The following is a 72,089-nucleotide window of genomic DNA, read 5'->3' on the forward strand; positions in this document are numbered from 1 at the left end:
TGTTTAAAGCTTTTGTCATATCTTTGACACTTCGGCGTAACACAATTTCGTCGGAATTGGAGTCGGACATTTTAATGATAGTGCGCTAACAGAGTTAAACAAGGACTAATTATAATTGACAACGCTTACTAGTTTATATACGAGTATGTACTGAACGTCGTTTGCAACTATAGATAAGATTTCGCGCGTATGAATAACAAAATTCAGATATTGTCAATTTTTTTTCCCCACGAATTCGTTTAATAATTATGATTTATTACACTAATACCAAAATAATACATTCTGGTTTTTACAAGCTTTTAATTAACATTTATAGCATTGTGCATTCTACAGTAATGATTCTAAAATCCGTCAGATAAAAATAAATTCCGCCGGAGAATTCTTAATTCGGCAATTTTTGAACATGATACATTTTTTTGTTACTCGATTTAAAGTATTTTATTTTGATTTCTTGTCAAAAAACGTAAGGATACGTACATATGTACATCCAATGTAGTGGTTCTTAACATGGGTTCGATCGAACCCCAGAGTTTCGGTGAGTCAATCTCAGGGGTTCGGCGGAAATTCATCAGAGCCAGGTTCAACAGCAACTCTTCAGAACAATAACGCTCTCAACGTTTTGGTGTCAACAAATGGTAACGTACCCTGTTATTTTTATGTCCAGCATCCTCGAAAAGGATTGCTCGACATAAAAACGAAGAAAAGGAACAGACTTTGTTGCGAAAATAACATGAGAGTGGCACTTGCCAAGGTAAAGCCTCGCATTTCTGAACTGATCTCTGAAAGGCAACAGCAGAAGTCACACTGATTTGCAGTAAATATTCATCATTATGTTTTTGTTTTTGTGTGAAAATCGTGTTTTAATGGTTTTGTTCTTTGAACACAGTGATGTTGATGCACGGTTCATTCTGTGCACCAGTAAAATATATACCTATGTTTCGAATTTGAAAAATATTTTTTTTTCCGATTTAGAAGGGTTCGGTGAATGCGCATATGAAACTGGTGGGGTTCAGTACCTCCAACATGGTTAAGAACCACTGATCTAATGTATATAAATACACATTTATGTACATTTAACTTTAAGATTTATAAATATGTATGATGTATGTATGTATATATGTATATAGCCAGGGCCACTGAGAGGGGGGCAAGCTGAGGTTAAAGTTCCAAGGCCCGAAATAGTTGAGGGGCCCCGTGTTGGGACGTTCGACTGATCGATATTGATATTTTATATTATTCTACATAAAAATATGTACATATATTTCTTTAATGCAAAATTTTTATTATTTTTCGATCCGCGCATTCTTTGTGTCCATGTGAAATCGCACCTGTTATATCATACTGTCTTATTCGATTATTTCAAAAAATAGCATTTGACATATAGGTATGTTTCTAATAGTTCTGATAGATTTTTCGCATATTAAAAATATATTTATAAGATTTTTTTTTTAATTAAATAATTGTTCAAATCAATGAGTAGGAATTTTACAAAATTTTATATGTGTGAAAATTATCAGTATTATCATTTCGGATTCTTTCAAATATTTAAATATGCTTGAAATTGAAATACAGCATATGCATATTTCATCTTCATCGTGAAGTAAATATGAATATGAATGTTAAATATTTCTAAACATTAGTACATATGTATTTGCATTTTATTTATTCTAAGTTTGTTATTTCGATTATTATATTTGAAAATTCTTAATTTTGAAATATCAAAATACGCTTTCTGCACCCGCACATTTTCCGCCACCCCTGATAACTGATATTGAATGATATATGTATGTGAATTGATTCAAATTTATTAAAATAAGTGACCAACTTGACATCGTATATATTTATATTAACGTTCCGATCAGATAATCAGCAATTTATCTAGCCAATCCAGGTTGTCGCGATAGACTGCCTAAATTAATAAAAATATCTGTTAATTGGACTCAATATACCAGAAAAAGATTGGCTATATATACAATGAGAATTGATCATTCGTATTGGTTTTTAACAGTACAGTACTGGATTTTTGGGTACACATACATACCAGTGGTTTCCAAAATAATGTGATAATGAATAAAGTGATAATATAATATACTAACTAGTAGCCTGGGTGCACTCGATAAAAAATCAACTTGATATGTATAAATAAATAAACTAAAATGCTATCAATCCCGAATCCAGGTTATTGGCATACTCTGTACCCCCCCCCTCTCTTCGCCCCTGCTATAGATATCACTATTTCTTATTGTATAATCCTTAAAATACTAAGTAATAACTCATGATCTAACTTATAAACTAAATACAACATACTAAGATTTAAATTATTTCTAATACTCATCCATCCCAATTAATCTAACATACTTCTAATACTTTTTAATCTATCAACATTCAAAATACCTCTCATAGCTTTATTTTGTAATTTTTGTATTTTTCCTAAATCTTGGCCATTAAACATGTTAAGCACAGTGGCACAATAACCACGTGTAGCAAGACAATTTTATTATAGGCTAGCTGAATCCGGCATGCATTGCAATGCCACAATAGCGAATGCAAATTCCCGTTCCCGTTCAGATTTGTCGGAAAAACGCAGGCAGCGAACACATTTGAAATTATTGCGTTGCAATGACACTCATTCCCGATTTTCCCGTTTCCATTCCCGTTTTTGGGCGATTTTTTTTCACTGTAATCTTCCCAGACATGCATACAACAAATCCTGAAAGTTCCATCGTAATCGGTTTAGTGGTTTAGGAGCCTGTACGAGACACACAGACATTCAATTTTATATACATATGTATATAGATTAAAACTATACTTTTTCTACTTGTTTATTAAATAAATAAATAAATATAAACAGACCAATATGTCATATTTTGACCCAAAATATCATGTCTCATGTGGCGGTCTCCATCACGGGCCCGAAAGTGAAACGCCTGAAAACGCAAATATCGGAAGGCAAAGATCGAAAATCGAACAGGATAAAAGGAACAAAAGGAACAGGCTTTTCCTCCCGTATTCTGCCCGCGCACATTAATACGGGAGGAAAAGCCTGTTTCTCTTGTTCCTGTTGTATCCTGCTCGCGCAAATTAAGTGAGTATGTACGACGAGGGGAGAGACCCTTTTTTTTATCTTTCGACTTAAGGTCTGTTCATACTTAACAGCACTGCACGTCGCGGTCACGTCACGTTTACAGCAATTTGGCCGAGTGCAAGGCAAAATCGGCTTACTTATACATTAGAGGCCATGACGATACGGCGCAATATTGCTTACGTTGTATTGTCGAGTACTTGCAATATGAATGCATACACGTGCATTCAAATTTCATATCTAGAAGTTTAAGTTTAATACCAAGTTAATTATAAAATTTAGTTAGCATCCGTCAACCGGAAGTAGCAGTTTACTCTTGTTCGATTTTTCTACCACTATTTTTTTCGACCCCTTAAACATGTGTGTTCGTCACAAAAAAATCCAAGTATAATTCTTGTAGCAATTTGATGAAAATGAAAAAAAATTATTAAATTTTATAAACCGGAAGTGGGATTTTTTTCACATAGAAAGGTTGAAAATGTTGTGCCCACTACTCTGTCCGCACCCCTGAACATATTAAGCTGAAAATTTATATTTCTATCCTTTATGTACTAACTTAGAGCTGGTAGGGTTTTGGTCAGAACTCCTAAACCGGAAGTAGTATTTTTTTTAAAAACAATATTTCATTATTTTTTCATCATTTTATTTTGACCTTTTAAATTGTTTTAAGCTTCTTGATATTTATTGAGTTTAATAAAGATAGTAGTTTTAAGTAAAAAAAAAAAAAAAAATACTTAATTTAATGAACCGGAAGTGGGATTGTTTTCCTCGTAGAAAGGTCAAAAGTGTTGTGCCCACTACTCTGTCCACACCCCTGAACGTATTAAGCTGAAAATTTATATTTATTTCCTTTATGTACTAACTTAGAGCTGGTAGGGTTTTGGTCAGAACTCCTAAACCGGAAGTAGTATTTTTTTTAAAAACAATATTTCATTATTTTTTCATCATTTTATTTTGACCTTTTAAATTGTTTTAAGCTTCTTGATATTTATTGAGTTTAATAAAGATAGTAGTTTTAAGTAAAAAAAAAAAAAAAAATACTTAATTTAATGAACCGGAAGTGGGATTGTTTTCCTCGTAGAAAGGTCAAAAGTGTTGTGCCCACTACTCTGTCCACACCCCTGAACGTATTAAGCTGAAAATTTATATTTATTTCCTTTATGTACTAACTTAGAGCTGGTAGGGTTTTGGTCATAATTTGTAAACTGGAAGTAGTATTTTTTTTAAAACAATATTTCATTATTTTATTTTGACCTTTAAAATTATTTTTATTTTCTTGATATTTAATGAGTATAATACTGATAGTGATTTTTAGTAATAAAAAAATTTGAACAAAATCCGACAACCGGAAGTAGAACTTTTGTTTTGTGCAAGTTTCCATATATTTGCGCTCAATTTGTATCGCTATCATAGTCATCAGTTCAATATCGAATTTTGCTTTGTAACCTTCTTATATTCCTCAAATACATAGATAAAGTCATGGGTTGGTCACACCCGAATTTGTACTTTATCTATGTACGTAGTAACAATAGATGAAGTTTTATGATCATGCGAAAATTCGAACTCGAGATTTTGACTGATTCGAACTCAGAATCGATTACTGATCACGTTTTCATGATCTAGAAAAAATTTGTGTGTGTGTGTGTGTGTGTGTGTGTGTGTGTGTGTGTGTGTGTGTGTGTGGGTGTGTCTGTGTGGGTGTGTATTTTGGGGATATTTTTAACACCGTTAGTCCTATCGAATTGAAACTTAGTATCGGTTACTGAAATTCTTATCGACACGACGCAAATTTTTTTCAAATTTTTAAGTTGACCGGAAATGGTACCTCGCCTTATAGGCAGTGGCGGACTGGCCATACAAGCGAACATGCCCGATGGCATGTGGGCCCCACTATCTGTTAGAAAATATGGGCCCTCAGTAAAATTAAATAACTTTTTAACTATTTATAGGATATTGCAACTTTGGTACCTAAAGTTTGGGTATTTCAACAAAACAAATTTCTTACGATATACACAAACAACTAATACCTGTTTTAACAGCCCAAGGATCGGTTAACTTTTATTATTAGGCTCGAAATGTAAGTTTCAACATTTGCGTGGGCCCTTTTGCCGGGCCCATTTCCAACGTCAATATTATGTATATACCAATACCTATGTAACAACTAACTACTGAAATAAAAATGGGAATCAACAAATTTTCGTGAAAAATATAAACATAATTGCTTAAAACAATTTTGATAGGACGATTCATCATCAACCAGCGATTTAAATTTACTTCATATTTTCAAAATAACATTTGATTATACTTCGATGATATAGTAAAATTTAAATACACAATTTTAAACAGTTTCCGAATATAAAATCTTTTCCTAATTTAGACACATCCATGTAAATAGAAATATAGGATAGGGGCCCCCTCCCCAAAATCCCGATTTTCGATTAACATTAATTGAAAATATTATGCATTTTTTTCAGGGACGTAATTTGGGGGGGCCATAGGGGGGCACTCGCCCCTCTAAACTAAGGAATAGTGTGAATTTAGAAAATATTATGAATTTAATGATTAATGAGATACTACGGATCTATGAATGCTACGTTTATTTCTTATGTATGTTACTTTTGGGTAACTAATAAAATAATCGCTGCTATGTGCTTTGAAGAGAAACAAAACAAAACTTTATCTATTGTTATTACGTACATGTACATAGATAAAGTGAATAGACAGTTGGTAGAAATTAAGTTAATTGATAGTTTCTTGATGACTCAGTTTGATGGTCGATTAATGTTGACCATGTGAAGATTTGTGGAAAAAATTTTTCGCCTGCGGCGCTTTTTTCTCTTTACATAATATTTTTTTATAATTACTTTTTCAAAAATAAGCTTATTTTTTTCATATTTTATAACTCAATAAGGTGTATGCAAAGAATATTATCCATTTTTATTCCGATATAAAAAAGATTTTTTGAAAAAAAATTCAATTTGACCAATCTTTGCCTGCCCCCCCCAAGAAAAAGCTAAAATGACGTCCCTGACGTGGTGGAAAGAAGAAAATTTTGTTATATGGGGGGGGGGACGACAAATTTTTTTAACCCTGGGGGGGGCCCCTTTGACTCCTGGCATGCACTGATTTCAGTCCCAGTCCGCCACTGCTTATAGGTGTCCTCTTTTTTTAAGTTTTTGAATTCAATTATCTCCCAAACCACTAATTGAATCGGACTGAATTTTTTTCAAATATAATACAAATAATAATTTTTATAACCTCATATTTTTTAAATATTTCTATCTGAACCGGAAGTAGTACTTTTACTCTAGAGAATCGAAGTTTTTTATGTTTTTTTCAGAAACCTTTTGGTTTATTGAACTGAAATTTCATATCTAGAAGTTTAAGTTTAATACCAAGTTAATTATAAAATTTAGTTAGCATCCGTCAACCGGAAGTAGCAGTTTACTCTTGTTCGATTTTTCTTCCACTATTTTTTTCGACCCCTTAAACATGTGTGTTCGTCACAAAAAAATCCAAGTATAATTCTTGTAGCAATTTGATGAAAATGAAAAAAAATTATTAAATTTTATAAACCGGAAGTAGGATTTTTTTCACTTAAAAAGGTTGAAAATGTTGTGCCCACTACTCTGTCCACACCCCTGAACGTATTAAGCTGAAAATTTATATTTCTATCCTTTATGTACTAGCTTAGAGCTGGTAGGGCTTTGGTCAGAATTCGTAAACCGGAAGTAGTATTTTTTTTAAAAACAATATTTCATTATTTTTTCATTATTTTATTTTGACCTTTAAAATTGTTTTAAGCTTCTTGATATTTAATGTGTATAATAAAAATAGTGATTTTAAGTAAAAATAAAAAAAAAATTACTTAATTTAATGAACCGGAAGTGGGATTTTTTTCCTCGTAGAAAGGTCAAAAAAGTTGTGCCCACTACTCTGTCCGCACCCCTGAACGTATTAACCCATTTGAACCCAGAGCTCGCGTGAAAACACATGTCCCATGTGCCCAGGACTATTTTTTCGTTTATTTTCCAAAATCTTTGAGTTATTTCATGGGAAATATTTTTTATAGGATAGGGATGGATAATTAATTGATTTTTCAACATTTTTAATTTTTTTCAAGGTGGTGCCGTGAATGACCTTTGGGGCTAATGAAACATGTTTTTTAAAATAAAACAAAAATCACAATGGAGTCACATAATCAGTTATAATACTTTCTCACTGGTTATTTGTAATTTTATTGTTAAGAAATTTATAAAATTAATTTTAAAAATAACAAACACGCATCTCTTCGATAAAATGATATTTTCAAATCGCATAACATAACACACGTAGGTACATATATTGTGACATATACACATCGTCAACAAAAAAAAGGGTGCACCCTTTTAAAAGAAGAAATGTCATAAACGAGATTTTGGGTTCAAAAGTCGTAAAAACAAAATACATGAAGACAAAATAATTAATTATTATGATACGGTACAAAACATTTGTCATGCAATGGAATTTCACAGTTATCACTAGCCGAAAACGTTTTATTTTTACAGTGTCCACAATTTCTCCTTTTCTGTTTGACCAATATCAAATGTCTTCCAACTTCCTTTTGATTTTGATTAACTTTGCCGGGTCTGAATGGGACCAATTGTTTTCGTTTTTGACCACAACACTTGCACAACGTCTCTGTTACCTGTCTGATAAATCCTAATTTATCAAATTTACAACCAAAACTTTTGCTTAGAATCCAAGCGTTATTCACAGCTACATCGATGTTCCAAAACAGAATAGGCATGTACCATTTTTTCTCTCTAATACTTATATTATAGTTAGAAATATGGTTATCCATTTGATCAACCCCACCCATATATTTATTATACATATTTATACTAAATGGTTGATTGATTTCCACCCTACTTTTTTCTTTAACCGAATATCAGTTTCCAGGGGTGGTAATATGTATGTATGTGGAATCCGGAAGTTGAGACGTCCCAATTATCAATTTCTTCCCGTATCTCTGCAGTAGTAAAATTGCATTCTCTGGAAAAAAATATGTGTCATTATCCCAAGGAGTCATATACGACTCCGTCGACTTTTGATTTTTTTTTTCAGGAATATGAGATATATAAACGCAATTTCTCTTATGCATATTATACAATAAGTCCTACTGTATTAGAAACATAAAGATAAATAAAAAATATGTAAAAATAAAAAAACTTACGTATGTTTTCTCTTCGACATATCTGCAAGTCGAAAAGCGCTCGATGTTATTCCCTCAAAACTCCAAAAGGAACTGATTTCATTTCGTGTGACTTTCTTACAATTCATCACCAACATCTAACCAAGCGTAACGAAAGGTTTTACGGCCGGCCTGAGTGATCCCTTTATTTTACGACGCAAAATTGTAAAATGCCGTGAATGACCGCGCTGGCATACATCGTGTAAGTTCATAACTGACCGCGTGGGTTCAAATGGGTTAAGCTGAAAATTTATATTTCTATCCTTTATGTACTAACTTAGAGCTGGTAGGGTTTTGGTCAGAATTTGTAAACCGGAAGTAGTATTTTTTTTTAAAACAATATTTCATTATTTTATTTTGACCTTTAAAATTATTTTTATTTTCTTGATATTTAATGAGTATAATACTGATAATGATTTTTAGTAATGAAAAAAATTTGAACAAAATCTGACAACCGGAAGTAGATCTTTTGTTTTGTGCAAGTTTCCATACATTTGCGCTCAATTTGTATCGCTATCATAGTCATCAGTTCAATATCGAATTTTGTTTTGTAACCTTCTTATATTCATCAAATACATAGATAAAGTCATGGGTTGGTCACATCCGAATTTTTTTATTTTCATTACATTGCTACAAGAATTATAATTGAATTTTTTTGTGACAAACACACATGTTTAAGGGGTCGAAAAAAGTTTCAGTTCGATAGGACTAACGGTGTTAAAAATATCCCCAAAATACACACACACACACACACACATTTTTTCTAGATCACGAAAACGTGATCAGTGATCGATTCTGAGTTCGAATCAGTCAAAATCTCGAGTTCGAATTTTCGCATGATCACAAAACTTCATCTATTGTTACTACGTACATAGATAAAGTAAAAATAGAAAAACCCAAGGAGAGTTTTGGACACTGTATAAGGAGCTTGTGAATGATTAACAAAATTTTTTTAAATATTTCCGTAAAAAATTTAATTTTTTTTTAAATATTTGCGCCGATAAATTTAAACAGTCACTATCGATAATTGGTTCAAAACAGCAAAGCGGCAGACTCATGGCACGTAATTCGCGTGTATATTTCCACGATGGCCAAAAAAACGGATACGATACGTTGACGGATGTTGCTGTAAGGTATGAACAGGAAATGTCGGGTACTGCTGTAAGCCTGTCGTGGCGTAAACGTGACGGTTGGTATGAATATACCCATACAAAATGTACCAAAGAACGGCCGGATACCTGCTGAAGTCGGTACGTGCTGACTAGGTACGTGCTGAACAGACCTTTAAGATCTTTCAATTTTCGATCTTTGCCTTCCGATATTTGGGTTTTCGGGCGTTTCACTTTCAGGCCCGTGAAGTAGACCCCTCATGTGGAATCATATTGTATTCGTCGGCGAATTACGCCCCATGACGATTGTGAGAAAACGAGGAAAAATGAACGTAAACGAAGCGCGTTCGCGAATCCCTGTGCTCGCGATACTATCACAGAGTGCGGGTGCGAGTGCGGGGGTGTTGCCGGCGATCGCGTTCGCGTTCGCGTTCGAGTTCGCGTTTGCGATTGGCGACGCGTCGTGACGTCTCATCGGCAGATCTGAGGATCGGAGTGAAGTGAAGTGGTGTGGAGTGGAGTGGGGTGAGTAGTTGGGGCCCTTCAAACTTCACGGGAAGGAGCGCCTCGGCCACATTCGCGAGTGTCACTGTCAGTGAGGGCGCTCGCCCGTCTACTCGGCGCTCCTCGCTCCTCTGACACGAGTACTGCCACCACCACCACCACCACCACCACCACTGATTACCAAACGTCCAACACCGATCGTCTACCATCTACCATCAACCACCAACCACCATGGCGGCTACCATCGAGCTGGAGTACCAAGAGATAGCGCAACGGAACGGCTGGCCCAAGGAGTTCGAGGTCAGCTCGACCACACTCGTCCGACATTTGCATTTGAATCATGAAATGAATGACACATTCGTACTCACCCCCCACTCCCCCTCCCCACCCTCGCCTTTCATTGTCACAATAAATATGCTCTCAATGTTCAGTTGTACCAATTGTATTATTTGAACAATTGCATTTATTTCTGCTGTAGGTGTGTTTTGCGATGTTTAATGTGCGCTTTGTATCGTTTTCAGAAAATACGAGAGACGTGTAGCAAATATGATTATACTTTCGTCGAGGCGAAGAGGCCGGAGAATGCCATTTACAACAGATATATGGATATATGTCCGTACGACCACAGTAGAGTCATAATAAAAAAAGGAGTCCATAGTTACATAAATGCCAACCTTGTCAAAGTTAGTATTTGAGTTGATGATCTATTCTATTGTATTTATATGATTGAATTTTTTCTTGATTTTTCCTAGTTTCTAGTCATCGGTTGACATCATACTCCGTTTCGCTTAGCTTGACAATGGGAGGAAAAATACGCCATTCTTACTGGTCGGCTATTTCGCGTATTCACGAATTATTTCTTAATACTTGTCCGCATCGAACGCTCTGAAAATATTTCTAAAATAAAATGATCTTAAATGAACAGATTAGGTTATATAATATAGTGTGAAAGAGAAAAAGTTATAGGCGTTTATACAATTAAAATCTGACAAAGTGAGAGGGTGGCGGAAAGGCAAATAAATCGTATTGGCGGATTTGATTTGAATATATATTGTTGACCAAAGTCAAAACGATTGGAAGAATGTAGGATATCAAATCCAAATGTTTTCAACGAACGAGCGAAAGCAAATATAGAAGAGGCTTGTAATAATAAAAATAGCATATCTTATGTATGAAACAATATTTATATTTCTCTTTATAAGCCATGTATCGTTATTTTCTTATATAAACTGTATCATATTAACTTATTAAATACAAATCACTGTACCACTGTTCCACAACAGTTGACCAGTAGGAATTGAAATCCAAAGTCTGCCTATTGCTGAACTAAATAAAATAGAATATTGTGTGATGCTTATTTTATACAAGGAAATTTAACATAAAACACATAAAATAATTAACATGCAAATTGACGCAATAAACAAAGCGTGAAATTCTGATAACTCGATAAATTTACCACTAAAAAGGATAATGGGAAATGTCTTATTCATATTACTCGACCAGTAAAATTTATGCAATACAAATATGTAATTTCGTTCTAAGAATAGGAATGATTGTAAAATAAAGTTCCTTTTCCGTCGTACTAAAATTTAATACAACATTTGTTTGTGACATGTGTTTTGTTTGTAATGTGTTAAATTGTAAAATTTTAGATCGACAAGGCAAACAAACAGTACATACTAACGCAAGGCCCGACAGTTGCTTCGACCCCTGATTTCTGGCGTATGGTATGGGAATGTGATTCTAGAGCGATAATTATGCTAAATAAACGTATAGAAAATGATAAAATCAAATGCAGCCTGTATTGGCCCGATCATATTGGCACTGAATATTGTATGAAATTACCTCAATGTGGGCTTACCGTCGAACTATTAACCGAAAACAGTCACACATACTATTCAACCAGGGTAATTAGGTATGCTCTTCATCTACTTGGATTTTTTTTCATGATCGTATAACGTTTTATTTTAATAATATATGACCGATCGTTTGATTTTTTCCATTCAGAGTAACTGACACAGAAACAAATACCTCTCGAGAAGTTATTCAGTTTCATTACACGACCTGGCCTGATTTTGGAGTTCCAAGTTCTCCAATGGCTTTCTTGGAATTTCTTTATAAAGTGAGAGCTTCTGGTGCAATGGATTCGTCAGTTGGTCCGCCGATTGTTCATTGTAGCGCAGGTGTTGGACGATCTGGTACCTTTTGCCTAGTGGATAGCTGTCTCGTTATGGTTATTTTACTTCTTATATGTATACATATGAATAAAATCAATTGTTCCTTTGCCATTGACGAAGAAGATGATGATTTAATTAACATTTTATGCATTTTTATCATTGTTCTTTTTTAGATTGATAAATATGGAGCCGAGAGTGTTAACGTGCGTGAGGTATTACTAGAAATGCGGAAATATCGTATGGGATTAATACAAACCCCAGATCAATTACGGTTCTCTTATCAAGCTATAATAAAGGGGGCTAAACAAATCGACGATAGTGAGGTAAGGATATTGGATTTTATGTTGTTTCGATGTAGTCTTTAATTCCACTTTATATTTCGGAAGATAAATTTTTTTTTTATTCAGATTTTCATTCGTCCAGGATATATTTATAGTTTTCAAAATGAAACCTGGAATAAGGTTGCCGAATTGAAAATTAGTGTAGTAAATTTTTTGAAAAATTTGTTTCAAAATTAAGGTACATATTATGTATATATTGATAATTTATCCCGCTTTTGTGTTTTTTGTTGTAATTCCAACAAATATAATCTGTAAATGTGTACTGCTGTAGGCTTTTGTCCCCATTTTTCAGAATTGATGTTTTTACCTCTGATGAATGATGCTTTTATCCTATTTTAACACATTTTAAATTCAATAACATTAAACCCTTACATTTTATTCAAATCGTTTTTTTTTAATTATCAAACTACAAATTTTAATTTATTATTATTTCTTATTTGCATTGCTCTGTATACTATTTTTATAATATATATATATATATATATATATATATATATATATATATATATATATATATATATATATATATATATATATACATATATGCAGATTAAACAATTTTGGTTATTTATTTTTCTTTTCACTTTATTCAAAGTGTATCAAATTTCACATTACTATGGCATATTCTAATATTTTAATATCGCAGTAAAATTTTGAATAGTGGATACTTGTAACCATATCATATTAAAGATAATTGATCAATAAACAAAAATACACTGCTTGCTGAGTTGATAAGTAGGTATTATATTAATATGCTTAGCAAATCCTGCTGTAAAAAAATTATCAGTACTTACAACAGGCAAAAAATTACATTGTAAAGTTGCGCACACGATAAAAGCGCGCTGATAAAATATTCAGTTTATAATTCTCGCGCCTTTGAGATTCTAGTTACATTCCAACAATCATTTTCTTCATGATATGTTAAAATGCATGACGGAGCATCGTCTGCGAGCTTTTGCCTCTTTTTTTTCGGCGTGCTTTCGCCGTATGCGCTTTTGTCGGAACACCAACAAAAGTATATGTACATATGTATATAATTTTGAATGACAAATGAAGTACATTTTAATTATTATATGTGAACGAATGAGGATGCGTATTATTATTCACTGTCGTTTGTCCCGTTTCAATCTCATCCGGAGACCGAACAGATATGTATCCGATGATTTAATTAACTTTTGTTATGAACACTAACATATACTTCATTGAATGATTTAACCAATTCTCTTGATACATGCTCAATTCAATTTTACTCTCCCAAAGCAAGCTCAGATCATTGTTTCCTTTGTATATGCGCGTTTGTACACAGACACACTCGTCTTTAAACACATTTAATTCCATTTTAGTGCGAAAAATCAGATGCAATGGACGATGTGATAGAGAATGATAACAAGGACGATTCTAGTGATCCACCACCGATACCACCACGTCGAGCAGCAAGTCTCAAAACCAATTGCAATTCAACGGAAAACATACCATCAGATACATTGACAACTGAAAACTCTACAGTGAATACAAATGAACATATCACAAACGGCATCGATACCAATTCTATTGAATGTCCACCGACAAAAGATTTACCAGACATACCGTCCGACAGCGAAGAAGACGACATGTACGATTGTTTTTATTATATTTTATAATTTGAATGTAATTTTGATTTAATTTTTGATGCATTCGTTCATGTTATTGTATTATAGAGATGAAGTATCCAGTCTCGAAGGAGAACCTGACGATTCTGAAGATAAACATCTTTTAGTCGATTCTGTTTCTGACGAAGAAACAGCGAAAAAGTTGGTATATTTTCTTGCAAATTTACATAGATGTGTATTTTGTCTGACTTATCTGACAAATTAAATCATTTTAGAACAAATATATCGGAAAAAGACGCAGATGGAGTGAGACGTCGCCAAGCAGCTGCCCAAAAGACCGCAAACTTGCAGGAGCGTGTGCAAGAAATGAAGAGAAAACAACAAAAGGCAGAACAATGGCAACAAAAGAAGAGGTCTCTTTATATACCTATGACCATCACTTTAGGCATTCTTACATGTGGAGCTATCGCTTATTTGTATTTCAAGAACTGACATCTTATTTAATAATCATGTTCATTTATATTATATTACTTAAATTAACGAGTTTTGAGAAAGTTCCTTATAAATGTCAGGATCGTTTTTTTGTCATTGTTGAATTGATTTGATTTTTATTACACGAAAACTCACGAAAGACTATTAATGAGACTAATATTTTTCCAAGCATTTTGTAAGTGTATACTCGATATATATATAATTCGGTTGTTATCATTTCACTTGACAATTTTAACATTGTGATGATATGGTGTATGCAAAATATATTTAAGTAGTTGTAATTGTCGCGAAATATTGTATTGTGTACAAAATATGATATTTCCAGTTCACACGACCCAGTAAATATACTAGAACTATCAATTCGATATTGTGGCCTCGATTTACATTTTTATAGTTGAGTAGACATTTGTACGTTTTGTGAGAAAGATTAACCGAGTGCGCCTTCATTAATTTAATCAAAATATTGGTAAATCTATGGATTTCATTCGAGTCCAGTGGTTTGCTTTGATAGAAGTAAAAATATATAACAGAGATAGTTTTTATAAATGCTTGTCTGTGGACTGAAGTTGACTTTATAATCAATAATTAAAACAAGGTATTCACAATTAATCATGTTTTATATATGTATATCACGCATGATTTAGTTTTATTTCGTATTATATAGTTAGGAATAAATTATATTTTATATTTAATGCATGGTTAACATGATTGTTATAATAGAATTCCACTTTTTTGTTAAAAACTATCCATCCATAACTGGAATGTTAACATATATGAAAATTACTTTGGTACTGTAACATATTAAATTTCATAATGTAAGTAATAAATAACAAAATTTGTCCGTAAGTTACAAATTAATTTTTTACATTCATACTGATGTAAAATTTTTTTAAATTTAAAAACACAAGTATTTATAATTAAAAGTCGTTTTACTATTACATTTCCTTTCAACACAATATTTTTTTAATTTTTTTTAATATTTATGCATAATATTGAAACAATAATACTGATATTAGTAATGTTTGTCCGACCAGACGGTTGTCAGTCTCTAAAGAAGTAAACCAATCTTCAAACAAGAAGTGATGGTGACCATTGGAAGACACCAAAACATCACCCTGGAAGATCTTAACATCGTGCGCGTTGCTTTTAATCGGTACAAAATGGAGAATGGAACAAAATATTTTTATGCTGGATTTTTGTATAAAATAATTATAATTTACAAAGTGTCTGTACATTTTCTAAGGAAATATAAATAGTTCAGTTCATATTTTACATACGGAATTTTTATTGCATGGTTAGAATAGCTATTCATAGTTATCAATATGACACGTTCATTCCATATCTTTCCTATGATATTGAATAACAAATAGCAATTTTGTTTATTCATTTACCAATCTATTTTACAATTATCTAACGATTTAAACTGAAAATCTGTAGATAAAAAATTCTCTAATTAAAATAAAAGTTAACAATACCTTAATTTTAAACAATCTGACTGTTAAAACACACCGACACTGAAAGTATTATATATAAACACCCGTAAATCTTAACCCTTTTAATGGAATTATGCGAAGAATCTCAGAGGCCGATTTATCAGTCCCTGTTTTCGAATACATTTTGACGCTATTTTTTTTTTTTACTATCGGCGAAAATTGTTAAATTTAAAGCTATGTCTTAAGAAAGTTTATTTTTGGAATTTTTGACCTTCTTTGTACTTTATATTTACAAATAATCTAGTGTTACTACAAAAGTCGTTCAATATTCAAACTCAAAGATTATTATTTTAGTAACAAAATTTTTGTATTCATTCATTTTTATTTTTATTTATTTGCTTTACATCCAATATACAGGTTTTTCATTTCAAATTGACCCCTTTTCATTAATTTGAAATGAATAAGGGTCAATTTGGAATGTAAAATCTAGATATAAATATTACTTATTACACTATACATCATGGAGATGACATCACAAAAACAATCAACATCGGGAATTGAGTATTAGCTGGAATAAATAATAAAAAAATTTCCTTAATAGTAATCGTAAGTGAAAGTAAGAGGTTTGTAAAAAAATAAACCTTTTTTCCGAAAAATAAGGATTATTCAAATGTACCTCGCGAGATAGCTTGGGATTAAAAGGGTTGATGTCAATCTCCATAACCGAAAATCTCAATATAAAGTTTTACATTGTTACTAAAACTATTCGCTGCTTGGTTTTTATGCTTTTCAACTGTTTTGTTACATTTGTGGAGTCAAAGTAGTGTAATACAAACCCAAAATAAAGTTTTTTATCGGCTACCACTGCTATTTGTATCTGTCATCGTATAAATCTAATTCCAATATATTTAGGAAGTGAATGAAACAATAAAATTTAAGTTATATGATTTAAAAAATCAATTTTATTTCCATTAATGTGAATACAATATCTTCATACTAACTTGAAAAATAATTAGTTTGTTAAGAGTTATTATTTTACAAAGCAGGCATGTTTTTTTTACATATTTTAATTGTATTTTAAAAAATATACATATTAGCATTGATATAAATATCTACATTATAAATACCAAGTTAAAAAACTCTCAACTGAATTAGCAAAAATTGTTATCAATCGTGATAAAAATGCATATAAATTACTCGCGTGACTGTCAAACGTAAGCGCTCCAGTTAGATATTCTCAAACTTTCATCTAAAACTCTCCAATTGGGTGAACGGACATCAGCGGCCAGCCAGTTGAAGTCATCTAGTGAATCCCAATTATTTTTGTTCAAATCTAACGACGAAGTTACATAATCTTCATTCATCCCTTCATATTTCAAATTGTAGGGTGCCACCTGAATGCCGTGGGAATCTTCAATAATTGCTTTACTAGTAACGTGGAGGTATATGTTGCAATCGATGGACGAATGGCATCGCAGCTGTTGACAAGCCAGAGCCATTTTGCAAGTGTTACAGTTATCCATAAATACAGACGTGCTCACAGGACCACACAGTATAGTCGAATTAAGAACATTATCTAAATGCATTGTAGCTGGACTTCCTTTGATGATTACAACACAGTTGTCGATTCGACTCAAATGTACGTCCTTGCCGCTCACATTTTCACTGTCAAGGATTAACTTTTCATTTTTACGATTTGTAAAGCCGCAGGAGAAAGTATCCCATTTTATTTTATTTGCAGCTTTAATATTATTATCCACAATGTCGGCGGAGCTATCTTTTAAAATATCATCATGCTTCTTCAACGTAGATTTGTTTCTAAACCCAAATTTTTTCTTTGGAAGGTAGGTTTTCTCTAATTCAATACTTCTCGTTTGCAAATTTTGTATTACAGCCTGAGATTTTCTAATACTGTAATCTTTAAGGAAAAAACTAGAAGTAGCAACGAAATTTTGAAGATCGTACAGTTCCTTCTTGATGTTTTCGAAATGTGACAACATTAAAGCTTCCTCTAAAGACTCGACTTTGTTGAGAGCCATTTCAATAGTGTCGGATTTCTCTTTAAATATTCCATTAAAATAATCAAGTTGTTCGTTTGATACGTTAATTTCTTCTTTTAATTTGCGTTGCTTCTCCAATAGTTCAATTCTTTTGGCGTTTCGTTTATATAAGCGGTCTACTATGGTATCCTTGTCGTCCATTTTAGTACTAATGAATGTATATTTCCTACTGATCGGTTTTCACTTTTGGAATATATTTTGGTCTATTCCTTAAATTCTGGCTTTGTTTGATTTCCTGAAATTTGACACAAAAACATCAAATAAAATATAAAACTATAAGATACTTCAAATGCAAAGTTCCAACATCAACTAAAAGATACCTCAATCAACTTTTGTTCGTTCGAATTACAAGCTAGGAATAGAAGAAATCCTCCACCGATGCAACTTGCAGCCCAAAATACTGATTTCGAAAATTTACTCATTTATGTATTTATATTTTGCCTTCACGCTTCCAAGTACTTATATCGTTTTCCCGAATTGAAGTGTCTTTTCCGAGAAGTTCTCCGACGTTGTAATATATTTCAAGTAAAAAATTGAAGTCTTTGTATGCACTATATCTAACTTCTGAAACAAAAAAAAAAGAGTTCATTATAGTTACATATGTAATTGCATCATTTAAAAGATTTAATTTTTATTTATAAGTCAGGCCAAGTATTCATAATTCAAAAGTCATATTAGATTGTATTGCAAAAGTTAGTATTATTTGTATTTGTTTATACAAAGAAAAATACAATTACACCATAGTTACAAATAAGGTTTTTTTAGGGACCAATGTAGAGGATATAAGAGCTGAAAATGTAAGACAATTTTACGGAAACAAGTACAAATAAAGAACGCGTTTTTTTTATCAAAGGAACATCCATACATATTGATTAAACTTTTATATATAAAGAATTATCCGTGCATTGAAAGAATTTCAGATTTTTTTAATCGATAGTTTTGTATAACCCTTTAAAATGCTGATGTCTTTTCGATTGAAAGCCCACAACGCTGAAAATTTCCAACTAGAATTATTTAGAAATCCTATAAAAATTGTAGCTAATGCAAACAAACTCTAGATCACTACTCTATTTCGAGTTTTGTAAAGGTGTGTTTAGACTCTCTTATATGTCTTGCAACAATATAAAATAAACAAAAGAAGTCTATTAATGAATATATTTTTCCAAAACTAGTTCCATCTTCTTCGTTGTTGTTAAAATGTAATGCTCACAATATAAATTCCAAGCGACAGTCTAAAATACTGAGCAGTTAGGGATTTCCATTGGGAAATTATGCTATTCCGGTGTAAACTAGTCTTTATAAACGTTAACAAATGAACGTTCAATGCATTTTTTTTTCAATACTACCTGGAAAGGCTTAGCGGATAGTATTATTGTTTACTTTGTACATGCTCAGCGTTTTTCAGGCCCATGGACTTGTTGGCAAAACGCCGATTGGCGTTAGTAAGCATTCAAAGGGTTGAGTGAATGAAACTGCTCTTTTAATATTAAAACTTATATTCAAAGCTAATGATTTTGTTGAAGAAAACAATTCACGTTAAATTACAGTCAATGAACGTTGCAGTTAAAGGTTTCTTTGATAATTTTAGTTCATAATTCATTAGGATTATATCATTGTGCAATTTTTGTTCAAGAACAGGACAAACGTTTACTAAAAAAACGATTGTCGATACATACAAAAAAATCCCCAAAATACACACACACACACATTTTTTCTAGATCATGAAAACGTGATCAGTAATCGATTCTGAGTTCGAATCAATCAAAATCTCGAGTTCAAATTTTCGCATGATCATAAAACTTCATCTATTGTTACTACGTACATAGAAAAAGTAAAAACAGAAGATTCCTATACATGATTAGCCTATATAGATGTAGATCTCCAAAGATTACTTTTAAATTTTTGCAATAATACCAGACAGATACTACAACTCGTATCAGACGTTTGTTAGCCTCAATTTGTGACGTAACATTGCAGACGAAATACACTTTGATAAAATTTAAACGTTCGATTTGGGAAACGTATGTATGACGCACGCATAATCGGTATCCAGGTAACGCAACGTGCAGGCAAATATGAGTCTTAAATCGTATCGGCACAGGGCGCATTTTGGCATGATCGCGTATCGACGATGAAATAAAGAGTCGCAAGCCGACAAGTGATGAGTCATAGGGGGTGAAGTGACAGTGGAGTGTAGGTATAGGTTAGGAGCGAGACGAAGAGTGGGTGGGGGTGGGTGTGGGGGAACTGACCCTGGCTGATGTTGAGATAGTGCCAGCCGAAGAATCCGCCGGAGAAAAGGGCCAATTCGCCCACAAGGAACCAACGGCCCACCCGACCCAACGAGTGAAACGCTTTCGAGATGGCGCCGCGGCTCTGGTTTTGTTTCGCGTTCGCGTCTCGGTTCTCACCCGGCCTCTTCACCAACATCACACCCCTCGCGAGTGCTCTGTCACTTTGGCCGACCCAGTCTACAACCTACGTGAACGAACCTTCGAGAGTACGACGGCTCTCTGCTCACTCCTCAATCCCCACTGTCGACAACGTGACGGCTTTGCGTTATACAATCTTGCAAGGCTGGGTTTGTGCGGGCCGACTCTTGACTATTGATTGCTAGAATATATCGGAATGGGTTCGATGATTATTCCGCAAAAAGCGATCTCGCGCACGTCACTAAAATCTCGATCGCGGAACATCTGGCACCCAAAAACTCCATCAATCCACGCGAAATATTGTACTAACTAGAACTCGAATGCCCAGTGTAAGGCAGGGAAGGTATGTGGACCGTATCCCGGCCTAACGAAATGGTTCGGTGATTACTAGTCAAATGTGAACCGGTCGCTCTAGATCGGTCACACGCATTGATGTATAATACACTAGATCCGCCCTCACGCTTTAAGGTCTGTTCATACCTAGTCAGCACGTACCGACTTCAGCAGGTATCCAGCCGTACGAAAAGTACTCTTTGGTACATTTTGTATGGGTATATTCATACCAACCGTCACGTTTACGCCACGGCAGGCTTACAGCAGTACCCGACATTTCCTGTTCATACCTTACAGCAACATCCGTCAACGTATCGTATCCGTTTTTTTGGCCATCGTGGAAATATACACGCGAATTACGTGCCATGAGTCTGCCGCTTCGCTGTTTTCGACATGGTTTTGGCGCAAATATTTAAAAAAAAATTTGTCCATCATCCACAAGCTCCTTATACAGTGTCCAAAACTCTCCTTCGGTTTTTCTATTTTTTAACATGGGATGCACATCAAAACGCCTCCGTGCTTTTTTATTGCCTTCTTGAGCTTCTTCTTTCAACAACAGCGCGATTATACATAATTTTTCGTTCGATAAACGTCGAAACATTTTTGATGACTTGTATTCTGACGCGTAGCTACGAATGCACGTGTATGCATTCATATTGCAAGTACTCGACAATACGACGTAAGCAATATTGCGCCGTATCGTCATGGCCTCTAATGTATAAGTAAGCCGATTTTGCCTTACACTCGGCCAAATTGCTGTAAACGTGATGTGACTGCGCCGTGTAGGTAGATATGAATAGAAATGTAATAAAATGACATATTTGAAACGGAGTCGTGCAGTGCTGAAGCCGTGCAGTGCTGTTAAGTATGAACAGACCTTTATACGAAGAACCGGTTTATACGATCACGCTTTATACTGGTCTCTCTTTTGGCTCTCAGTAGGTAGGTAGGTACCTTTGCGTCGTAGGGAAAAAAAACCTTTTTTTTCCCAACTTCCCCGCTACTTAAACCCCCCGCACCCCTCAGTTAGTGAAGACAAGATCTCCGACCAAAATCACACGTCAGGGCCCATTTATGTGTATTATATATTTATTTATTTATTTATTATATATCTATGGTCACACGTGATCACCCGTCACACTAAGACTGGTCACACCCGAAAATTAGTCACGAAAAAACTGGTAACACAAAAATTCGTCCAATTTTTAATTTTTGGGTGTGACCAGTTTTTTGTGACCAATTTTAGGGTGTGACCAGTTTTAGTGTGACGGGTGATCACGTGTGACCGATCTAGAGCGACCGGTTCACATTTGACTAGTAATCACCTAACCGTATAAAATAAATAAAAATATTTGTATGCATATTTTTTAATACTGGCAATATAAAGTACATTTGACAGTTGGCTAGGTTGGTGTCAAAAAGAATAAATAAGTCATCTAGCGAAGACGCCTTCTCGGAGGGCGATTGTCAAATGATAATCGAATCGGTTGACATGTTCTCGTGATGAATTTCGAAAATATCCATCTAAAACACCATTGAAACAACAAACGGATAGAAATGAATACAAATATCACTGTCGTGACTTCGACTGAAAAAGCCACCTATCGATAATGAAAATATAATGAAATGGAGTTGAATCGAAACAAGATGTACCTGCCGCTCTACACGGACCAAGATAAACATGTCTTTACTAGAATTTCTTTCACCAAGTTCGCCGTCACTACGGTTTGTCTTCCACTGTTGGCTTTCACCATGTGTGTGGTTCTCTCCATCACGAAAGACTTCGAGAGCTCCACGTCGACCCATTGTAGGGTTTTCAATTTCTTACCGTCCGTATCGGCTGCCATTGGTAGCTATTACCCGCAAAACTTCTTCTGGAAGTTTGCCATAGCTTTACACGCTTTACCTCGTTATTTCACTACGTCCATGTATTATACTTATTATGTGTCTCGCTTGAAAAGGGAGGTACACTTGTTGGCTGTCTTCGCTTGCATTCTGAACGCTATAGAAGTCACTTCTTTAATTGGTCTGTCTTTTTGGGACTCAACTGATAATTATCGTATGTAATTTGTCTTATATTCATTATGTAACAGTAATTCAGATTTTATATTACTTAATTTATGCATTGTTGCAGCTGTTCATAAGACGTGTTTCATCACATTCGTGGGAGCTTCAGAATTATATATGCTGTTATCTTGTATTTTGCTCAAGAAGCACAAGCGTACTTCACCCACTGAATTAGAAAGATTTTCTCTTAAATTGAAATGGTCTCTGCTTACGATTAATGTGGTGTGTTTTGTGACCGCGGGATATTTCTTCACGAGACACAATACTTACTGTGAACCCATGAGTATGTTTTATGCCATTTACTGAAAATTTTTAATTCAGACATTCAATTTTAACCAATCCCTTAATTTTTTCAGTTTATTCGCTATTTGCAGCGTCGGAGTATGTGGTTATTCTTACAAACATGGGATTTCACATGACAGCGTGTTATGATTTTATGGGGAGAGAAATTATTTTAAAATATACAAGTATAACAATTACTTAAAGTGTTTACAATATTTACATATACTTTCAGTAGAAAAATGTATGACATCATATAAACCAAAGAACTTATCAATGTCATATATTTTTAGTTTACTATTTTTACTAAGCCTTTTTTAAGCTTTAGATTAAATTTAAATTTGTGATATAAAACATATTTCCATTGAATATTATATATTTATATAGCATATTAATGCTTCATGTAAAACAATATCCAATTCACACCTCGTACTATTTTTATCTATTACTATTTAAATCGCTTTTTGCGTGTTTTATCTTTGTGACAAATAACATTTTAAAAACGTAGTACGTAGATTTTTATATTCACATCTGCCTCTTAGCTTTTACAATTAGACATTTTAAATTTAGAAGACGAATATAAATTTATTAAGCGATTTAAAGCAATATAATAAAAATATTTTGATAACAAGTACAAAATTTTTATTTATTGAAGTTTGATATCACATAACGAAACAATTTTATCACAGTATAAAATGCATGTAACTTTACAAATTAAATTCAGTTGCCATTCTATCGGCTATCATTTTAGCAATAGCCAGGGATGACGTAGCACCTGGAGATGGAGCATTACGACAATGTAGTACTCGGCTCCCTACAAGACCTTTAGTTTGCTGGCAATCAAATACGAAATCCTCGATAAGTGATCCTGCACATATTAAAAACATAAATTGTTACCAACATATGATGGTTAAAACAGACTTATTATATAATTAATAAAAAAATATCAATATTAGTACCGTCAACTTCCATCGCTTGAGCTCTTACTCCGCTCGGACCCCTCATAACATCGGCATCGATCAGCTCTGGGATGTAGCGCGCAAGTTCATTTACTTGCAGTGGCATGAACCAAGACCTCAACATTTCTTTAAACCCAAATTTTGCATATCTCATTGCCATTTGTCGAAAACCTGGATAACTTATAATTTCAGCTAAATCTTTCAAATTGATATCACTCCATCTGAAAATTTTTCACAATTGCAATGGTGTATATAATTTTTATCTAATTAAATTTCGCATTGGTTATTACTTGTAGCCTTCACGTTGAAAACTTAAGACTGCATTAGGGCCCAATAAAACAGAGCCATCCATTCTCGGAGTGAAATGAACACCGAGGAATGGGAATCTAGGGTCGGGTACTGGATATATATTCCCACGAACAAGATATCTTCTAGCAGGGGCTAGTATAAGATACTCTCCTCTGAATGGAATAATTTTTGGATTCGGTGAACATCCTGACAATTTCGCTACCAAATCAGATTGCAAGCCACAACATGCCAAAACATATTTAGCTCTGATCGATTCATCGCCACTTGTACATACGACTACAGGATAATCTGTATCGTCTCGAGACTCTTTAAATTTTTTCACTTCAAAATCGCAGAATATGGTACCTCCGCTTTCCTTGAAATCTTTGGCATAATTCTCAGTTACAAAAGCCCAATCAACTATTCCGGTGTGAGGCGACCACAAAGCTTGCAAGCCTTCACAATGAGGTTCTTTTTTATAAATTTCATCCTCATCTATCATTTCTAGGTCGCGCACGTTGTTTGCTAAACCACGCCTGTACAAATCCTCTAAAGGTTGAATTTCTCTTTCTTCCACGGCTACGATGAGCTTGCCACATTTTTTATAAGGGATTCCTTTTGCGTTTAAATAGTCGTATGTAAGGTTTAAGCCTTCGACGCACAGTTTGGCTTTGAGAGATCCGGGTTTGTAGTAAATACCAGCATGAATAACGCCGCTATTGTGCCCACTTTGATGGTACGCCAATTTCTTTTCTTTTTCTACGACTGCTATCTTTAACTTGGGATACCTCAAAGCCAGCTCTCGAGCAGACGCCACGCCAACTATTCCCCCTCCAATAACGACCACATCATATTGGGACCTTTACATATACATCTTCCATTAAATAAAAAATCCAATTAGTAAGTAAAACGTTTAAACAATTGGGGCAGAGAGCTGAAGATAGGGCTAAAAGCGACATATGTTGGTGAAATGGTTTAGTGAGTTTCAAATTCTGATTCGAGGCTTGCAAAAATAATTAAAATATACTATGTGATTTAATTGCCTTCTGAATAAGTTTATTTTGGATTTTGAAGGTGTATTGAAATGACAAAAATGTCTTACCTATTTTTGGTTGAATATTGAGCGTAATTGGACAAGTATGCTCGTGAAACTGTTTCCGAAGTAAAAAGTTTCAGAACTTTAGTAGTTAAGATTTTTTGAGTCATTTTAAACTACCTTTTTTTTCTTGTCGTATTTATTTCGACTATCAGTCGGAATGAAACAAAAGTAAAACGTAATATTAAATAACGATAACAACTGACAGATCTTCATGTTGATTTTTAGAATTGGCCATAACGTGTAATGTTACATCCAATGATTATATAATGTAAGGGTTCGGTGATTACTAGTCAAATGTGAACCGGTCACAGGACAACCGGTCGCTCTAGATCGGTCACACGTGATCACCCGTCACACTAAAACTGGTCACACACTAAAACCGGTCACGAGAAAACTGGTCACACCCAAAAATTGGTCACGAAAAAACTGGTCACACCCAAAAATTAAAAATTGGTCGAATTTTTGGGTGTGACCAGTTTTAAGGTGTGACCAGTTTTCTCGTGACCAGTTTTAGTGTGACGGGTGATCACGTGTGACCGATCTAGAGTGACCGGTTGTCCTGTGACTGGTTCACATATGACTAGTAGTCCGTTTACCAATGTAAGTCCATATCAGACAAAAAATATTTTTTATTTATACATTTCTCTGTATTTAACATATTTACAGCATACGTATATCATAATAGATAAGTATTACAGACCTAGAGCTCGATTATACTTTGCAAGATATGAACACTCGAATTCAAGGTAATTTATCGTTTTACCATCCTTAATGGTTATAATAAAATGATAAAATAATAAAAAAATTATCATCAAAATGTAAAAGCAGATTTCAGTTGTTTCACTTGCATCGTGTAAAACGGTTCGGTGATTTTTCCGCACAATTTCACTAAAATCACGACCACGAAACATCCGGCAGCTGAAAATTCCATCTATCGACAGTTGCAAACGCAAATTATCATAAATATATTAACAAGAACTCGAGCGCCAGATATTCCGTATTCACGATTATTCCGCAAAAAGCGATCTCGCGCAAGTCGCTAAAATCTCGATCACGGAACATCTGACACTCTAGTTCTCTCTAATACAATATTTCGCGTGATTAGTACAGTATTTCGATTAATGGAGTTTTTGCGGAATAATCACCGAACCGTTTTGATCAAGTTATTCACGGTTGTCTTTTAGAATAAATAATATTGTGAAGAAGTATGGAGAATGAAGTTTATTGTGTAATATAGTTGGTTATTTGTGGCCAGCAGCATTGCTCGGTTGGACTTTTGCCTATCACCAAAAGGCACAGCGCGTGTTCGATCTCGTGAGTTGACTTCGATTGAAAAGAATTTATTCTGAGTATATCTGTAATGTTGCTGGTCAGAATTGGATATTTGTGACTCGAGGTCGATCGTTTTTATCAGAGTTCGCCAATTTTTCTGATTTCATTGTTGAAACGGTTCCTCGATTAAATTGGCTAAAAAAACCTTCTTACCTATTATGTCACCACTATTTGAGTATGATTACTGTACAATAAAATTTATTTATACGCTGAAATTCAGAGATAATTAATTTCGATTTTCAGTGTCTCATAATTCAGCGACATATGTAATAAAAATGCTGCATTGTTTGTAATTGGCCAGGAAGGCGCATTGGAGTTTACCTGTTAGGTCTTAAGTTTAGTTAGGCCTGGAGTTTACATATATACCTTCCTGGTATATATGTATGTACGTAATAAAATTTTTTTATCAAAGTCAGTGTAGTCATACAGCATTTCCTATTAATAGCGAACAAAAGTAACTCGAACACAAAGACATTCAAGGTCTCCACTTTACTAATTACTATATTGCATAATATTTATCTTGTATACATTACAAGTTTTATTATTGTAGACACGAACCAAAGCTAATTTCATATTTGTGCATCATATGCAAACAAATTAATAATTTCACTGACAATATCCATCAAAATTGCAAAATGGACGAGTAGCATACATATAAACTGTTCGTTAAAATTTGAAAATTTAGGTTACAGCTAACCAATAACACTAAACATGGCAACATTATTGCATGTATTGATTTTGACCGCACGCGTTGAGCCCCGTTCATAGACTACTTTCAAATTAAAATTTTTTCTAAGTTTATCGAAATCTTGTGCAAATATTTTTTTGAATGGAGCGTAGAAAAAAAATCGTGCGCTCAAATTATTTACTTGAATCATTTTTTTTATAAAAATATGTTTTTCAGATAAACTAAAATCTCAACAAAATGGATGGATGGAAAATAAATAAAAAAATAGATTTTATAGAATTAGACATAGCTGCTATGTTTAAATGTAAGTATGTTCCGAGATTGAATTGTAGGCGTAGTGGTAGTTTATATCATGTGTTGTTAGCAGTCGTGACTCGTGCAGATGAATGAAATTGAACAATAGTCGAAGCCTATGAACGAGGGTCATTTTGTTAAAATGTCAAAGTTCGCGAGACTAGTATTCAGTGGTGGTGCGCCACCGCCCGTGGTCGGTCGCGTTGCGAGATTTCTCTTCTCGCTGGGGTAAAACCCGTCGCAGCCTCTGCTACGTCTACGACTACCTCTACGACTTTGTCTACGTCCACTTCCACATCCACGTCTATGCATACTTCCACTGCATATCCGAATCAGCATCAGCATCAGCATCAGCATCTGCATCTGCATCTCTACGCACACATTTCTTCCGTAAATATCACTACGATCTCATCTCTCAGTCACGGTTTCCTTCATTTGGAACGTTGTCTGGCTTATGTTGATAACAAGGTTGCATCTAATGCATTCCGTTTCCTATATTTTTACCGTCTTGTTATTCTCATATATTTAAATTTATGTATAGTATATTTTGTTGCTCAAAATAGTTGTGTTTTTTTTTTTATTATTTTGTCATATTAAAAATAAACACCTTTCAATTGAATTATACATGTACCATTGCGACTAATTTGAGTATTTATATAAGTTATAGCACTCAAGGTTTTCTTCAAATTACCTTGTATATGCGTCAATTGTGTGCGTGTATTGTATTATTTATTCCGGTTTTCCTGTTAGATTTTTTGTCGTGTCTGAGCAAAGATTAAAGTTTACCGTTTAATTTTGTTGCTTCTGACAATATGTATTCGATTAAGTTTTGAATGACTATTTAACGCTTTGAATCCTGTGTTGTGTTGCCAAGTTTTTTTGAGAATATACTCAACAACGATCTAAAAATGTTTACAAAAAGTCATTTTAATCTGTTGTATACAGTCATTTTGTCTTGTATAGTTTTAATTATTATCAACAATAATTTATTTATTTATTTATTCTAAACAGACCATTGTGGCATAACAGGAATTCCTAAAGCGCCACAATGGTCAAAAAATATAACACAAAAAAAAAAAAAAAACAAAATAACAATTAAACATAAACATAAATACATCCATACATAAACATAAAAAATAGCATTTAATAATGCTATTTAATAATTTTTAATGAAATGCTTTATTTAACTGCCGGTTGCCTAACTAAATTTCTAATCTGATGTAATTCGTATCGTATTTCGAAAGATATCTAACAGCCGGTGGAATCATATTTGTAATCAGTTATGCGGGATTATAATAGAATGTAATAAAGTCATATTTTTATATAAGCGATAAGTCTTTTTTCATATACACTTGTCATACAATTGATAAAAACACACGAATATTTCACTTAGTAAAATATTATAGTATTTTTATATGGGAATAATTGTTTTTTTCTTTTTTAGACGCTGTAATGTGATTCCAAATTGAGTTTGAATGTATCCTGAAGATAATAAATGAAAAACAAAACATCAATTTAAAAAGTACTAGAATGTGCTAAAACTACACAATGTTGATAAAGGAGTATCGTATTCCTCTTCCACTGACGGTGGAAGAGTATAGGATTGCTCAGCTTTATATGATCGCCAAGAAAAGTAGAGAGGAAAGTTCTGGCGAAGGTAGTGGCGTAGAGATTATCGTGAATGAACCCTATGAAGACGGACCCGGTGGAAATGGACAATATACGAGAAAAATATATCACGTCGGAAGTCATTTACCTGGCTGGTTTAAAGGTCTCTTGCCCAAATCGGCTCTTACTGTCGAAGAAGAGGCTTGGAATGCTTATCCTTATACCAAGACTCGATACACATGTCCTTTTGTTGAAAAATTTTCTTTAGAAATTGAAACATACTACTTTGGTGATAACGGTCACCAGGAGAATGTTTTTAAACTGACCGGCAGCGATTTAAGGAATCGCATTGTTGACGTTATTGATGTGGTGAGAGATCAACTTTATGGTGCTGATTACGTTAAAGAGGAGGATCCCAAGTTGTATGTATCTGAAAAATGTAGACGGGGCCCTTTAACAGACACGTGGTTGGATGATCATTGGCGGGAAGTGCAAGGCAAGTCTCAGCCTTTATCCAATGGAAAGTCTCTGATGTGTGCTTACAAATTGTGCCGAGTGGAGTTCAGATATTGGGGAATGCAATCAAAATTAGAAAAGTTCATTCACGACGTCGCTCTCAGGAAAACGATGCTCAGAGCACATCGTCAAGCATGGGCTTGGCAAGACGAATGGCACGGTCTCACTATGGATGATATCAGAGAGATTGAAAAGCAAACGCAATTGGCTTTACAAAGAAAAATGGGCGGAGATTCAGATTCTGATGTGGAATTTCCTAGTTCGTCACAAAACGAAAGTTCCAAATCTCTCGCTGCAACGATGACGTCTATCGAAAAACACGAAGAAATATCTAGTCCTGTGATGACCAAAAAGGCATCAGATTTTCAAAAATCTACCGAAACTATCAAAAATAAAAAGTTGGACGATTCCCCATCAGCCGAGCGTCGTCTTTGGCAGTCGTCAAAGCTAAGGTCGTCATCTTGTGGGTCTATAAAGAGTTTAGAAGTTCAAATGGTAAATTGGAGAATGGAGAGTATCGTTAGGGAGTCTGAAGCGGAAACAGAATCTGAAGATGAATTCTTTGATTGTCAAGAAGCAAACGAAGTTTCGATGACTAAGTGGTCTTCAATGGGCTCTTTAGATGAAGCCGAACTAGACGTTTCTCCCACACAAGTTCACCAATCAAACGAAGACAGCATATTCAATCACACATTTTTACAAAGAGTTGCATCGGAAAGAGGTCCCAAACGTCTTTACACCCTACAAAGTGGAAATAGTGTCGACGCTGCGTGCCCTGAAAGTTCATCACATCATACATGCTCCACCACCGTTTTACTCCTAGTCCTACACGCTGGAAGTGCACTGGATGCTACCGTCGACATGATGGCGAAAAAATCGGATATAACCACATTCCGTGGCGCATTTGAATCTGTTATGAGACAACATTACCCAACCATGGTGGGACGTATAGTAGTTAAATTAGTATCTTGCCCTCCAATCTGTACTGAAGCCTTGGGTGTTCTATCTACACTCAGTCCGTATAGCTTCGACGTATCGCCGTCTAGTGTCGATGTTCCGTATATTACGCACGATTTGATACCTATCGGTGCTATTCCTATATTGGCAACGACGTCTCCGGACTATTATGAATGTGTATCTCGCACCATCCATGGAGCGAATACTGTTTATCAAGAATTTTTAAAATCGGATGAAGGTAGAGGATTCACCGGTCAAGTTTATTTCATCGGTGATAGTATGGGTTCTATTGTGGGATACGATGCTCTTTGCCGTTCACAACAGTACCAATCAAGACACGCTAGCGAAAATAGTATTCTTGACACGGATATAAATGTTTATAATGAAATTGGAATTGAACAAAGTTCTAAACAACATTTAACAGCACCGTCTCCAAGGAGACGATCGTCGTCTACTAGCGAACACCAGTTAAAGCTTGATTTTGATATTACTGACTTTTTTATGTTTGGCAGTCCTCTTTCTCTTATATTAGCGTCTAGAAAAATATCCGGAGATAAAGCTCAAATCATTGCAAAGCCTCCTTTACAACAAATATATAATCTATTCCATCCTACGGATCCCGTCGCTGCCCGATTAGAACCTTTACTATCGGCCCGATTCTCAATATTGCCCCCGATCAATGTGCCTCGATATGCAAAGTTTCCTCTTGGAAATGGCCAACCCTGTCATTTATTAGAGCTCATTCATAGCCATCCACAAATATTCGGCGATACATTAACACCAGCAACGCCTGTTATGCGTCGTTTATCCGAGGTGTCAATGCAAAGCACTGTCAGCGGGTTGGTCGACAATATACCTTTGATGACAGTAAACGCTCTGCAGCAGAAATGGTGGGGTAGTAAGAGATTGGATTATGCCTTGTATTGTCCTGAAGGCTTAAACAACTTTCCAACTCACGCTCTTCCGCATCTCTTCCACGCTAGCTACTGGGAAAGTTCCGATGTGATAGCGTTTATTTTACGTCAAGTCGGTCATTTTGATGTAGCTTCGTTCGGTGGTGTAGACGAGAAAGATATGTCTTCCTTCAAACCGGGTCAACCTAGGGAGAAGTGGATCAAAAAACGCACTTCAGTCAAGTTAAAAAATGTCGCCGCTAACCACCGTGCCAACGATGTCATATCTAAAGAAGGAGCTTCCATTACTCTATCGGCGCGATTCATGTATGGACCTCTAGATATGATAACGTTAGCCGGGGAAAAGATCGATATTCACATAATGAAAGAACCTCCGGCTGGAGAATGGTTGATGCTCGCTACGGAAGTGACAGACAAAACAGGCCGAGTCAGTTATACGATGCCCGATGATAAAGTTATCAGCTGTGGAATATACCCGATTAAATTGGTCGTGCGGGGTGATCATACCTGCTGTGATATGCATCTGGCGATAATTCCCCCGTTGACTGAGTGCGTCGTTTTCAGTATCGACGGCTCGTTCACGGCGAGCATGTCCGTTACTGGTCGCGATCCCAAAGTCAGGGCTGGTGCTGTGGATGTAGTGCGTCATTGGCAAGAGCTCGGCTACTTGATTATCTATATCACCGGACGTCCTGATATGCAGCAGCAGAAAGTAGTGTCTTGGTTAGGACAACACAATTTCCCACACGGCTTAGTCTCCTTTGCTGATGGTCTGTCGACGGATCCACTGGGACACAAAGCCGCCTATTTGAATAATCTGATTCAGAATCACAGCGTTATCGTTCATACCGCTTACGGTTCAAGTAAAGATATAGGAGTATATACGAATATAGGATTGCATCCTAGGCAAATATATATTGTCGGGAAGGTGGGGAAAAAGCAGCTGAGTTCTGCTATAGTGTTGACTGAAGGTTATGCTGCTCATCTCGCCATGCTTCAGCAACCGGGGGGATGTCGTCCAGCACAGGGAAATGCTCGAATGGTTATACCGAGACGTTTCTTCGGACTCCCCGGACAAAAAGCCTCCATCCGTCGACGTCGGTGAACATTTTTTTATTGTTTTCCTGATGTATGATGTTATTACGCTTATATTCTAACTGTATATACAATATATGAATATTTTTTTTATTTCAATTGAAATATTTCACTTGTGATAATATTTGTTGTACCATATCACAATGTATAACGTTTTCTTTCTTTGTATATACACATACATACTGTGTTTGAAAAATATTTTATTATGCTATTTTATTGTCTATAATGTATTCCACATCACACGTGTTCTGCTATGTGCTTACAGAAGCTAATTGTGAACTGGGAATATCGAATAAACGTATTCACGATGTTTATTATCTAAACATGGAGCTAGTCATTACATATTTATTTTGTATACAGTTCCATTTGGAATATTTATATTCGTTCTATGTTCACAATTTGGTTCTGTATTATGCCTATTGGTATAAACAGCAAAAGCTTCTCATTATATAGATCAAATTTTTACTTTTCACATTTTGGATGTTCTCCTACTTTTAATGTAGGGTGTGCACTGAATGATCACGTAATTAACGTATATACCCGCTTGTCTTAATGAAACTTTCAACTTAATTTTGTGTCAAATGATAAAAAACTTTCTACGTATATGCTTTTGGAATGAGTGTTTGTCGGAGGTTTTTGTTTTCGGTCATTCAGTCTAAAAGACGCCTTAAGATTAGGACGACTTTGCTACTAGTATTGTCTTCGTATTTAGATATATTTATTGCTTTAAAGATGGCCTCCATAACATTACCGAATGTTAATATATTACGTGTTTGTATGGTAGTATTATAAATTCGAAATTATTTCCTTTACACATTTCCTTATAGAGTATTTTTTAATTAGAAATTTTAATGTCATTGTGGTAGTGCTTTCTTCTATTAAATGTTTATCTTTTTCGCACCACATCTCAAAACTTGGTCAGACAGTGTCCAAACTTCCCTTCTCACAATTTATATGTATATGCTTGAATGCCTTTAGTTGACATTGTCGCTGTTGAATGTTTAGGTTTCCGTATTGGCAATCATTAAATAATGAAAGTGGATCGGTGATGTGTTTTTATCTACGTCCTATTTAATTTCGAAATCTAAATATGCATGCAAAAGAGAATATATAGTGGTTGTGAGTGCCATATTAATTTCGGCTGCGATAGATAGTATTTGATATAAAATTATCATCGTTAGTGACTACGTAATGGTTATTGAGAATGTTTAATCTTATATCGTGTTATAGTCTTCTTATTCATTGAATTGTTCCAAATAATGATATAATATTTTAATTTGTTTACTATTACAGCACTTTCTTACATCATAAAATTCTCCAATTTTGAATAGAATACAATTTTAGTGCTACAAAGAACTATTAACTAAAAATATTTATAATTTATTTTTTTATACTGGAAGTTTGTATACAATATATATGCCAAATTCTTTGAATTATACATATATACACATTTATGTTATATATGGTGATAAAAACTGTAAAAAACATCAAGAATGACGTATAGTATTGATTTTAATGATTGATATTGCAGTATTTTATTGTATATTAATACATATATATTTTTGTATCCATTACGTTGTTTGACACATGATAAATATTACAGAATTAATGTAATATCAAGTAAAATTTTGATTATATAAAATTTGTCACCAATCAATTGGCAATAGATCAAAAGATGAATTGGAAATATACTTCAACCGAGAGAGTTCTTACTATAAAATATGATATTCTATAATTAATGCTAAGAAGAATATAAAATTTTATATGTATGTATTATAAAAAACTTTGGCATATTAAATAATGCAAAATCTATTTTATCAAATTGTTATTATAATTATATATATATAAAAGTTATTTCGAATATTAATAATTTAGTTAAAATTTATAATATCTGTATGTATATTTTCTTTTATGATAGATATGTGTTGTATTTTAATAGTTTCAATTATAATTGTCAGAGAATATATTTACATATGTATAATACGTTATTAACATCATATTTTTTATTGTAATTGTTTAGTTATTTTAATTTTACTTGTGTAAATGTGTCGTGTTTTCATAAAAACAAGTCATGACAAGTTAAGAGATTATATAGGTATATTTTTTAATTCACGGTAATGTTATTTACCTTAATTATTCATTACTCAAAACACACGATAAATGTGTCACATATATCGTGTGAATTATTTTGCAATACCTGACTTATTTAAAAAATTATCAGTGTTATATTTTAAAGTAAAAAAAATATTGAAAATCGACATGATTGTGAGTAATTTGAATTTCGACCAGTCGAAAATCATGTATTTGTGATTTGATGGTGGACTTTATGGTCTTCCTGCGATTGTTTCTAATGATAATATTTAAATAACGACATTGCTAAATATTCGAAGCCTTCTTCCTTTAAGGTTAAAGGAATATTGTTCATAATGGATGAAATATTAAAGTACGTGTGTATGTAAGTGGTTTTCTGTGATTTTCCACCTCATAGAGCTGGCAAGATCTCTAGTTTATACCCTGGTATGTAAGTTTTCGGATTTTCATAGATTAAGTCGTTGATTAATTGGATTTTCTAATGTAATTAATTGGTTGACAATTTTTGTTATTCCCTGAAGACTTGAATTCCTGTAATTTTTTCTAATTCCAAATTATTCTGTAGTTTACAAGAACAAGAACTGATAATTTATATATGTATTATTTTTTATCATAATTTTTTAAAATATTGTTCAATATAAAGGAACTGGCAATATGAAACTAAGTAAATTTTTTCAATTGTTAAGTATAATATACAATATATATTAATATGTATGGAAATTTTTATGTATATTACCTATGTATGTATGTAACAGAGAATGCATTATGCTCTCTTAGCACTTACAATTTAGTATACATAATATAGGTACTGTGCGTAATGAATACCAACGTCTTTTGAATATTGAAGTGAAATTTAAATGTGTATAATAAGGCTACTGTTGAAATTCGACGTCTTTTTTATGCCGTTCCGGTTCAATTTGTCAAATGCAAATTAGAAATTGAACGACTACTAATATGTTATACATATATATGTACATAAGATACGTTTACAATATTGTGTGTACAAGTTCACAAAGCCGAACAAGTTTCATTTTTGTTTTGATGCTAGTTAAACACCTTGTTTTATAAGGTTTCTATGAAATGGAGGTCAGTACCCGAATGACCGCATTTAACTGAGCCAAGGTAATTTTTTTATAGCATCAACTTATTCAATAGCAATTTCCGACTTAAATACATACTAAAATTGAATATATTTCAACATTCCTACTGATAAATAGCAATACTTTTATTACATTTCCTACGTACACATTTGGTGCTTCAATATTCTGATGATGTAATTATTGAAATTGATGATTCCGTTAAAATGTTTCTTTCAAATGTGTGTGTGTGTGTTTAAGCCAGAACACATTTGCGTTTTGGTTCAATGTGAAAGAATTTTTGCGTCATTTTATGTCGAAAAATGATGCATTTGCTCATTTGACCTAAATTATAGATCTTATTACTAAAATAAAATATGTGATAATGAAAAATAAATGTGTAATATTTTTTGTAAAGTATCTTTAGATTGATATTATATGTTCTTTTTTCTAATTTATTGACAGTTCTGCCGACCTGTATATTTTATGTGAAAAATATATGAAATGTCTGTTAATCAAGATGATTTTTTTTAATGTTGTTTTACAAATAAGAAGTTTATTTATTTTTTTACTTTTATTAAAATCTTAATTTATCTTAAAATACAAATTTATTTGAAAATCAGAATCATGGAAACGTTTAATCGTCGTCTAAACGTTGCCGAGTGTTTCTTTTGGCATTGCTGTTTATTTTGCGTTTCTTGAAATTTGTTTCTGTGGATTCGTCTTCAAGGGAAGTTATTTGTTTTTGTTGGAATTGTCTTTCGGTAGGAATTTTAATCACCGGGGCAACTACCGGAGCGTATCTTTGTTCTGGAAGCTGCAAGTCTACTTCTGCTATCCTGCAAAAATATAACAATGCAAATTTTAAATAGTTAAATTGATTCAAATCAATCAATTACATAGTGCAAAATATGAAGACATACGGAACAACAGCTTTCCAAGACCCATACGGATCACCTCCTCTCGGTAAAGGTCCAAATGTTTCCGTTTTAGGCAAAGCACCATCTTTTGATTTGAATTTGTTATGATTTGCATTACCTTTAAACTTCTTTGAACTGAAATTTCAAACAAATATTTCATTCTTAATATATGTATATAATATATTTTAATAAAATTTTTAATATATGTATATACGGCTTTGGAGGTTTGTGATTCGGCTTTGCTTTTGGATCTTTCTTTACTACTAATTCTGCCAGTGATACATAGCCCTCTGCAGGTGGTTCCCAAACCGTATCTGAAAAATAATTTTAACGAGAATTTGTTAGGGGGTTGCTTAGATATGCATGCATGATAAAATTATAAATAAATAATTAGGCCAAACCATTAGTTTCTGTGTTCCAGTAATATGTGTGGCCTTTAATGGACTTGGCCTCTTGCCAAATTTTTTTTTTGGTGCCTGGTGGTGTTTGATCTACCGAGCTTCCAGCCGAAGGGTTTTTATTTACAGATATGGTATGTCGAATTTTATTGGCTTCAGCCAACTTCTCATTTATTATCTAAAAAAAAAAACATGGGTCATAAATGTAAAAATAATAGAGCAAGCATTCGTAGGCAGCTTGCCAAGCTGTTATTTTATAGTAAAATTGATATACATGAGTGAGATATGTATGTGATTGCATCGAAAAGTTTTTGCAAATTTAGAACAAACCTGTGACGTGAGATCTGCGTTACTTTCAATGTCTTTAAGATAAGCCGCCATTGCACCTTTTTCCATTTTTGCCATATCTGCGTCGATTTTATTTTGGATTTTCCGATCGACGGCACTCTTTTTATTGATCGCGGAGATTTTCTTTGCCACATTTTCCTTGTGCCGTTTTCCATCTTCGTGTAAAGAAACAGACTGCAAGTCAAATAGACCCGGTTACTTAACTGGCAACCGTGTGAAATATGATTGAATGAAGGAATTATAACTTACAACTTTATTGTCGGCGATCCAACATTTGCAAAAATCGCAATATTTTCTAGCGTTCGACTTCCAATAGTCCGCCCTGTAATTTTAAATTCAAGATTTAGCCGTTTGTTTTGAAAATTTTTTTTATATTTATTTATTATAAATTTATTTTATATTTATTTATTATAAAATCTCATAAAACATACAATTATTTACATACTTACGCATCTCTCATAAACGTATATATCAAGCAAATAAAAAAAAATCAATTGAAAGTATAAGGTTTACGTAAATCAAGAATAGAACGAGTGAAAAACGAAATTTGACTTTAATTATTTATTAATAAGTAAATTGAAATATTGAATATAATTTTTTAAGGCAACACCTTTTAAATAATAACACAAAGATCAACAGCAACGATAGTTATATAATAATACATTTAATTTAATATCAACAAGTGTAATTCATTTAAAACATCAACAATATATTTGGAAACATGTATATAATTTTTTTGTGTAAATTTATTTATGAACTATAATTGAAATAATTATAATTGTATTCAAAAACGACACACTAGATTATTTGAGCAAAAACTATTAAATAAACAGACAATATGTATGATTTGTAACTTAAAGTCTTTTGTGACGATTTAAACATATGTAGGTTTAAGTTTTTATATAAACTCCTAAATTTTTTTCAAACTAAAAAACAATCAAGAATACAATTTTTATTAGTTGATTATTTGAAAATAAAACAGACTCACTTCAAAATTATTAATGTGTTAATTCAAGCAAAAGGAAAACCAATCAAAAGAGCATTTTAAAGAAACAATGCTTTAAATCAACAAAATTTTTAATATAATTGCAAGTATGAAAAATCAATTACACATCATTGGCAATTATGTATTGTTACATTACGATATCAATCGTTGGATTTGATGGATTAAGATTTATATAGAAAGGTTTGTCTACAGATTGCTAAAAATTTGATTTGAAAACACAATTAACAACAAAATTAATGTGTTCTGTTGTCAGTCTCAACGAGTTTAAAGGGTACAATTTTGGTGTTCATTCTAATGACAAGAACGTTATAATACTTCCCTTAAATACATTATTATTAATAACAATTACAAAAGGTTCACAACAATTAAACATCAATTTTTTTTAAAGATGAAAAGACAACATGTATAGACACGAATAAAATGAAACAATAATTGGATAAGTTTGCTCAATGGTAACATGTTTTTCATCATATTATGATGAAAAAGACTCACCAAAGAAAAATATTGGTTCCAATAAACCCGACTGAGATGTTAGCATATGTACGTATGCAGTGGCGGACTGGGACTGAAATCAGTGCATGCCAGGAGTCAAAGGGGGCCCACCCAGGGTTAAAAAAAATTGTCCCCCCCCCCCCCATATAACAAAATTTTCTTCTTTCCACCACGCTAAAAATCAAAGGAAAAAATAAATGAAATTTTCAAAAATGGGAATAAACAAATTTAGGTACAAGAAAAATGGCAAAAGCAAAATAGATCCATAAATTTCATTGTATATTTCGTTTTAACCCTTGTCCTGGGTAAATAGAATGCATCATAAAAGAATGCGGCATAAAAGCGGCTTTTTCTTGGGGGGGGGAGGCAGGCAAAGATTGGTCAAATTGAATTTTTTTTCAAAAAATCTTTTTTATATCTGAATAAAAATGGAAAATATCCTTTACTTTATTGCATTATAAAATATGAAAAAAATAAGCTTATTTTTGAAAAAGTAATTATAAAAAAATATGTAAGAAGAGAAAAAAAGCGCCGCAGGCGAAAATTTTTTTCCACAAATTTTCACATGGTCAACATTAATCGACCATCAAACAGAGTCATCAAAAAACTATCAATAAACTTAATTTCTACCAACTGTCTTTTCACTTTATCTATGTACATACATATGTACGTAATAACAATAGATAAAGTTTTGTTTTGTTTTTCTTCAAAGCACATAGCAGCGATTATTTTATTAGTTACCCAAAAGTAACATACATAAGAAATAAACGTAGCATTCATAGATCCTTAGCATCTCATTAATCATTAAATTCAAAAAAATGTATAATACTTTCAATTAATGTCAATCGAAAATCGGGATTTTTGGGAGGGGGCCCCTATCCTATATTTCTATTTACATGGATGTGTCTAGATTAGGAATAGATTTTATTTAAAATTGTGTATTTAAATCTTACTATATCATCGAAGTATAATCAAATGTTATTTTGAAAATATTAAGTAAATTTAAATCGCTGGTTGATGATGAATCGTCGTATCAAAATTGTTTTAAGCAATTCTGTTTATATTATTCACGAAAATTTGTTTATTCCCATTTTTATTTCAGTAGTTAGTTGTTACATAGGTATTGGTATATACATAATATTAACGTTGGAAATGGGCCCGGCAAAAGGGCACACGCAAATGTTGAAACTTACATTTCGAGCATAATAAAAAAAGTTAATAACCGATCCTTGGGCTGTTAAAGCAGGTATTAGTTGTTTGTGTATATCGTAAGAAATTTATTTTGTTGAAATACCCAAACTTTAGGTCCCAAAGTTGCAATATCCTATAAATAGTTAAAAAGTTATTTAATTTTACTGAGGGCCCATATTTTCTAACAGATAGTGGGGCCCACATGCCATCGGGCATGTTCGCTTGTATGGCCAGTCCGCTACTGTACGTATGTACATAATACGAAGAAATGAAACGAAATTTTATAAGTTAGATTACATGAAAAGTGCATTAAAGTGAATACTGTTTAAATCTTATATTAAGCATAGACGAAAAAACCTATTCAAGTCTAATAATTACTTTGGCTAAATATAATTTAATAAACAACAACACATAGAAATCATCATGTCTTTATAGTGAAACGGAAAAACATCTATTATACGAATTTAAAGGTCAAAAATGTAATATAATAATAACGCTAATAAATTCATGTAACAACATGCAATATAAAGTATTTTCAATGCGAAATCCATACGTAAAATTGATCCTTTAATTCATTCCATGAGTATAGGTCACAGAGCAACATGTTTTCATCAATTGCGTTCAAATAATTGATCGAGATATTTTCAAATCACTGCCGCGCTTAATAGTTTTCTAAATTTTAGTTTAAATTGTGCATTATATTATACATATATCAATACTTAAACTAATTAAAATGAGCAATTCCACTATGTGTTAATTAATACATGTATAATATCATAATTCACGAGGCTGAATCGCTTATATGCCGACTTTGCATTTTGATATCAACATCAGAAACATAACGCGAAGTATAAATTAATATGATAACATTAAATAATTTGAACATGATAGTAAATTAAGATTTAAATAAAAAAACAAACAAACGAAAAACACTCTGAAAACGTTTTATCAATATAATTGTATAAATGATATGATTTAATGAATAGATAATATTATGTATATGTATATAATGGACCGTATAAATTGTTCAAATTGGCACATTAATTTAATTTTAGAATCAAATAAATAAATCTTACGATACGAATGAGTGAAAAAACAGAATGAATAGGAAGCCTTAAATTTCAGTTAATTTCTAGAATGCTTTGCTCGTGGACATTCTAATATTTGAAGTGGCTACGAATTTGATACGTTTTAAAATGTCGAAGCGTTGAAACCATTTTGCGTCGTTTTTATTAAAACGGCAATATGTATTGTACTATTTATTATTAGGGAATGTGCTTCGAGGCTAACGGGCATTTAATGGTTTGTACAAACAATCTGGAATATAAAGCTGGTTAATCGGCGACTACGATATGAAATGTCTTCAACTATAATGAACTAAACATTTTCTACACTTCAGCGTTGAAAGGACATTCGGCACTAATAATTAACAATTTGGTAATACGTAGTAATATCACACAAAAAATATAAAATAAATAAAAATCTTTGGTACACCGTTTTTGTAAAGCTTCAACATCATTTTCGACACCTTACAGTTCTTAAAAATGTTTTGTAAAATCGACTACCCTATATATTTCAGTCTTTTTATGGCACTATATAAACACAAGAGATCATTGGTGACTTTTTTTCCAGCTATTTAAATATATACCTGCAGCGGGTCCTACAATACTAGTGGTCCAATTTCTTTTTAATTACAGTGAAAACTATATGAATATGATTTTTTTATATACGTAACTTCAACAATAACTATCTTTCTAGCCATAAGATCGAAACAACCACAAACTGTGGACACGTATGCACATATATTGAATGAATCAGTAGTATTTTCCACTGTGTGAAGATCAAACATTTTTTTTAGATAAACATGGACTGGCTGTAAGTCTAGCTGTTGGATTTATTTTACATTTACTCTACGAATTGACTTGGTAAATATACATACATAATAATGTGACATTTGTGACTTGAAAGAACATTAATTTTATAATAATTGATTGAATACAAAATATAGTAATATAATATTATATATACAGAGCCGAATAATAATTACAAATCAAAACATCATCCATTTTTTTAAATATAATCAATTTCAATTGGATACTTGCATACATTGATTGACAAAATTTTGTTAAAAGATTTAATTTATTTAAGAAGACATTTTTTTTTAATACATAAGATAGAGTATTTTTTATCTTAAAATGAGGAGAAAAACATACATATTTTATTTATTCTCATTGTTGATAACATAAATAAGGTGTACATCATACACATCAAGAAAATACTCAATTTGACACAATGATTTTTTGATACACAATCAATAAATCTTAAAATATCTCACTTTTTATTATCCCTTCTATTAATATAAAAATACATATTTTTATATATTAAATTTTTCATTTAATAATTTGACTGGATTGATGTCGATCTCTGCCTTTTATGTATGTATGTGCACATCTTGCTCTCATATGTATGAACGATCGTTCCAAAATGTAATAGATCAGTGCCATTCAATTTTATTTCCTAATATGTCTGTTTTACATCTCATTGTAACTTCATCTAATAAATTTCAAACAAAATTAGCTAAACTAAATAAATAACTTTGGTACCAATTTCATAATAATGTAGTATGTGTAATCGTGCCAAAGTCACTATATGTTGGCCCTCAAATATGATAAACTTTTTTCTTCAGTAAAAATACGACAAAAAACATCAATAATGTATTTTTACCATATCTAACTATCAAAAATTTCAGTCAGCTAAAAAATCTAACAGCTATCTGATATATTTCAATACATATGTAAATTTTGATAAACAACACGAAAAAAATATGTAATATATATATAACACAACAAATACAAATAAATTAACACTTACAATATCTAATTTTTGAAGATTAAATCTTCATAATCATAATAATAAAATACACGAAAATAACAATCTCTGAGCAGTCAGTTCAAAACTGATTATGTAATATTGATATGGCACAAATGCTCCAATCTTCAAATCCAACGTTTCCCAAAGTGATGTTTTCAAGTGAACATAACTTACCTTCTATTATATTATAAATATAATATACATATGTATGTATATATGTCAAAAAACAAAAATACTATACTCGTAAAATTTTACAATAAATATCATCAATTTGATTCTCAAAAAAAATATATATATATTTCAAAAAGTTGAAAAATAGAACTTTAGCATCTTTTATATGTAGTTAAACATGCATATGCTATATACTATATATATCATCAAATTTACTCCCAAACTGCATATCTTTAAGTATGATTATACTGTGCAGAAGTTTATTAACTAGCTAATTGCAATATATGTAATATATATCTGCAAAATTATATATTTTAAACAGGGCTATGGAGTCGAAGTCGGAATCGTGGAGTCGGAGCATTTCAAGCGGAGTCTGAGTCTTAAAAAAATCAACTAACTTTTATTATTATTTGATCGACTAATAAATTGAAGTTTAATAATTTCTTTATAAAAATCGTGAATTTAAATTACATTATAAATAAAATCGTTAAATTGCACATATTTTGATGTGTTTTGGCTAAAACCGATGTTTCCTCTGTTTCATACTGTTTTTATTCCAATTTTTTTATTAAATTGATTTATTTGTGTATAATACACATACACTATGAATTTACTTACTTTTTATTTATACCTGTTTCATTACCAATAATTCAATAAATTGTCAAATATTAATGATTTTTTTTAATTCTATTAATTTTTTATATTTAAAAAATCACTATTATTTTTACTACTAATAATTTTATACGTTAGAAAGAAAAGTCTAACTGAAATCGTTACAAGGTGGAGTCGGAGTTGGAGTCGAATCATAAAATAAAGCCAGAGTCGGTAAATTTTGATCCGATTCCACAGCCCTGATTTTGTGGTATGTGTGAAAGAAATGATTCTCAATTTATCAATTCATTACATATTCTGACTACTATATTTTGGGTATTGCATCACACTGAAAAAAAAAAAATATTAAAATCATGATAAATGGGTTTGAATAAGTGAGGATTTTACTCGAGTATACTCTGAACAATTTGCAGTTTGATATACAGTTTGCGAGTTAAGAATACGATATGGTTTAAATTCTTCAACATGCGTTTCCGCACATATGTCCAAAGCGTTTGGGAAACGTTGGCCTCACATATAAATTAAATTAAAAATAGTTAAGTAAACAGGTCTCTATTCCGAGGACAATAGACGAGGTGATTTGAATAAATCTACCGAATACAATTTGTTTTATATATCGTGAATACTTTATATAACCCTCTATGGCTGTAAAGGCATCTCAGGTGAATTACTTTACTTTACTCTTAGTCAATTTAAGCAGAATAGGATAATGCAGGCTCGGATCATAGCAAGTATTACTTTTGAGCAATTCCACGTGTCTCTCCCATATGACGTCGTCGTACTTCTCACACTTGGCACAGGAGAATCCGTAAGCTTTCGACGTGCGGACGAACTGATCGAGCGTGTCGCCCCGCTGGGGAGCCATCACGAACGCGACACCACCCTCGCTCAGACGAGAGCCGATGGTGCGGATGAGGTCTTCGCGCACCTCATCGAAGAACAAACAATCGGCAACTAAAACGACGTCGTAAAGATTCGACATAGCGACGTCGGGAGCTTTGGTCTCCCACTGCAAGACGGAGCAGACGGCCCGGTGCTGAAGCCGATTGCGCTCGATGATGGCCCGGACATTGTCGACGGATTTCGAGTTGCCATCGGTGACGTGGACGCTGTTGGCGTTGCCGTATTTGGCAACTATGAGGCCGGCCATACAGGACATGCCGCCGCCTAGTTCCAGAACGTTCTTACTGGTGAATATGTGCAAGTTGTTTACTACATATATCGATAGGGTCTCCTCTGAGGGCCACACGCATATGTTGCCGGTGTTGTTGAAGCCGATGAGGTCTTTGGCGGTCAAAGAGCGTTTCAGTTGGCGTATTGATATTGAATGCGAGTTGTTGCGGGTCGAGTATCTGTGCCAGTCTCCGTCGGTGAAGACTGGGGCTAGTATGCCGAAGGAGGTGAAGCGGCGCACGGAGACCTCGATGTCCGTGTCGCGGTCCTCGTGAAGCAAAGCTTTGGCGAGGATCTTCCAGCGTTTGCGGGCGGCCAGCTTGTGGGGGGGCGGTGGGGTCTGCGGCTGCGGCTGCGGCTGCGGCTGATGGTCCGGCATCGGGAATGTCGCCGATCGCTCATGTCATTTACCTGATGGGAGCTCCACCCCCGCCCCGCGCTATCGCTATTCGATTCGATTCGATTCGATTCGATATTTTCGATCTGTCTCAGTCGAGTCGACCTGTCGTCTGCGCTCGCATGTCGTCCCGTCCGTCAGTACTCACATGTCGTCAGCGGGTGTGAAGCGAAATCCTCCAGGTGTCGCTCCTCGCCAGCTGTCAGCCTCAGCCGCCAACCGCCGACCGCCAGCCGCCTCAACCGTTCCAACTGACAGCTTTGGCCGTAACGCACTCGCCGATGTCTCTCTATTGACGTTTTGCCAAATGTTGCCACACGTTATGCAATCGCTCGCCTCGCAGAACGGCGACTGAATGGCCGATTCAATCTTTGGTACATATTCAATCTGATAACGACAGAAACTGGCAATCTCTTCGTTTGCGTGATAAACAGATTTTAGAGACAATTCTGCGACAATAATCGCAACATTCTTCAAATCACATCACATACAGGTGTGTTATAGCAAACGGGATACGTCGCAAAAGTGAATTGCTACCAGGATAACCAACGCTACAAAAATCGCGTGTGCGGATCTCCCGGTGCACGAAAATTCGGCGTACAGAAAACTGTGCAAACATTATTGCGCGAATGTTTTTTTTATGAGATTTTTATTGTTATAAGGATCAGATTATAAGGATACAAACTAGGAGTGGAAGAACGGGAAAATGATAGCATATGACATTTATTAATGCTAAAAGGCAAATAGTTGTCGGCTGCCCAATTCCATAACGAATTCAAATCATTTTCTAAGTTAGACGAGTCCAAAATATTACAAATACTTCTAAAAATTTTGAGGTTATCGGCATTCAACAGGAATTCGAACTCGAAATGGTCGCTTTGATATCGTTTATGAAAATCAAAAACAATAACGGCCCCAAGTTCGAGCCCTGAGGTACGCCAGAAGAGGTGAGATATTCATTCGAATAATTAGCACTATAACATAAACTGACGTCGATCATCAAGGTAATTAGTAAAAAAACTTATCAAATTATTTGAAAAGTCAAAGTCATCAACCTTTTGGGTGAGTATATTATGATTAACTTTATTAAAAGCCTTCTCAAAGTCGGTGTAAATAACATCAACTTGTACCACAAATCAGTAACGTAACTATGTACTATGTAGCACGAGCACGAGGACTTTTAAGCTTTGTGGAAGATTTTCAAACATGAAAACTTCGTCAAATATTTTCAAAACTTTTTGGAATAACTAATGTGTTATACAACATTTTACAATCTAAATCTTTAGATACATTGTGTTTCTGTAAAAAATGAAATTTTCATTTGCCCTGATTCATTTTCTAATAGTACATACCTATATGCAGGGTTTTTTTTTTAAAAAAGGATGCCGAACTTACTCTTGTCAAGTTTTTTTTATTGGAAAGGATTATATTCAAATTATATTATATAGAATATTCGTTTGAAACAAAAAATGCTAAGACAAAAAGGTTCCGGAACACCGGGCCACCGCGTTACATGGGAAAAAGCCCTGCATATACATATGTACATATATGTATATCTGCTTTCAGGGCTCAATTGAAGATGCAGATTTGTGGTTTTCATAATAAATAGTTTCACAATGTTTTGATTTATATTTTATATTTTACTTCCTTTCATTCTTATGATTTTGTTTTTTATATTATTCTTTGTGTATTACGTGTTTGTGTTTTATGCGTGTATATCTAAACAAGTGATATACATACATCTAAGTAAGGTTTAAAGGTTTGTTGGGAGCATCGAAAACAAATCAAAGTTTCTATGACGACGACATCGATATCGTCAAATATTATTTTTTTTCGATTCAAATAAATTTAATGAAAAAACAAATGAATGTTTACTATTTGATTGTTTTGCCATGTTTAAGCTGATTATATTACAAATACCGAGCGAAGCCGGGTAAAAACACTAGTATACTATAATTGGTAGACGAACAACCATTTTTTTTATTTTATTGCTATTATTATATTTTTGTTTGTAATTTTGTCTGTATATCAATTGGGTCTACCTCACGGGCCGGAATGTGAAATGCCGGAAAACGCAAATATCGGAAGGCAAAGATCGAAAATCGAAAGATCTTAAGTCGAAAGATAAAAAAACGGGTGCATGGTAAACGGTACATACTCACGTACATACTCACTTAATTTGTGCGAGCAGGATACAACAGGAACAAGAGGAACAGGCTTTTCCTCCCGTATTAATGTGCGCTCGCAAAATACGGGAGGAAAAACCTGTTCCTCTTGTTCCTGTTGTATCCTGCTCGTGAAAATTAAGTGAGTATGTACCGTTTACCATGCACCCTTTTTTTTGATCCTTCGACTTAAGATCTTTCGATTTTTGATCTTTGCCTTACGATATTTGCGTTTTCCGGCATTTCACATTCCGGCCCGTCATGGAGACCGATATCAATTACATAACCAGTAGCGTGGTCTAGTGGTGAATGTTGAATTATCTCGTACTTGATGTTCGATTCCCGCTAAGTATCGCTATTGGCCAGACCTTGGTTTGTCAAGGTCAATCGTTTCTTATTAGAATTTGCCAATTTTTTTGATTTTCATTGAAACGATTCCTGTAAAATTGGCGTTTCCTTTCCAATTTTCTGTTGCGAACCTTTAGTTATTGTTATATCTTAGGTTTCGCCATGTTGCTCACCATAGATGTCTCTGTGGTTGTTTATCGAATATAAAATACATATTGTTACATGAAAGCTATTCATCGTTATTTATCGTATTAATACGATATTTGTAATATCTGACGATAGATGTCAGATATTGTTTAGATTTACATGTATCTATGTAATAATTATGTGGACCAGGAAGGCGCATTTGGGGTTTACCTGTTAAGCCTTCCTGGTATATTTGTACATACATATGTATGTAAAAATAAAATAAAATAAAAAAAATGTACATTTCGTCGATATGCTGGCAGAAAGCTTTAAGTCAAAATCCTTGTTTCGAGAAAACTTATTTTTTCGAAAATCAAGCGGTTTGAAGCTCTCTTTTTTGTGATTCAATAAAAAATTCAAAACATCCAATTTATGACATAAAATTTTCTACCAGTATACCGACGATATCAAAGCCCCAATAGTGGTAGATAGCCATGAATCTAGTCCCGGTGAATAATTCGGTTCATTCCTTTAAGTATTGCTAAAGAATCATATTCTAATTTATCAGTTTACCATAGCTATCCTCTATAGTCTATACATATTGTTCTCCCACAGTTCAATTACTTTATCGTAATGCTTGCGAATTAATATACATATCTATTAATAACAGAACCAGTTTCATATTCATTTTTTCATATAATTTAAAAAGCTTTAACTTTGTTTTATTAATTTTGAATATTAAAAAATTATAATAACAAAGAAATGTTCAAGATAAGGAAATTTTAAATTTCTTGGAGAAGAATTTAACTGGGGATGAAATATTTTAAAGCAAAAAAATTATGAACCTACTTACATACGTATAATGAAAAGTATTATGTAAATATTTCGTTTTATAGAAAAAAATATTGTTTCGCGGAATTTTATAAAACTTTTTATATATTGCAAGAACTTTATTATGTATTTCTGTTTATTTTCCCAAAATATTTATACTCTTAAAATATTTAAATCCTTCAAATCGACAGCTCAGTTATCATAATAATATACATATGTACATACATAACCAGCGGCATTGATTAGTGGTTAGCATGATTACATGCTTTCAAACCGAGTGATCGGTCACAGGCTCAATCCCTACCAGACCTTGGAAATGAGACTCCAGGTCGATCGTTTCTTATTCGAGTTTGCCAATTTATTTGAATTCCATTGAAACAGTTCAAACGAATTATTTCCCGCGAATTACCAGTTTTTCAAAATCTCGACTTCGCCGATTTATAAAACGCTGCAAAAATGAAAATTTATCAAATTTGTCAAATTTATCCATAGATGTCTCTTGACGCTCTCTAAAAAATATTTTATAAATTGTTTATAATTGGCTAGGAAGGCACATTGGGGTTTACCTCTTAGGCTTTCCTGGTATGTATATGTATATACGTAAAATAAATAAATAAAAATATAATAATATCGTATATTTATTATTTGGAAAACAATCTACATTCTCAAAAAAATGAAAAGTTTCCTAATTTTGTATTTGGAATTAATGAGGCGACCATTAATTTATGTGTCTATTAGGCCCATTAGGGGACATTCCCTTTTAACTGTTTGTTCACAAACAACACTAATAGACACCCTCGGTCCTACGCATTTGATAAATTGATTTAACTTTAACAAACGGAACATACAAGATATGGTAGGTATTAATTACCATAATATGATTTCATTCTAATGGACTCCAAACACACACACGTACATTGTACATGAAATGTGAAAAGTATTCACATATGCGTAATGTATGTATTTAAACTGAACATCCCATCCCGTATGCTGTATGGTTTGTTTGTTATTAATTAATGGAATGATTTGATTTCATATATTTTCACATTTCAACACCATTGTAAACGCATCGAAATGCATCCGTCGGGAAAAATATGTATTTTGCAGGATTTTTCAGCGTGTGAGATGGAGTAGATGAACATAACCCAGCACTCGGCTTTTAACCATAAATAAAAATAATTGGACTGTTTTAGCTGGACTCTCGCATTGCACGATTCGGTGGATAAACAAAGTAAATGAAAAATCACATGCGTGGAAAAATTTAATTGAAAGGCATGAAAGTGCATGTTTTCAGTGTAAACTAAAATCTATTATACCCATATTATTAATTTCCTATAAAAAACAGACTGTGATTTTTCATTGCAATGAATACATATTGTTTACTGTTGCTTCTGGTGATTAGTGTTTGTTTGAAAATTGCATGTTTTAATACATCCGTGTACGACATTTTTAACGGTCCATTCGTTAAACTTGACCTTGCTTTAGAATGACGATAATTTAGACGACGTGTGGTCTTTGAATAATTTTCATGTTCAGCTCTGAATAACCGGACGCCAGGCATAAACAAAATGGTAATTTTCCATTGTAAATTATTCACATTTGCTAATTGCCGAGCTGTTAATATGCAGATCGTGTTTTAGTTCAGATCGTAGTTTTAGTTTTGCACAATTAGAGTGTAAACTAAATGTTTTACATTGAAAATGAACACCTTGAAGATAATCGATCTTCTTTGAATGACACCTTCAAAATTTTAAAAATAAATATGTACACATATGTATGTATGTATGTACAATACATGTATATATACATATACACACAGAAACAATGTTTACTTTTTGCTCATTTCCAATATAATGCAGCTCGGTTTTCCCGAAAAAACAGACAATACAAAAACAATGTCTTTAGCGCCGGATAATAAAGTGGAATAAAAGAGAGGTAGACAAGAGAAGAGAAGTATCTTTACGCCACACCTGAAGAAGCTGAGTGATTGAGAATTTATTAAATCCTTACTAAGATATAATACAAGTGCTCTTAATATGAAATAGAAAATGCAGTAGGGAAAAGTAAGGGCTAATAAGCTTTCATTCGTTGAAGTAGTACGTACATTTTTTAACTATAATTTTAATTATGTAATATCATATTAATTTTACTATACATATGTATATATGTATGTAGGTATAGAAAAATTAAGGTTCATATTTACATTCCAAAATATTATCAAAAAATGCTGAATTCTCTAGTTTGTGTACCATAAGATATGTAGGGCAACAAATTAATGGTCATTTTTTTAATTAAATGAGCAGTTTTTATAATAAATTGTCAGTTTTTTAAAACAAATGGTTAGTTTTTAAAAGAAGTGGTCAGTTTTTAAAATAAATGGTCTGTTTTTAAAACAAATGGTCAGTTTATTAGAAGAAAGGATGAGTTTTTTTTATCAGTGTTGATTGATTACATTTTTATTGCTTTGTTTTTTTTTAAATAAGTGGTCAGATTCTTTTAATAAATGATCGGTAGTTTTTACGAAAATCTAGTAATTATATAGTGTTTTAAGCATTCTTTGACAAATGGACATTAGTCAAGTAGTGGGTAACTGATAAAATTACTAGCTGATCACTTATTTACTGAGCATTTAAACGAAGTTATTGACCAAATAAATACCGGCCGATATGTATGTATGTATATATGTAGCATAACAAATGTGATGGTTCAAAATTATTAAGAACTGTTATTTTTCATAGCGAATAAATAAACAATCATTTTTTTAGTATTAAATACTATTCAATATACCTATACATAGTATATGTATATGTACATACATAAAATAATACGTCTTAAAATTTTAGCCACTGCTCTACGGAGTTTGAAAAACAGTCAGAAAATTCAACTATATATACGTGTGCCCTGAAAATTCTACTTCAGTATCAGCAGTATACCGAGAAGCTCCACTTCTAAACTTGAGAATTTCACAATGATGAAATTGGTATGTTGAATTATAACATATATGTGTTACAGTGAAAGCATATTTCAAGTGAAAATATATTTTCCCCAATTCAAGCAGTTAAAATGTATCAAACAATGAATTTACAACGTTAAACTCTATGAATTTAACACTAAGAACCCAATCTTAAATGAATAGGGCCAACCCTTACTTAACCTAACCTATTCTAACCCTTAAATAATACCAACCCTGAACATGTAACTGGTTATGATTTCACTGAAACTTCAGTGAAAATATTTTTTCACTTGAAATATAATTTCACTGTGACATACATTAATTAATATATGAAATTAAAACACTAATGGGTTATTAAACAGTGTTGTATTTTTTTTCAGGTGCTATTCATGATGATGTTAGTCTCGTGTGCTATGGGACAACTATTGTTGAGTTCCCCATATGCTTACTCTTATGGTTACAGCCCTTATAGATCATACAGCAGCTCATATTCGTATACGAACACTATACCATATGCCTACAGTGCTTATACATCTCCTCTCGTATACGGTGCAGACTATTTGGGATACACTTATTACTAACAAAGAGTCGAAAGGAAATCCCCATCCAAGTTTTTACTATTTTGAATCGAGTGTTTTGTGTATATGATGTATCTATGTATGTTAATCTACAAATGTTCTGAAATACAAATATGTGTATTATAAATTGTACTAGAGTTTCATTTTGGGATTCGGGATTAGAATGAAATCAGTTTAGCTTTTTTTTATTAATTTTTGTTTCAATTTTTAATTTTATTTCACGTTCGTTTCGTGTATCTACATTTTCCTCATAACTACATCGCTATTTAATATTGTGCTATGTTTATTTACAAAGTTTGTTTTATATCAATTTTCTAAATCTACAACATTTATTTTAATACTATGCTTGATTTTAAACATCACAATTGTTTGCAGGTTTTCAACATAATGTTTTTTGAGTCGAGTATAAAATAATTTGTAAATATTTGGTTTAGACAAATGCATACATGTAAAGATTTCATGAACACAAGTCAACATTTATAGAATATTTTAATATTTGAAAATAAAGGTTGTACGCCTGAGACGTTGCCTTCTGAATTTGATAGTATAATTTCCATCTTGGTAAAATTAAATTATATTTGTTCGATGAAAAACAATTTATTTTTAGAAAATAATATAAAGTACTGCAGCAATCGTGATACATAATAATATAAATATTATCAATTAATATTTATTGACACTCACTTACATAATAAATATATACACATGAAAATTAATTTATACACGTAGGTGCTCTATTTACAATTAATATAATTGAAATAATTTGCTCTCGATATCAATAAATATTGATTTACGTTTAAAAATATTACAAAAGAGATCATAAGTTTTATTTTAACATATACAAATGTTTCATGCAAAAATCATTCAACGGAAAAGCTTCTTTTTAGCACCACATTAAAAATTAAGTACATTCGATAATAACACCTACATACAGGTGACATCAAAATTCATTAAATATTGAACTTGACGCGAGTGAACATATCGTAAAAGTAGACATTTAATTAATGAGATTACTATTTTTATTTTTTGGTAATGTTAGTGTTAAAAAGGGCACAGTAATCAATACACAATAGCTGTAATCAAGCGATTTGTGTAATTATTATTACGCATATGTCAGTACATACAAAAGTATATATTACATGTATTGGCATATGCGCAAAATTATATTACATAATTTTATTAGCTTTTAATTAAGTAAAGTATGCACTTTTTTTCAATTTTAACACTGTTGTTTAATTATGAATTTCGATCAATGAACACTGCGAATTAATTTTCCCCTAACAGTTATAGTTACGAATATATTTTATCGGGGATAAACACAGTTTTTATGCATTTTTTACGCCACCTCTAAATCTGAAGAATCACCATCGGAATACTGAAGAGTGGAACACTGTGAAGGTGGCATGGATACAGCATCTTCCTGAAGTCTTCGAAGTCTTTCCTGTTCCTCTCGCTTCTGTTTCCGCCATTTTGCTCTCCGATTTTTGAACCAAACCTGAAAATATAAACGAAGTTTTTACTATATTATATTATAACTAAAAACGCAGGTGGCGACATGAAAACATTTGAAATTATTGCGTTGCAATGCCACTCATTCCCGTTTTGCCCGTTTCCGTTCTCTTTTGGGGAGATTATTTTTTACAGAAACTATCACGGACATACACAAAATAACTCCTGTGCGTTTCATCGCAATCGGTTGAATGGTATAGGAACGCATTCGTGACAGACAGGCAAACAGACACACATTGATTTTTATATAAATAGATGTATATTATATTTTACAAACAAATCACGCATAACAGAAATCTAGTGATAGGAGCTCGATGCCTCCTGCGGAAGCTGAGGAAGTTATCAAATTGGTACGTGTCATAGGAGAAGAGAACAAACTACGGAATCTAATGTATCTGAATTGTCCGGGAGCATTGAAGCTCGATTCTGCAAGAATTTGAGGATTGATCACCAAACCAACCAGTAATTAGTAGAAATGTTTTCCCAATTGTACCTTTTTATATAATAATTGTATTGCACAATTTGCACGATTACAAAAATAAGTAAATATAAAAAAGCATGTTTGTGCGGTAATTTAGTTAATTAATTATTGTTTTGAATTGATTTCGCAGAAGAATTAAAATTAAGCAGATAAGCCGTAACACAGTGCAAAAATTAAATGATCCATGATGGATTTGTTTACGTTTATTTTTAAATATTACAATTTTTCGCGGGAAAGTTTGAGAGCGGGAGGAAAAATTAAATTTGTGCGGGGGTGGGTGGGCTAATTAAATTGAAATGCCATTTTTCGTCGCGGTGAAATCATTTTTCCCGTTTTAATTACGTTATCCGCGCTTGTTTCATTAACTTGGCCGCGGTGAGGCTTTATAATATAATTTAGTCGATTTTTCGATACTTGCCGTCGAGTTTTAATAAGATTCTGCCCGGGTACGGAAGACGCACAAGTGCAAAATAAATTAAAAGCGAACCGAGCTCGTCGTAAACCGACAGCTGGGAATAAAACCGACTTTTAAACCCCCTACCCCCCCCCCCCTGTACGGCGGGAACTGCTTCGTTTCAACGTATCAGATTTATGTCGGATAAAAGGGGATGAAAAACAATACGGAGGTAGAAATAATAAATCGCACACCTTCCAAATCGTCATCGCGGTAATATTACAATTAATCTTTACCTAGCACCCACACACCCAGAAGGCTGACAAATACAAAGTTTAATCAAAGTAAAACAGTATAGCGTAACCATGAACATGTACATAAGTATAATACATTCAGACTTTGCGTATGAAATTAAGCAATCATTTTACTTAATATGAAAATATAATATTTATTTTAAAATACAATTATGTTTATATAACCTACGCATTGTAATTGAATAGTTTTCAATAGTTAATGATATTTCTAAACTCATGTGCTGCATTATGTCTATCCGCTGTGCGTCGATAAAGTACTTTTTATTTACGAAGGCATTATGTAGCTTCACGCCATTTAACTTTCATTAAAAACCCAGCATACAATTAAAAAACCTTCAGCATGTTTGGCAATGCTTGATTAAATTATTTTCAGCCACGTAGCGTGAAGGAAACAAGAGGAAGGAATATATGTATGTTTGATAAGCTGAAACCAATCGAATTTACAATCCTTGGACACCGGTGCCTTGTCCATACAAACGTATTACACTTCTCCCTTCATCAATTATGGCACTAGAGAAATTATTTTTTAATATGCTATGGATATCCACCATTGGGATGCATCTATCGTTTTATTTTTTTGATTAGTTATTTTTTATAGGAGCTAGGAGCCGCCAAACAACTATAAAATCGCCTCTTTTTTACACCCACGAAAAGAGTCCAGCGTGCTTATTTAACGGTCGATTTAAAAAAAAATACGCGCATAGTTGCACAGAAAATATTTTTCTCATAACGATGATGATTTTTTTTTTAAATTGGTCCAGTTTTGGAGGAGAAAATAGGAGAATACGAAACCTCGATTTTGTCGATTTAAACTTATCGTATTATCTGGTTGAAGCGCAACTGTCGCATTCACTCAATATATATATCGAAGAAAGGAACGGCAACAAAATTAAGGTTTCGGGTGTACAGCCCTCTTAAGGCGAAAACACACTGAAGGGACCGGCACGCCACGTATTCGTGGCTTCCAGCCAATGAAGGGCTTTCCCAATTAATTGTTAATTCGTACAACCTTATTATTTCGTCAAGTTTCTCCTACATTTCTTCAAATATGGGAATCTCCGTTATCGATCACCGTAAAGCCCATGTCAGATTCAAGAATAAAATTTCACTGAAAGTATTTTCGGACTGTCTGGATAAAATATAACCGAATTGATTTTTGAGAATGCGTGCTTGGGTTTTTTTACACGTGAAAAAGTATCTAAAAAAACACGTGCCGCGTGCCTCTCAGTGTATTTTAGCCCTCAGTCACGTCTTGTTGGTAGATTTCAGATACCGCCAAAAAATAATAATTGACCTTTCCACTAACGTATGAACCTACAAATCAAGAGAGCACAAACAAATTATTTTGACGATTGTGAACCATTTTTTGTGCGAAAAGAACTTTTTTTGTAACTAGGTTGGTTGGTTATTTCTTGAGTCTTAGTCTGTTTAGCACACTCATTACTTTGGAGGAATCTGTTAGGCGAGTGTGCATGATTAATTGATGTGATAAATTGAAACTATAATATTTTTGTACTACCGCTAGTATCAAAGGTTGAATTTTAGTCAAAAACCGATATAACCATTTTTGGCAGTGCCAGTATTGGAATCCCTATTAGGGACAGATACGGCTCGGTAAGGGTTAATGGTTGCCAATAGATTTTTATAGAATCTCAATGTCGTTTTCAGATTTTACATGAATAATTCAATTGCGTGCGAGGGTGTTGTATATGGCATTGGGATTCGATTTCATCGCAAATAATATTAGCATATTTTGCGCGATAAGATCGCATTGTGAGTGGCACTATAAGCAGAATAAGAGCTTTCTGTTTCGGTCGTTTCTATCGCGCGAGAAAACTCTCGAAAACAATCATCATAACAATTGAAATGCACATCCCCCATTGTACGTAAGCACAATATAATATCGATATATTATTATTATATGTACATATGTATATATGTATATCAAATTCAAAACAAAATGAATGTTGCATGTACATAGTATACCGTTTTACGTTATAATTTAGCAGTTTTTCGATTGATACGTTGTAACTGGGGATCTTTTTGTTGTCGGTGGGTATTATAGTGTTAAGAAATTACACAGTGAGCGAAGCCGCAATGAATGGCCGGTACCGAATTGTCTGGCCGTTGTTGGGGGCATTGTCGGCTCGTCGGGGGCTCAGCCCCGGGGGGCGCGGCTGTGGGGTTGATTGGCCATTACGCGGGCCGCTGCACTCGAATACCCCGCGCCTCTGCACAAACATCTCAAACGTTCCGAAATCGACACCACAACCAACGCCTCTCAAACTTTTGTCACTATGTATATCCAGATTGATCAACGAACCGGGAGGGTGAAATAAAAAAAAAACGCAAAACTTTGTATGAGCTCGATCCCAGACTCGGTTCCAAATGAGCAGTTATATTTGAGTGGCATAAATCCACAATCTCTTCATTTCGAGAAATATTTTGCAAACATTAAATATAATGTTTTGACCTGGAGTCACATATATACATACATACATATCATATATATATATATATATACAGTGGCGGACTGGGACTGAAATCAGTGGATGCCAGGAGTCAAAGGGGGCCCACCCAGGGTTAAAAAAATTGTATATATTAAATATTTCTATCATATATCCTATATACATGGATGTGTCTAGATTAGGAATAGATTTTATATTTGGAAACTGTTTAAAATTGTGTATTTAAATCTTACTATATCGTCGAAGTATAATCAAATGTTATTTTGAAAGTATGAAGTAAATTTAAATCGCTAGTTGATGAATCGTCCTATCAAAATTGTTTTAAGCAATTCAGTTTATATTATTCACGGAAATTTGTTTATTCCCATTTTTATTTCAGTAGGTAGTTGTTACATAGGTATTGGTATATACATAATCTTGAGGTTGGAAGTGGGCCCGGCAAAATGGCCCACGCAAATGTTGAAACTTATATTTCGAGCCTAATAAAAAAAGTTAACCGATCCTTGGGCTGTTAAAGCAGGTAGTAGTTTGTGTATATCGTAAGAAATTTGTTTTGTTGAAATACCCAAACTTTAGGTCCCAAAGTGCAATATCCTATAAATTTTTACACACGTGAAAAAGTTAAAAAAAAACGCTATTTAATTTTACTGAGGGCCCATATTTTCTAACAGATAGGGGGGCCCACATGCCATCGGGCATGTTCGCTTGTATGGCCAGTCCGCCACTGTATATATATATATATATATATATATATATATATATATATATATATATATATATATATATATATATATATACATATATATACATATATCCAAGGTCTGGCCAGCAACTTCGGGCCAGGGATTGAATCCGTGACCCATCAGTTGATAGAATTATACGCTAAGCACTGAGCTGTTGCTGTCGAGCTATTTGTATACATAAGAAAATTGGCATAAATATGATCTTTTAACTTCATTTATTACATATTTTTTTATTAATACTTGAAAAAAAATAATTGAAACTAATTGAAAATAATCATAATTTATACATACATAAAAATACATATATGTATGTATATACCAGGAAGGTCAAACAGGTAAACCTTAATGTGTCTTGACACCTTCATTGAAAAGATGTATTAGCAAATTCAAGAAGCTTTCAACTCGAAAGGTTGCCTATTTGTTGTAACCGTTTTAATGAAATCAGATAAATTGACAAATTCTGATCGGAAACGATGAGTCACATATCCATATATATGTACATACATATATGTACATTTTCTTAATAATATAAATCATAAAATAAATTATCTAAAATATTTTAGTAAAATGTTAATTGAATTGAAAGATTGAGAAATGTTGGTATAATTTCCACTCGTATGAGTGCGGTTCGATTTTATCAACAATGCTCGCTGTAACTATACAATGATGATGTGTTGAACGATTCAATTTTATTTTTTTACTTTATCTACATTTTCAGAATGAACCAATTTTATGTATGTATGTATAATAAATGCTAAAAATATATTTTTTGTAGTTTTATCTCATATAGAGATTACTACATTTAATAATTATATTGACATATTGCAATATGACTTCATATGCCCAAATGTTTCTAATCTGTTACCGATAAATCCCTATTCCAATATAGCGAAGCCCTATATATTTTTTTCTTTCATGGTGTACAAAAGGCGGCTTTGGCCACCGGGCGATGTTTGGCAAAAGGGTTAACAAAGGGGTTGAAAGAACCACTTGCAGTGTATGGTGGACCACACGGGGTTATAGCGCAAATGTTTGGAAGCCTTGCAACAAAGCCTGCAATTATATCTGTGATGGCGGCAAGAAACGTCACAGAAAAAAAAATAAACGCATCAATTTTCACACGTAAATAATCTGACGGTTCAATAGAATCGTATTACACACGTTGTATTACGCGAAACATGTGAACATGAAAAAGTAACCCTTATATAATTTTATATTATTTCCATAAATTACTACGCAGGCAATTAAGTCATTTGTAAACGAAAAGAAAAACATGAAAAACACGTTTCGAATTTTTCGGGTATTTTTTCCTAGCTTATGTTGAATCGGCGAAACGTTGAAAACAATATTTTGACATTACAAAAGAAGCCCGAGAAACAAGCTCCGAATTTTCGGCACCTTCAGAGGGAATTGACTACCTTGTTATATAAAACGAGGCCCTATTCTACGGTAGCTTATGATTTTTTTTAATTTCATTTTCACCTTTCATCTTTAATAGGATAATTCGAATGTCGGTTTGTATTCGGAAAAATTAAGAATTAAATGTCATTGTGTAAAGTAATCTTTCACCGAGTTATAATTAACTCAGGAGTGGTCAAATCTTTTATAGCTTTTGAAATGCTTCCCATTATTACTTTTCATTTCAGAAATATCCAATACAATATACGATTTCTTTTGATAAAATCAATAATAGTATTTCAACTGAAAAATAACTTTAAAATAAGATATAATATTTCTTGAAGTCCTTTTCTGATCGGGGACAGAAAATTCACAGAATTTTTGAAGTCCCACGTCCCAGGAATTCTCATCTCGAATTCCAGAAGAAAGGATTGTGTGTTTTGACTATAAATGAAGAATTGAATAAGTAGTTATCAAAGATAATGTACACCCTGAAAAAAATTTAGATTTAAAAAAAATGAAAGCTTTTTTCGTTGGTGTAAACCAAATATAGAGCTTTAGGATACTCATTTAAATATTTTAGTATTCTTAAGAAGCTATTTCAAATAAATTTTATTGTATAATTTAATTTTTTACAGTTAATAGATATATGTACTTTTTAAAATAAATTTTATTTATTTTTATCACGGAAATTAACTAAATCAGAAACCCAAGTGCGTATGTATTAAGTCTGTACAAAAGCGTATTCTAACCAAACGACCATAAATGCTTGCGCTATCTATAATTGAATTATTTAATCATCGATTTTATTTCCTTTTTTTATCCCTTTTTATTCCAAAGCCAGACGTTACAATATCAACCGGCATAACGCTACATAATTATGTAATATATGTACGTATGTACATATATGGATTTTAGACATACATATTTATCTACGTATCTTTTATACTGAAAAATCTGACAATTAACTTGAATAAGGCTAGATATATTCCAACGTATTCTAAAAGGTAAATTAATTCGATGGAAGACTGTACTTTGGCAAGCACTGAAAAATTGAAGAAAATACTAACGATTATCGTTCATGAAAAACACTTTTATATAGTATGAAATAAAGGGCTACACTGCTCAATCAATTTAGTGGATTGTGCATTGATAAACCGCAGAAAGTGCAGAATAGAACAATGCGTGCAATTTTGAATGTGAGGAAACGTAAGAATGTTAGATGTATGTTAGATGAATTGAAATGTTTGCATATTCGAAATAGTCTTAAATTAAGCACTTTAAAATTTGTATATAAGCTAGATAAGAATCTATTACCCAAATATATTAATAATTACATAGCTAGGTATAGAGATATACATAATTACATATAAAACTAGGAATAGGAATAAATTAACTATAGGTAGTGTTAAGAAAGCAAGAACTGTAGGCGGTTTTTTCCACATATGTAGGTGTTCAAATCTACATATAATGCCCTTCCCGATAGCATTAGAAGTGCTAATAACATTGGTGCTTTCTTGAAGGGTGTTAATAAATGCATTGTTTGGCATTATGCAATATTGTGTTATGGTCACTAATTATTTTTTGTTAATTATGTTATACTAGTGTTTTTATATTATTATTTTATATTATTTGTAATATAAACCACTTAAACATGGCTAATCTAATAGTAAACATTTTATTAAATTTATTTGAATACTCATTTGTTTTTTTATTAAATTGACTGTCACGAACAAACAAACATATGTATATACTAAGTCTCTTTCAAAATTATATGTATACCAGAATCCGGCGCCTGCGCCCCCGGGGACTTCGAATCCTTTGAATCGAAAAAAAAAATCCAATGTGTTGTCTACGAACCAACCAACCAAGGTTACATATATGCAAAGTCACTTTCGACATTATATTAGATTATAGTTATAATTTTAGTTGTTACTTTTGTTATATATGTATTCATTAGCAATTTGCTATAAATTATTAAATAAATAAATATAATATTATATCTAAATTGTACCTATTATATGTATGTACATAAAAGACACATGTCAAGTGACATGAATGGAGACATAACACCCGAAGAAAAACATAAACAAGGATATGATATACCCACGTATGTACCTACTACCCATGAGGATTTGTTTGTGCGATCGTACGGGGTTAATCCGTTCCCATTATTATAAGAAGTCTTAGTTACACACGATTTCGGATAACAATTGTTGGCTCCTTCTGTGTTACTCTTCGCCGACCGTGGCCGCACACATGTAGGTCATTGTTGTTAGGGATTGTGTGCTCGCATAAAATTACACGCGGATTTCCTCGAGGCGAACTCCATTGATGTCGGTTGCAATCCTTTCGTCATTTGACGAACGAATAATTGGCGTGGAAGTTTAAAACTTGTGTGGTCCGACGATTCAAAGTCCTTTCAGGAAAAAAAAATGTTCTTTACACACGCATTTCCGGATCGCAATGATGGGATTCGTATACGAGGCGGAAAATCAGCTACGAACTGTTGCATATTTTTAAGATTTAATTACATACATATATTTATATATGTATGTATATTGAAATGGCATCTTAATACGAAAATAGTAAATCGTCGGCCATAGGCTATATTATCCATTCTAGATTAACTACATATTTTTTTCTATTTCGTTAGATCAATGCGGAATGGGTAACATTAATGTACCATTATTCAAATACCAAAATGAAATGACCCATATATTTTATATTCAAATTCAATCATCTTCTATATATTTTTTTGTTAAATCATATTTCGCTTTTTATATTAATAAATTTAAAATTTTATACGTTTGATATTTTGATAATCAATGGCCTGTTATACAGTTTTACTCATAAAAAAACAGACCATAGGCAATCAATAATATTGAGTGAAGAAACATTCCGCATATCTTAAACGTAGATATTTAAAAAAATCTTAACCCAAAATATGTATTGAATTGTAAATATACATACATATATAGAAAGAGTTCAAAGGTGAATTTTAAAAATGCCTACTTACATAAATTACTTTCATACAATATGAGATTGAAAAGAATTAGAGACGAGAGACGCGATCTAAACAAAGTTCACAAAATTAATAATAGCCACCATAATTGTCCTATAATTAACCTCCTAATGTTTGAAAAAAAACACTCATCTGAGAGATAATATTCTTAGACTCAAAAAGGCATATCTTTCAAAAATAATTGGAAATTCCTTATTTTCAAATTGAGTGGTTAAAATTAAGCATAGTCTACTAAACGAATAAGTAAATTTTAAATTTCTTTAAAAACAAACTAATGATTTCGTAAATATTAATTGTTTTTTGTAGATCTTCTTTTTCTGTTAATTCTAATTGTATTTTTTTTTTATTTTATGTCCTCTAATTCGTTTTTTTCTTATTATATTTATTTGTTATTATTATCGACAAACCCGATGGGTTCATCAGCTATGCTTGCCTCTCTCAAATATTTTGAAATAAATACATAATTTGAGGCTTGATCTGAACTCAATAAGTAGAAACTTACTACCCGAATTCGGTTAGTAAATGGAAATGAAATAAAAACCATGAAAAAAAATCTCCATTTGTTTCATAATATTATTTAACGACCGACCAATCACAAACGTCTTTGATCAACCCAGCCAACCAGAAACGACTTTGACGACAGCCAATCAGAAACGAATTACAGACGCCGTTTTGGTTTTATATATAAGCTATACTTTGATAAATTAAATCCTGATATTAATTTTGAATATAAAACTATTATATATGCATTACATACAATTAATAAAAGTCAACTGAACGATCCGTTGAAAGTCATAACTAGAATTATATTGTTCCGATGAACCACTGAAACGGTTTTATCTTAAAAAAAAGGTCAACGTTTACACGCGTCTGCGATCCGAAAAAGTATCAAATGTCATCGTTAAATTTGTCAATAATTAATTCGAACGATGTGGGAACCCGACTATAATGCTCTATCAAATTACGTTAGCAAAAACAGCAAACGGGGAAAGTTTAGGGGTAGACGAGACAAGAGAAGTTAAGGGGGAATCGAGCACTCAAATCAAACGCCCCACTAAATAAAACAATCTGCACGCACTAGGGTAAATACCGCGAGAAAAAAATAGTATCCAAGAGGTGAACGAGGGGGGAGGCTGCCCTTTTCACGAGATGCGAAAAAAAAGGAACACTAATGTACACTTAAATATGTAAACAGGACAAATACGGGGACGGATGGGGGGATGGGGAGGGGGCGGATAAATTAGCGACGGGGGCGGAGCGCCCGTTCAACTCAATTATGCGGCAAGTGGCAAAGGCGAGATATCATCTGCGGCTTCTTGCCACTCGTAGGCGAGGGTAAATGGAAGTGTGGGTGGGTATAAAAGGGCTTATCGTCAAATTGGGTGCTTGTTTGTTTTTGACATCTTACACGCGCCGGATAATAAAGATAGTATCTGATATGGATTTCTATCGCGGTACCAACCGACGGCAAACGCACGCCAGATATGTATGTTTAATTTATATGCATTTTTCTCGTATGCGCATTAATCTGATCAACGGTTCTAAAACATGCATATTGAATTGCTGGTAAGTTCCGCAGTGCTTTCATTCATTGAGGATTATGTTTAACGCTACGAGATGTTACATAGTTTGAACACGTTTGATGTTAGTATCCATTACTAATTAAACTCACAGACATGGAATGTTCAAAAGGAAAAGCATCCGTTCTAAATTTCATGTGATTAAATCTTCATATCAAAATATAAATTATTACCTCATAAAACTAGAATACATACACTTTACCTGATACAAATTAAAATCACGTATAGATGAACGATAATTGAAAATGGCCCGTACTTCTATGGTCAGTTTCTAATTCCCCTTTTCAGTCAGTAAATTAAATATGTCGTCAGTGATACATCAAAATGGTCAGCTAGTATCATAAATGGTCTGTATCCATTGGTCTTCCACACGAACAGTTCGATGATTTGTTTTTAAAATAATCGGAAAACATGAAATCAGAAATCAAATCACTGAACGATCTGAACATTCATTCCTGTATAAAAATAAAATTGATAAAAACCGAAATATAAGATGAAAATATCTACATAATTATTTGACAAGTAGAATTAAATAGAAGTAAATTGTCTTTGTCAAGTAGAACAGTGGCGTTTGGACGATACTGAGTTACCAGAATCAGACAATTCACCATTTATGATTTTATGGTATTATGTTGTCTCACAATGTAAAATATTGTTTTTTTTTACATTAATGTTTAATGTTTTTATTGACCGTTTAATATTTTTTACCATTCAATTTTTTGTTGACCGTTCAATGGTTTTTACTGACCGTTTAATGTTGTATTGATCACTTTTATGAATAGGTACTGATTATTTTTGATTTTGGTTACTGATCAAAACATTTTTTGCCATTGAAAATTAATACACTCATAAAATTTTTATATAATAATTCACTTATTAATATTACTAATTCCAATTGTATTTACATAAATCCTTGACTTACAAACAGTAATGTATAATGCTTTTTTATGTTCGTAAATTGATTTTAAACGCTTTTAACAATAAACTGGAAAATAGTATAAAAATAATTTTAGACATTCATTGTTTGTTATTGAACTCCCAAAACCAACAAAAATAAAGTCTACAAACTTTTTCAATATAAATACTTAATTCCCTAACAATATAAAAACAGTCGAAAGAAAAAATCCTCGCAAACAAATAACAATAAAAAAAAAGAATAAATAAGAAAATTCGTGGTTTTCCTCGAAACCACGTGACTCGATGGAATCGACGATTGTATAATTTAATCGTAAAGTTTGTTTCGGAGCGAGTCCATTGTAGACAAAGCGCACAAAGCCCTAAGAACTTGCCTCGAGAACAAGCAAGACAAACTTCTCGAGGCCCAACAAAGGTCCTACCGAAGATTAATTTAGTCCTCAAACGTACCTAATACTGAAGTGAAACATTTACGCAACGGCTGAGCGCGAAGCTTAGTGAATATCTTAACAGCGCAAAACCCTCCAACCGACCGAAAAATTATTAATGACATCGATCCCAATTCATCACCACACACACAGACCCACATAATTCGAAAGATCGGAAAACGTTAATGTAATCGGCAATTTTCCGAACGAAGCGTGAACTTTCATGCATTTTTGGCCATTTCACTGAATAGCTGCCGATGGCATTAATCAAATGTTTACTTTGCGTGCAATATTGCAACTGGTTATTGTTGCAAACTGTAAGTATTATTTCTGGCTAGGCTACGGTGAATGTTCTATTGTTTACCGCGGCCTCTACGCTGTTTTGCAGATGCAGCAGCTGCACCGTAGCGTCGTAGCGCATGCGCCAAGCCTGCATGCTACGTGTGCAAATGCGATGCAATGGAATAACAAACGTTCACGGGTGCAAATCCTCACGTCGACGTAGAATAAATATTATTGCGATGAATGTCCGAATACCAACGGCCAATTTTGTGGGTAAAATATTTGAAGATTTGAGTTCCTTCATTCATGCTTTTAATCATAAAAAATACATCAGTCAATACAATGATTGATTGTTTCAAAGTTTACGGCATTCTAAGGATTTTCTCACGTGACGAGTATAGGGTAATGCGACTCTTTTCATCATTTTCATCAACTTGTTATAATTAGAGGCGTAAAGGCAGACCCTATATTAATAACCGATCAGATTAATCTTATGCATTGCAGTATATATGTATTTTACTACCACCCAAATTCGATTGATTTGTTTTTTTTTTATAAAATTTATTTGAATTATTTAATACTTTGTTTAATATATAAGATATGTATAACTTAAAACACTCTTTGGCATTATTGAATATGTTAAGTAATATATTCCATCTAACCTGGTACCAACTATATACATATGTATATGTATAGTTGAAGTGTATTTTCACTTGTAATATATTTTGACTAGTTGGAATATATTCCGTCTAGCCTACGTAAGTTGATTCATATAAAAAATTGCATTCCAACTAGTCAAAATATATAACAACTGAAAATTCATGTCAACTATAACGTCACTCGACTATTAAATTGAATTGTAAAGTCACATTTTTGTTTTGACCACATTCTTAGAGTTATCGTAATACTCAATACTCATTGCCACAATTTTACGAGGAAAAACCATTTAATTTAATAGTCAACCCCTTTTTTTCACTCGTTTATAATTAGAACAAACAAGGCCCTTACAAACAAGCATCTCAATCTTCATACGCGGTTGAGATTCGCGAAGAGCTACGTCTGGACAGTATTACTACACGGATGTGAGACGTGGACTCTGAAAACCAAGATGATCAGCCGCATTGAAGCTTTTGAGATGTGGGTCTATAGGCGTATGCTGAAGATTCCGTGGACCAAAAAGATATCAAACGAAGCTGTCCTCGGCATGATGGGGAGAGGCAGGGAACTTGTTTCTGTCATCAAGCGGAGAAAGATGGAGTACCTCGGACACATGATACGGGGTCCAAAATACGAATTTCTCCGTTTGATAACCATGGGGAAAATAGAAGGAAAAAAATGGATTGGCAGGAAAAAGTTATCTTGGCTTCGAAACATGCGCATGTGGACCGATATGAGCGCCGAAGAGCTGTTCCGAGCTGCTGAAGACCGATGCGGATATATTCAAATAATCGACGAGGTGGTCGCCAACGTCCGGATGCGGACAAGGCATTAACAAGAAGAAGATAATTAGAACATTCGATTTATTAGAAAGTTTGTATATGATACATACTATTTATTAAAAATAATATAAACATCTCGTTTGTTTATGAACATATTAGTTTGTCTGGCCAAACTAAAATCTGGCCAGTTATACTGTACACAAAGAAAAATAAAAATTTACGTCGTGTCGATAAGAATTTCAGTAACCGATACTAAGTTTCAGTTCGATAGGACTAACGGTGTTAAAAATATCCCCAAAATACACACACACAGACACACACACACACACACACACACACACACACACACACACACACACACACACACACATTTTTTCTAGATCATGAAAACGTGATCAGTGATCGATTCTGAGTTCGAATCAGTCAAAATCTCGAGTTCGAATTTTCGCATGATCACAAAACTTCATCTATTGTTACTACGTACATAGATAAAGTAACAAATTGACATATGAACTAATTTTTACATGCGAAAAATAACAAAATGCGAAAAATGGTATTGCTTTCAACGCTTATTTAAAATATCAAAGTATTAGTTTTTGTATATAATACAAGGAAATATTGATGATCGTCTTTAAACTTTCAAAAATGATTCTTATCCCCATACATTAGCTCAAAACATGCCTACGACGCGTTTAAAAAATGATTAGAATTTCGATTTATTATTTAATATTATACATGTGCATTTAAAATTCCATTATCTTCATAGAATTAATTTAAAATATACGCATATACATATTTATGTATATAAAATTGAAAATTTTTGTTACTTTAAATAAATAAAAAAAATCACAGTACGTATTTAGCTTCAATGAAAGTAAAAGCAGTGAAAATTTTGGTAATTAAAAATAAATCCGCCTAAAAATATAGTCGAAATGCTACTATATTAACTCCGTTAAAATGAACTGCTAAGGGATCGTGCGAGCATTTATGACGAAGTGGGTGGAGCTGGGGGGGGAGTAAAAAAATCACGTCGATATATCGGCATGCTTTCGGTCGAAAATGATTTGATTTAATTAAACGAAAGATATGCAACAATATTTGGGGATCAGATTGACTGCTTCCTATCGACCACCCACCGCCCATCCGGCCACCCTCTCCGCCGCCACCCCCATCCCCAGGATAAATAAATGATTCAAGATACATGGCGAGGGGGTGGCGTGAGTTCGGCGCGTGGTGTGTGGTGTGTCGAGGCTCAACCCACGCCGGCTTTAATTTTGTTTATTCTCAAAACATTTCATTGTTTCCCGACGGATCAAAAATTCAACGCGCAACGAGAGCTTAATTACTGTGCCCACCCGCCCACCCTTCCAACCATCGATGGGGTCGAACACTCACCCCCTCGCATACGACCGGCAACATTTCGAGAGACGATGGTGATCATTGACTCTAATTGTGTAATTCTCGTCTCGATTTTTATAAGCTACATTTAAAATTCACGATCGATTATTTATTTATTTACATATTAGCCACAGTGACATTGCGTGAATACTCTAACGCGTCACTGTGATTAGACATATAAGACAAATACTATATGTATATATAAGAAAATTAGCGAGACATCTATGTTATCTTCTATACGAGTCTACGTGACGAGACAGAATGTTAAATGACAGAAAACGCAAATATCGGAAGGCAAAGATCGAAAATCGAAAGATCTTAAGTCGAAAGATCAAAAAAAAACATGGTGCATGGTAAACGGTACATACTCACTTAATTTGCGCGAGCAGGATACAACAGGAACAAGAGGAACAGGCTTTTCCTCCCGTATTAATGTGCGCGCGCAGAATTTTTTTTGATCTTTCGATTTTCGATCTTTGCCTTCCGATATTTGCGTTTTCTATCATTTAACATTCTATCTCGTCACGGATACCGCTTCTATACATATATGTATATACATATGTATATGTATATGTATATATATATAAAATTGAATGTCTGTCTGTGTGTCTCGTATAGTCTCCTAAGCCACTGAACCGATTAGGATGGAACTTTCAGGATTAGTTGTATACATGTCCGGAAACATTACTGTGAAAAAAATCGCCCAAAACGGGAAAAACGGGAATGAGTGTCATTGCAACGCAATAATTTCAAATGTTTTCGTGTCGCGAACGAGAACGGAACAAGAACGAGAACGGGAACGAGAACAGGAATGGGAACAGGAACGGGAACGAGAACGGGAACGGGAACGGGAACGGGAATTGCATGCGGTATTGTTGCATTGTAACGCATGCCGGGTTCAGCTAGTGTTTAATAAATTTTTGAAATCATAGTGGTGACATAGTGGGTATGATGGTTTTTGCCAGTTTGATGGAGGAACCGCTTCAACTATGAAATCAGATAAATTGGCAAACCCTGATAGGAAACGATCGACGGAGTCACAAATATCTAAGTCTGACCAGCAGTTTATAAATTATATTCGGAATAAATTCTTTTCAATCGCGGTCAGCTCACGGGATTGAACCCGGTGACCTCTCGGTGCTTAGTATTAACCACCGAGCCATGCTGTTGGCTACGTACATATAATATATTTATCAATGTACTCGTATTATACGGAATTGGTTTTACGTTATATCACCAACGTGTGCAACGGCAGATAAATATATATGTGTGCAACGGCAGATAAATTGCATTTCTCCTCTAATGCTTCGTTTATTGTATTTTCATGATTAAAAACATTATACACGTTTTAGAAGACTTTCAATGGAAAAAACTAATATAAAGTTTGTAAAATGATTTCGAATTAGTGACTTTAAATGCACGACTAGTATTAGTAGCTTTAAATGCACGACTCTTTTCCGTAAAGCGAGAAGTGTGTGTTTCTATATTTTATTATGGATGTTTGACAAATAATTCAGAGTTTTTGCTGCATACATATGTATGTATTTTGTTCGTTTGAATCAAATATTATTTTAGGACATGACGTCTGTTGTATAAAAATAATAATCAAAAAAATTTGAACGCCAGAAGAGTGTGTAAAAGAAAAACCTATATTTTCCATCGAATGTTCAAAATGCAATTTTCTGTGGTTGAAAATTAGACATTCAAATCATACATAACTGATATTAAAAGTAAAATCTATATTTTACATGGTATTGTAATAGCATAATAAAAACATGTATGTATGTACATATGTACATATATTATACAGACATATATGTATATATATTTATAAGTATGTATGTATATACATATTTATATTTTAATTTATCTATACATTTATATGTATGTATATTTAGTGAAAAAAACCATTATTTACAGCAACAATTAAAATTATCAGACTTTTTCCATAAATGGTCAGTAACTTTTACGAAAGTTTAGTGATAGTAGTGTACTATATACATTTGTATGTATGTAGATGAAAATGAACGGTCAGTAACAGTCCCGGCCTTACACCCGATGGCGCCCTCAGGCATTTTTTTATAAACACCCTTAGAAAGAACTTTCGCCTTTGGCGCTCTAATCTAAAATTTTGAATGGCTTTTGGCGTTCTAATTTTAAATTTTAAAGCGCCTTTGGCGCATCGTTCGGCGCCCTAACTTATTTGGCGCCTTCGAGCGCCGCCCGAACCAGCCCCCCCCCAAAAACCGGCACTGGTCAGGTCAGTAAACTGCTAATTATTTTAAAGTATTTTTTGTCACACATATGTACATAAGCATCCTAATTTATTATATACATATATATATATATATAATCAAAAACACATTTAATAAGTGTAAAACATTTTCTTAAACAGTGTTTTTTAGAATGTAGTGCAAGGGCTCCCAAAAAGGTCTCCCAAGGGCTTTTAAAACGAAAAAATTAGACCAATTTAACAAAAGCTTTACTCTCATTAATGAGCTTCATAAAATTTGAAGTTTCTTATCATCACCTTCAAATTTCAATGAAAATAATGTTAATAAAGTCTAGCAAAAACCATCGCAATGATTTTTTCAATGGATTTGGGAAATTTAGAATTGCAGTAGATTGAATTGTAAAATGACGTTACGGTGACACAATTGAAATCTTATTATAACATATATAAGTATATATATATATATATATATATATATATATATATATATATATATATATATATATATATATATATATATATATATATATACATAAATATATATATGAAATCGATTGAATCCAGAAAAATACTCAAATATAAAGTATGTTTATGACATATTTATAAAAATAATTACAAAAATTATTTTGATATTTTGTAAATAAAAACTGAATATTTTCAACTTATAAGAAAATTAATAAAATCACCATGAAAATTTAGATGAAAAGAACATATCTCCCAACCTCTAAAACAGTGGTTCTCAAGTGCGGCCACTAGTGGATTTTACTGCGGCCACCAGCGACTTAATAGTAAATAATACTAATATTTAAAAAAAAATTAATATATTTTAAAAACCACAAAAAAGTAACTTAACA

The 72,089-nt window shown here is 33.1% G+C and overlaps 7 protein-coding genes and 1 long non-coding RNA gene across 11 annotated transcripts; 4 read left to right on the forward strand and 4 right to left on the reverse strand.

Annotated features, from left to right (window-relative positions):
- The first annotated feature begins 9,558 nt into the window (after window positions 1-9,558).
- On the forward strand, window positions 9,559-17,062 carry Ptp61F (Protein tyrosine phosphatase 61F). Of its 2 annotated transcripts, XM_077436836.1 has the most exons (9): window positions 9,559-10,228; window positions 10,450-10,611; window positions 11,581-11,843; window positions 11,936-12,161; window positions 12,279-12,428; window positions 13,790-14,058; window positions 14,144-14,236; window positions 14,311-14,448; window positions 15,562-17,062. In XM_077436836.1, the coding sequence occupies exons 1-9, from the start codon at window positions 10,160-10,162 to the stop codon at window positions 15,608-15,610; spliced, it is 1,419 nt and encodes a 472-aa protein (XP_077292962.1). In that variant the 5' UTR covers window positions 9,559-10,159; the 3' UTR covers window positions 15,611-17,062. The 2 variants fall into 2 exon arrangements, with proteins under 2 accessions (XP_077292962.1, XP_077292961.1); XM_077436835.1 differs by lacking the exon at window positions 15,562-17,062 and having other exon boundaries at window positions 9,784-10,228; window positions 14,311-14,915.
- On the reverse strand, window positions 16,166-20,760 carry Tbcc (Tubulin-binding cofactor C). 3 transcript variants are annotated; one of them, XM_077436841.1, is made up of 3 exons: window positions 20,273-20,625; window positions 18,341-18,584; window positions 16,166-18,255 (listed from the first exon to the last, which is right to left on the reverse strand). In XM_077436841.1, the coding sequence occupies exon 3, from the start codon at window positions 18,159-18,161 to the stop codon at window positions 17,169-17,171; it is 993 nt and encodes a 330-aa protein (XP_077292967.1). In that variant the 5' UTR covers window positions 18,162-18,255; window positions 18,341-18,584; window positions 20,273-20,625; the 3' UTR covers window positions 16,166-17,168. The 3 variants fall into 3 exon arrangements, with proteins under 3 accessions (XP_077292967.1, XP_077292969.1, XP_077292968.1); XM_077436843.1 differs by having other exon boundaries at window positions 16,172-18,255; window positions 20,513-20,760; XM_077436842.1 differs by having other exon boundaries at window positions 16,172-18,255; window positions 20,432-20,565.
- Window positions 20,761-22,154: 1,394 nt separating this feature from the next.
- Window positions 22,155-23,864, forward strand: LOC143915997 (post-GPI attachment to proteins factor 2-like). Its single transcript, XM_077436845.1, has 3 exons — window positions 22,155-22,844; window positions 22,920-23,135; window positions 23,209-23,864. The coding sequence occupies exons 1-3, from the start codon at window positions 22,412-22,414 to the stop codon at window positions 23,334-23,336; spliced, it is 777 nt and encodes a 258-aa protein (XP_077292971.1). The 5' UTR covers window positions 22,155-22,411; the 3' UTR covers window positions 23,337-23,864.
- Window positions 23,493-25,841, reverse strand: L2HGDH (L-2-hydroxyglutarate dehydrogenase). Its single transcript, XM_077436839.1, has 4 exons — window positions 25,481-25,841; window positions 24,381-25,238; window positions 24,091-24,311; window positions 23,493-23,999 (listed from the first exon to the last, which is right to left on the reverse strand). The coding sequence occupies exons 1-4, from the start codon at window positions 25,582-25,584 to the stop codon at window positions 23,839-23,841; spliced, it is 1,344 nt and encodes a 447-aa protein (XP_077292965.1). The 5' UTR covers window positions 25,585-25,841; the 3' UTR covers window positions 23,493-23,838.
- A 2,119-nt stretch (window positions 25,842-27,960) lies between these two features.
- rdgB (retinal degeneration B) lies at window positions 27,961-33,916 on the forward strand. Its single transcript, XM_077436828.1, has 2 exons — window positions 27,961-28,181; window positions 29,236-33,916. The coding sequence occupies exon 2, from the start codon at window positions 29,340-29,342 to the stop codon at window positions 32,889-32,891; it is 3,552 nt and encodes a 1,183-aa protein (XP_077292954.1). The 5' UTR covers window positions 27,961-28,181; window positions 29,236-29,339; the 3' UTR covers window positions 32,892-33,916.
- A 2,702-nt stretch (window positions 33,917-36,618) lies between these two features.
- On the reverse strand, window positions 36,619-45,979 carry LOC143915996 (WW domain-binding protein 4). The gene is made up of 7 exons (XM_077436844.1): window positions 45,776-45,979; window positions 37,964-38,036; window positions 37,697-37,888; window positions 37,370-37,544; window positions 37,183-37,282; window positions 36,972-37,103; window positions 36,619-36,887 (listed from the first exon to the last, which is right to left on the reverse strand). Coding segments are annotated over exons 1-7 (876 nt in total). The 5' UTR covers window positions 45,778-45,979; the 3' UTR covers window positions 36,619-36,685.
- On the reverse strand, window positions 44,642-45,609 carry LOC143915532 (calmodulin-lysine N-methyltransferase). Its single transcript, XM_077436229.1, has one exon. It carries the CDS (start codon window positions 45,607-45,609, stop codon window positions 44,725-44,727), a length of 885 nt encoding a protein of 294 aa, XP_077292355.1. The 3' UTR covers window positions 44,642-44,724.
- A 5,961-nt stretch (window positions 45,980-51,940) lies between the features above and the next one.
- LOC143916002 (uncharacterized) lies at window positions 51,941-53,437 on the forward strand. Its single transcript, XR_013260935.1, has 2 exons — window positions 51,941-52,077; window positions 52,431-53,437. It is a non-coding gene; the product is annotated as an uncharacterized LOC143916002 (long non-coding RNA).
- The last annotated feature ends 18,652 nt before the right edge of the window (window positions 53,438-72,089 follow it).

This window comes from Arctopsyche grandis, chromosome 8 (genome assembly GCF_051622035.1).
Source record: "Arctopsyche grandis isolate Sample6627 chromosome 8, ASM5162203v2, whole genome shotgun sequence".
Lineage (NCBI taxonomy): Eukaryota > Metazoa > Arthropoda > Insecta > Trichoptera > Hydropsychidae > Arctopsyche > Arctopsyche grandis.

Coding starts and splice junctions, on each gene's coding strand:
- Ptp61F (XM_077436835.1), top strand. CDS start 10,160: ATGGCGGCTACCATCGAGCTGGAGTACCAAGAGATAGCGCAACGGAAC. Junction 11,844..11,935: donor TATTCAACCAGGGTAATTAG/GTATGCTCTTCA, acceptor TTTTCCATTCAG/AGTAACTGACACAGAAACAA. Junction 12,429..13,789: donor AACAAATCGACGATAGTGAG/GTAAGGATATTG, acceptor ATTCCATTTTAG/TGCGAAAAATCAGATGCAAT.
- Tbcc (XM_077436841.1), bottom strand. CDS start 18,161: ATGGACGACAAGGATACCATAGTAGACCGCTTATATAAACGAAACGCC.
- LOC143915997 (XM_077436845.1), top strand. CDS start 22,412: ATGGAGTTGAATCGAAACAAGATGTACCTGCCGCTCTACACGGACCAA. Junction 22,845..22,919: donor GGACTCAACTGATAATTATC/GTATGTAATTTG, acceptor GCATTGTTGCAG/CTGTTCATAAGACGTGTTTC. Junction 23,136..23,208: donor TACTTACTGTGAACCCATGA/GTATGTTTTATG, acceptor TAATTTTTTCAG/TTTATTCGCTATTTGCAGCG.
- L2HGDH (XM_077436839.1), bottom strand. CDS start 25,584: ATGACTCAAAAAATCTTAACTACTAAAGTTCTGAAACTTTTTACTTCG. Junction 25,239..25,480: donor CAATATTCAACCAAAAATAG/GTAAGACATTTT, acceptor GTATATGTAAAG/GTCCCAATATGATGTGGTCG. Junction 24,312..24,380: donor TTTCAACGTGAAGGCTACAA/GTAATAACCAAT, acceptor AAAAATTTTCAG/ATGGAGTGATATCAATTTGA.
- rdgB (XM_077436828.1), top strand. CDS start 29,340: ATGTTGATAAAGGAGTATCGTATTCCTCTTCCACTGACGGTGGAAGAG.
- LOC143915532 (XM_077436229.1), bottom strand. CDS start 45,609: ATGCCGGACCATCAGCCGCAGCCGCAGCCGCAGCCGCAGACCCCACCG.
- LOC143915996 (XM_077436844.1), bottom strand. Junction 37,545..37,696: donor ACGCAGATCTCACGTCACAG/GTTTGTTCTAAA, acceptor TTTTTTTTTTAG/ATAATAAATGAGAAGTTGGC. Junction 36,888..36,971: donor TCTTGGAAAGCTGTTGTTCC/GTATGTCTTCAT, acceptor ATATTTTTGCAG/GATAGCAGAAGTAGACTTGC.